This window comes from Ictalurus punctatus, unplaced genomic scaffold (assembly GCF_001660625.3).
Source record: "Ictalurus punctatus breed USDA103 unplaced genomic scaffold, Coco_2.0 Super-Scaffold_100068, whole genome shotgun sequence".
Lineage (NCBI taxonomy): Eukaryota > Metazoa > Chordata > Actinopteri > Siluriformes > Ictaluridae > Ictalurus > Ictalurus punctatus.
This window is the reverse complement of record NW_026521091.1, coordinates 687,406-759,494: the sequence shown is the minus strand read 5'-3', so window position 1 is coordinate 759,494 and position 72,089 is coordinate 687,406. Positions and strand designations below refer to the sequence as shown.

The following is a 72,089-nucleotide window of genomic DNA, read 5'->3' as shown; positions in this document are numbered from 1 at the left end:
CTGGAAAAGGATTAGATAAAAGATAGATAGATTAGATTCCAGGGCTGGATAGAGAGGGGAATAAATCCTGGGCCCAGGTCCGGGTCGTGCAATACAGCATGCCCGGTGTATGAATGGAATATGTACTAACAAATGTGTGTGCTTAAAATATATGTGCTTAGAATATGAGTGTGGTGTGAGAGCGTGTAAGTTTTGGAGACAGGGAAAAAGTATTTATTAGTGCTCTGAACAAGAGCTCCATACATTAGACGCTTGATAAGATTTAGGGAAAAAGAAAAAAGGGGAAAAAAGAAAAAAGGGAGAATAATAATAATAATTTTTTTTAAAAAAGTTGTATTTAATTTATGTGACTGTAAGCTTCATACATACGGAGCTGGTGTGAAGGCGTTTTATATTCTGAGACCACAATGGTGTGTATGTAATAATTAAATATGTGTAAGAGAGTGTGTGACACAATGTGTATATGAGTGTGCCGATGTTGTTGATAGAAAGGGGTGTATGTGTGTGTTCCTATCTGTTCTTATCTGCGCAAGCAGGCCTGTCTTCTGTGTGGAAAGGAAAAAGGAAAAGAAGAAAAATGTGTGTGTGTGCGCACTTCAGATTGAGCTGACTAATATAGAACAGTGTGAGATTTTTGTTTTTAAATTTGTTTTAATGTTTTGAATCTGATATGGACTTTCTGTGAGTCGGGTGTGACTGTGTGTATTATAACTTTATTGGTATCAATAACTGCTGTTTTAAAAACTGGAGGAGCATGCAAGAATTGTAAACAAAAAAATTTTTTTAAAAAAAACATTTATTTTTTTCTTTTTTTTTAAAAAATATTTTAGGCATCTGTCAGACTGCCCATTGGGTGAATAAGAACTTCCAGACCAGTAATATATAACAAAATTGTTGAGAAATCAGGGAGTCAGTCCATTGGGACCTTTTCATTTATATTCCATAAATTATGAAGGTGTTGTTCAGTTAAATGACGAATAATAATACAATTTAATTTTTGTTTAATTACCCAAAATTGGGTAATGTTGAATAGGTAAATATTATGTCTAAGAATATTGTAAACATGTAAGAATTGTCTGTTGTGTGAGGCTGTGTGAATTACCTAAAGTTAAACTTAAAACTTATAAGAGTAATTGAATCATTTAACTTAATTAATTAATCATCATAAGTAAATTGAATGTATGTACTCTGAGTGTATGTGAGTCCCTAGGGAGGCTGGCTGGGCCAAGTACGGACGGAAGGGAAAAGCGGGCATAAATCGGTACGAGATAGGCTAAGCAGGCGGGAACAACGGACAAGGTAGGAGGAAAACATTTGGCTGTGAGGCATAACTTAGTGGATTTAGGGGGTGTGTGCGACCGACTCTAAGGGCTGAGAGGTGTGAGACACGTCCAGAGTTATGGCTGAATGTAAGAAAAAGATGAGCCCGATAGAGAGGGTGATAAGCAAACACTGTACAGATGAGAAGGACATTAGACATTATTGTAAAAAATGGAGTGAGAAGACAAGTGGTGAGTGGAAATGGCCCGAGGAAGGTACTTTTGATGAACAGCTATGCCAGATAATGAAAGAGAGATTAGTTGTATGGAATGAACAGAAAAAAGGCTTGAGAGTGAGGGAGAAATGTGTGAAGACAGAGAAGATAGTGGACTGGTTTGTGGAGGCAGGGAAAGAAGAGAAGGAGAAGGATAGGCGGCAGAGAGAACGAGCAGAGGCGGTGATACGGAAGAAAGAAGAAAGGGAAGCAAGCCTAGGAAAAAAGATAAAAGAAGCCATTCAGGAGGAATTGGCCGAGGCCCCGCCCTCATATAATCCTCAGTACCGCCCTCCAGTGAGACCTGTCGGAAGTGCCCCACCCGCCGGGCTCTACATGATGCAAGACCTGGAAGACAGAGAAGATGAATGGAAGGAAACTAAGGTGGACATAAAGAGAACATTCACCGGATACCAAAGAATGAGGCATCGCATGCGGGAGGATGGAGAACGTATCAAAATGGAAGAAGGAGCTGCCGAATACGAGGATAGAACCCCGGTCGAGAGCGAAAGCCCACGGCTGGACCTCCCACAGGTAGGCAACAAGGAGAGGGACAGGGAACTACAGGAGTATATGAAAAACTGGACCCGCACTCCGGGGTGGCCGGAGCACAGGGAGATTCCCCCCAGCACTAGCACCCCGAGGCCAGGGTCACGGCCGATGGTGCACAAGCAAAAAGACAAGGAACTGGAGGAAATACAGGAGCAGGAGGGGCATGGGACCAGGGGCAATCAAGAAAGTTGTCGGAGCGAGAGAGGGCACGAGGGTGGAAACGGAGCACGAGGGGCTCCACATACCAAAAGAGGAGGAAAAAGTGAGCCGAGAGACAATGTGGGGCGGATGGTCCGTATAGAGGGGGATGTGGTGCTCTCCCCATATGCTGTCGAGGAGGATAAGGAATTGGAGGGCAGGATTCGACGGCTAGAGGACGGGATATCATACGGAGTGGGTAAAATGGATGAATTGAAAAATCTCGCAGGTCAAGCGTTCCAAATGGCGACTGCTGTGAAGAATAAGTATGCGCACAAGCCACGTTTGGGAGAGTCAAAATCACAAAGGTCGAGAAGAGCACTGAACCAGTCAGCAGGAAAACATGTGAAAAGCCTGAGTAAGGCCTCAAAAGTCCTAATATATCACCAGCAGAAGAAGAAGCAAGTAAGTTCAGACATGGAACTGGACGACCAAGTGGGGACTGAGAGCGAGGGGACTGAAACAGACAACGAAGGAAAAGTTGAACAAGAAGTCAATGAGGAGGAGGACTTGGACGATTTGAAGCTTAGAGGAGCTAGAACACTACGGAACAGGGAAAGCCTGACGCCCCCAGTGAGATTCGAACCTGGTGTCACGGCGTGCTTGGCGCATGCCCGCTCCCAGTCGGAGCCCAGCCTTACTCAGATGCCCCTCATGGTTAAAGGAAAAGCCCTACATTATGCACCCTGGAGTTTCATGGACCTAACGGGCCTGATCCAACGATTACCCAACATGTGTGAAGGGGGGCAGAAATGGATTACACAGTTTGAGGAAAAAACATCAGGACAGCACCTGGCGATAGGCGATATCAAAGCCATTCTCTGCCAAACAGTGGGCAAGGGACGGGCTGAAGAAATTTTCGATGGGGCAGAACACAGGGATTTGATAGACGACCCCAAGGCTGATGCCATCCCGTTTGGCCTATACCGACAAGAAATATGGGATGCTGTGAGGAGTATGTATCCGGCTAAGATGGACCCTGGGAAGCTTGAAAATATAAAACTGAAAGACGAAGAAAACGTGATAACCTTCATACAAAAGTTTCAAGATAAATGGAGGGATGAAACGGGTGCCAAATGGGACGATTCAGTGGCAAGTGTGGGACTGTTCAAACTGCTATTGAAGAAGGCTCTCCCTGGGGAGGTACAGAAGAAGTTAGAGGAAGTGGTGGGGCTCAACGCAATGGAATGGGCTTCATTTCTGGCACATGTGACCCATCACGTGGAGCAACACAGGAAGCTGAAAAAAGAAGCTAAAGATGCTACTGAAACCCTAATGAGCCAACTCTATAAAGCACAGCTCGGCGAACTGACCAGGACTAAACAGGAAGAGAAGGAACGGAGGAGGGAGCACATTAAACAAGCGGCAGTGATGGTGCCCCATCCACAAGCGTCAGCCCCAGCACAGGCTGACCCTATGCTGTTGGCCAATGGATACCAGGCCCACCCACAACAGCAAGTCCCACACATAACTACTATGCTGCACCCCGACCAGATGGATTACATATATCATATGAGGGCCCCCATGCACCCGGGAATGCCACCTGCCTGGAGGAGGGGACGAGGATACGGACGGGGTCGAGTTTTGCCAAGGCCAGATATGGCAACTGAAGGGTGTTGGGGATGCGGTGATCCTAGCCACTTCAGGAGAAATTGTCCACGTGTCCCACGACCAACTTGGGGAGACCGCGTGGATAGGGCTGAAAGAAGAGGTCAGGTGCTTGGACCGAGAGCACCGGAGAGCTATGGAATGCCACCTCGGTGTCAACCGCTACCCCCAGTACCCCAAGGTGGCCCCATGTATGGCCCCTATGGGGAGCCGGGACCCAGCCAGAGTTGAGGAGGCCGAGAGAAGCCCGGGGGGGAGCTCATGCAGTGCCTCACCACACTGCATCCAGAACAAGAGCCAACTGTTACAGTGACGATCGGAAACACCTTGCAAGCGCCTTTTATGATCGACACTGGAGCTACATATTCAAGTATAGGGAAAGAAGGTTCACAGCTCCCCCTCACCTGTAAGGCTATTCAAACTATGGGCTTCTCAGGAAAAATACAGACCTTACGATTCACCGAGCCTCAAGAACTATCTCTGGATGGTGTGACAATACAAGCACCCCTGTTATATTCGCCAGGAGCGCCTGTTAACCTACTGGGACGTGATGCTCTGTGTAAGTTGGGAGCTCAGTTACAGTGCGAAGCGACTGGGATTTGGGTGACGTTCCCCAAATCAATATCCACACAATTCCTACTGTTGCACGAGCCACCTAGCACCGCCCGTAATGTGAGGATGGTATACTGGCTAGAGATGTCCGATCCAGCTAACTCGGAACTCTGGCACAGATACGCAGAATGGAAACCATGGTTACAGTACATGCGGCCCGAGTGCACCGAAGTGGAGGCCCCTTTATATTGCACTATTAAAAATGATGACGGTGGACGAGACCAGGAATATGCTCAGCTTTGGGAGGACATGGAACAGGGACAAGTAATGGACATTAAAACCATGGAAATAATAAGCGGCCCACAGGGAGTGGCGGCTATTATAAAGCTCCCAGATAGAATCGCTAACTGGTATCAGCTGGAAGGGACAGCGCCCCATGTCACACTCATGGTCACCAAAGGCCTGGAACGGGAAGAGGTAGAGCCAATGATAGGGCAGGCAAAAGAAGTACAAGAGTGGAAGCCAACTACCAATCCATCCTTGCATAAGTCGCCTGATGGAAAGTTTGTGCGAATCTCAGTAACAGCAATTGATACCACCGTGGCCACTAGTGTCTGCATATGCACGAACACGGACCGGAGTGGTTTACAAATGGCAGTTAAGGCAGCAAAAGATCAGGACAATGAGGAAATACTGAAAACTATTCCAGAACAGCTATGGACAAAACATCCGACCGATGTAGGGTTGGTTAAATCCGCCGACCTAGCTCAAATTAAGGTAAAAGAGAATGCAAGGTTGCCCTACCAGAAACAGTATCCGTTGTCAGTGCAAGCTAGAGAAGGCATACGGCCCACAATACACGGATTGGTAGAGGCCGGAGTTCTAATCTCCACGCGAAGTCAGTGCAATACCCCCATTTTTCCAGTTAGAAAACCTGACTCAGAGAAGTGGAGGCTAGTACATGATTTGCGTGCTATTAACCAAATTGTGATACCGGAAACACCAGTAGTGCCAGACCCACACACCCTATTGTCGAACATTCCAGAAGGGACCAAATGGTATACTGTCATAGATTTATGCTCAGCATTTTTTAGCGTGCCACTGCACCCAGACTCACAGCATTTGTTTGCTTTCACGTACGAAGGGCAGCAGTACACATACACTAGACTTCCGCAGGGATACTGTGAAAGCCCATCCATATTTAATCAGGTACTGGCTCAAGACCTCTCAGCCCTGGAGTGCCGTAGCACCATCTTGCAATATGTCGACGACCTTTTGATTTGTAGTGCGTCCAAAGAGCAATGCCAGCACGACTCTCTAAAGGTTCTAAGAATGTTGGCCGAAAATGGCCACAAAGTAAGTAAAGAAAAGTTGCAATTTTGTAGACAAAAGGTGGAATACCTAGGTCGTGTGTTAGAGGGAGAAAGCCGTACTATAGCACCAAAGCATGTAGAGGCCATACGCAAGGCCCCACAGCCAACCACCGTGCGACAGATGTTGGCATTTCTAGGAATGGCGGGGTTCAGTCGTCCATGGATATGTGAGTTCGCGCTAAGGGTCCGACCATTACGGGATATGATTAAGGCAGCAGACCAATCACAGCCAAATGCCCCCCTCGTCTGGACTCCTGAAGCTCTAGCTGCACTCGCAGATATTAAAATGGCCTTAATGACCGCTCCTGCATTGGCTAACCCAGATTATAGCAAACCTTTTCACCTCTATGTATCCGAAAGAAAGGGGTACGCATCGGCCGTCCTAACTCAGCAGCAACAAGGGATGGGAAAACAGGCCATCTCCTATTACAGCACGGCTCTTGATAACGTGGAAAAAGGGATGCCCCCCTGTTATCGGTCTTTGGCAGCGGCCGCATTTGCATATCAGAAAGCGTCCTCAATCACCATGGGGCACCCAGTTACATTATATACGACCCATGCACTGCATGCGCTCCTAACGAGTCAGACCTTTGTGATAACGAACTCCCGTCGAACAGGATATGACTCCATTCTGTCAGCCCCGGAGCTCACCATAGAACGGTGCACCACGGTGAATCCGGCCGATAAACTGGTAACCCCGATAGATGGTGTACCCCATGAGTGCGTAGCAGTATCAGAGATATTTTTGAAAGCGCGTTCAGATTTGGAGAACTGCCCTATTGATAATGCTAAGCATACGTATTTTGTGGACGGTTCCTGTTATCGTACTAATGCGGGCAATAAGGCTGGGTTGGCAGTAGTAGAAGCACGACGAAACCCGGCGACGTTTGAGGTAGTGATGAGTGTTCCGCTCCCCCAACCCTGCTCGGCCCAGCTAGCTGAACTACGGGCGTTGACAGCTGCATGTAATTTGGGCCGTAATGAGAGTTGCAATATATATACGGACTCAGCCTATGCTCATGGAGTCTGCCATGTGTTTGGACCAATCTGGGCTCAAAGGGGATTCCAGCGGGCAGATGGGACCGCCGTGACCCACGGGGAGGCGATTTCAGATTTACTATATGCTATGACATTGCCCGCAAAATTAGCTGTAGTGAAATGCAGGGCACATAGGACCGATGACTCCTTTATCACTAAAGGGAACTCACTGGCGGATGAGGCAGCTAAGAAAGCTGCCGTAGGGCCGGGGCAGATGATGGCCCTAACTCAGCCAGGGGAAAGTCCGATGCGGCATCCGCAGGTAGACAATGTGGCCCACTTGGTGGAGCTGCAGAACACCGCAGGTGTGGCTGAAGTATCGGCGTGGATAAAACGGGGGGCGAGAAAAGAGGCGGGTACTGGATTGTGGCGCAGCATAGAAGGATTGTGTATAGCCCCAGCCAGTTACCTCCCGCTCTTGATCAAAGAAGCCCATGGCTTGGATCATGCCCATAGAACCGAAACAATCCGAAAAATCCGTCAGGAATGGTGGTCCCCATTTCTGGCCAGTATGGTGGACTATGCATTGAATAGATGTGAAGTGTGTATCAAGAACAATGTGCGAAAGAACTTCACTGCTCCTTTAGGACATATTCCCCCGCCGACAGGGCCATTCCGGCATATAATGATGGATTATGTAGACATGGGAGCAGACAACCGGAAAGAAGGGAAGCGCTACATTCTAGTAGTAGTAGACCGCTTCAGCAGGTGGGTGGAAGCAACTGCAACTTCCAAGGAAGATGCAAGGACCGCGGCTAAATTTTTATGTCGCGAAGTCATTCCCCGGTTCGGTATTCCAGATTTTCTGAGTTCGGACAACGGTACCCACTTTGTGAATAACGTCATTGACAATGTGGCATCTGCCTTGGGGATAGATCATAAACTAGGATGTGTGTATCATCCTCAATCCCAGGGCATGGTAGAACGAGTGAATGGTACCCTAGTTAATAAACTGGCAAAAATATGCGAGAGCTCTCGCCTGAACTGGGTACAGGCCTTACCACTGGCCTTGATGAAGATGCGTTCTCAGACCAATCGTATGACGCACTTGACTCCTCATGAAATGCTTACTGGGCGCCCAATGCCTATGGCATTCACCCGAGGTCCATACACAGGGCCGTCTTTGGCACAATTGGAGGACGAAATGCAGGATTATGTGCGAACCCTCACCAAAATCCATAGACATTTGTATTCACAGGTTCGTGAGGCAGTCCATGGAGAGAGCGAGGTACGGGAGGACGTGCGCCTAGTGGCACCGGGGGACCAGGTATACATTCGTGTTTTCAAGAGAAAGAGCCCCCTTGCGGGACGTCGGGAAGGACCATTCACCGTGGTCGCTGCAACCCCCACGGCTGTGAAAGTAGAGGGGAGGAATTACTGGTATCACTTGAACCACTGCAGCAGCGCCGAACCAGGTAAGGGACCGCTACTGCAAGACACTACCGACGAACAACCATCGACCTCAAGACTAGACAGTACAAGGAAGCCCACTGGGGCAGTGGTGTTCACTGATAGTGACAGTGATTCGGGTGCATCCCTGAGCCCTGCCTACAGCACTCGAGCCCAGAACAAGCGGCGAGCTGTGGAAAAACTCGATAGACTGTCTCAGTCTGATGCCAGTAGCCTCACCGTTCTCACGCCCCAAATAGAAGTGACGGGTGTAGTTATCTGCCCACAGGAAGTTGTAACCCCAGCAACGGAGGATTTTCTGTCTACATTCGCCACTCTCTGTCAGGACCTTGACGACACCGCTTTGCCTCTGAGCCTAATCAACTCAGATACGCTACAGTCTCTAGCAGCACAGTTGAACTTACCCGAGCTTACTCCTGAACGTCAGTCTCCGCATGAATCCTTGCGCACTCCCCTACCCCCGGTTCCGGAGGGGACCGGTGGAACAAGCTCCACAGAATAGTAGCACGTATTTGGGTAAACTGATTTTTACAGCAGGGCTAATAGTACTCTTTTTCTTTTTCTACGACCCAATGTTTAAAAGAAATGCCCTGGATTCCTATCATACATTACGCCCACTAGCGACTGCTACTTCCCGCACAGCCCTCTATCCTCGTATTAGGCGTGTTCGATCCTGGACGGCCCCTGGCTCCACTATAGGTTCCCGTAGCTCGATGTGCGCGTTAGCTCTCCTTAGACTCGCCCATGAAGAGTCCCTGATTGGGAGAAGTCCCTATTTGGCCTCATTCACTTTCTCCCCAGCTCGGTCTGTGGAGATTCGCGTAGGACATCTTAGAATTACTGGTAGGGCACGGACGAGTAGGTGCTCCTTCGAGCTGCCCACGATTGGCCCCCTGTGGCTACCGTTCCTTTGCTCGGCTACGGCATGTTCTTACAATGATAGTACAGGGTCACCCTTCGCATCCCGGGCTCTCCACCTCCTCCTCATTTCCCCGATGTCAACACCGCTCGCACATAAATTAATGAAATTACAATATTATTCAATCTCTACTGCTAACACTTCGCTCACGGAGGAGCAGAGTAACATGTACATGGCATGGATGGTCCACACTGCTCGATCTGTGACGGATCGCTCGTGTCTCGTATGTCATGATCGTAGCCTCACCCCCAATTTTATGCTGCCTATGGGGAACCTCAAAGAATGTCTCACCAACCCCTATTCTGTTGATTTTTTGTGTCCTACTGTGTGCCTCCTTGGGGCCCTTTCGGCTGATTTTGGCCCATCGTGGATGCACAATGCAAGCTCCTCATGCCTGTTTCACCCTGTAACCACTCAAGTGTCGACTTTTGTCCGCGTCCAACCATCTCTGCCCTCGTTCTTTCCCATCTGCCTCTGCTCCTCTGTTGGCGTATATCCTGTGGGAAATATGTCTGCCCGATGTAATGTCTCCCTGTTCGCTAATGATTTGCAAATTGAAACCCCCTCTGTTTGTGATTCACCCCCATGCACCCCCAACGTGGTAATTCCCCTACCTGATCTTAGTGGTGGTACTGTTCCCCTTGCGGATGTGTTCTGGTTTTGCGGGGGCCAACGTGTACACCAGACCTTGCCTGCGGAGTGGCAGGGATGCTGCGCCCCGGTTAGGTTGGATGGTAAGACCCGTGTTTTGTTGGTGGCTGACCGACCGTCATCCGGCCGGTCCCGTTCACGCCGCGACGTGGCCCAATGGACTCAGTATGTCCGTGACGCTGATGCAGCGAACTATTCTGACTGGGCTGCTGATGAGACCGTCCATCTTGACTTTGGGGGTACCCCCGTTGGCGTTCCTGCTCGCTACAGAGCCATGGAGGCCGTTGGCAGTGGTGTAGCGTCTATTTTGCTCCCGGCCGTGCAGATCAACCGCAACGTGGCATGGATTAATTACATGTGGTACAACGAGCAACGCTTCATTAACTACTCACTGAGTGCTCTCGGACTGGTCCGTGATCAGCTCCATACCACTTCCCTCATGGCTGCTCAGAACCGTTTTGTCCTGGACCAGATGCGGGCCCCGGAGGAAGGTGTCTGTACAATGATTGGTCCCGAGTGCTGTGCTGCAATCCCTTTGCACACTGGTTCTGAGGGAGCCCTCTCCAAGGTCCTGGGCCAACTACAAGCCCTCCAGACGGAGCAAGCGGCTAACTCCGGCTTTGGGTCTAGTCTCCGCCTCCCGCCGTGGCTCTCCTGGTTTCTTTCTGGAGATTGGACTGCTACCCTGACCCGCTTGGGAGCGTCCCTGTTCGTCCTCCTTCTCCTTATGGCTCTGGTGGCCTGCTGTGTGATCCCCTGCGCACGGCGGATGGTGATGTCCCCAGCCTCCTTTTCTGGCCAGTATGTTGTTAAGGGTGAGGCGTTACCGCCTCAACGGGGGGTGGTGATTGAGACCATGCGACGGGGGTCAATGAGCAGCGACAGCAGCGACAGACAGGGGTCAATGAGCAGTGACAGCAGCAACACCAGCGTCTACGAGAACATGAGACGGGACATGAGCCAGGACTGATGGGAAAGGGGGCGCAAGGACCCGTTTGTACAAGGTAGTGGCAAGGTAATGGGCCTATCCGAGACAAACGGGACCTATTGGTGTTTTCTATATGTTCATTTGTGTTGCAGATCTACTGAACCCTGAGGGGTGAGAAGAAGATGTGATGATCCATACCCTGGGTGTAAGTGCTAGCCTAACCTCTCCCCAAAGGGTGGTTCTCTACAGTACGTAAAGTGCTTGAGCCGAAGACAACTGGAATACAGAGGGATACTGCCGATAGAGACTGTTATGCCGAGTGTTATAAAATGTGTATGTATGTATGACATGTAATGTGATGGGCAAAAAAGTGTGACGCAATCAGGCACAGAAAAGTATAATGGTGCTGCTGAGCACATGGTGCTGGCAGGGTGGGAATTTTTCCTCGTAAGAGGTTTTTTCGCCCACCCCTGACTGCGAAAGACTGGGGTTGGTTTTTGAGGGGAAGCAAGAATCTGCAGGTCCCGACAAATACAAAACTGTGGGCTGACAGGCCTAGTTGAGAAAGATAGGGACGTGTAGATCAAGTAGTTAGTTACTGTAGTGTACTCATACGTATGGCAGTAGTAGTAGTAATAAATGATTAGGGGAACTCAGTTAATCTTATAATCGATGTAGGCAAACAAACGTATAATCAAGGTAGTTAAATTCGAAATGAGATATATATATATACATAGTTAAAAGGAGAAGTAAGTTAAGGGTTAAGAGTTATGGCTAGGTACATCTACACATGTCCGGCGCAAAGTGGATGTAGGGGGGTCCTAAGGCCCATTCTCCAGCTGCCAATCTACTATGAGACCCCAGGGCGCACAACACTAGCACGTCTCCCACCAGGTCTACAAAACCTCCTCAGCTCCTGTTCGGATCAGTGTTGCGTAGAAGTGGTTAATGTAAGGGACCCATTGGATTACGGGGACGACGGGCGCAGGGATTATGGCCTTGTTAGAGTAATCCTCCGACAGCTAGCGGGGGACGGCCATGGGGTGCGGCAGAACCAGTTCCTCCACAGATACCCGCTTAATTAAGGTAGTGTATGAGGCTTCACAGCCTCAGAGGGGGAAATGTTGTGGATAAAAAATGTCATAAAATAAACATAAGGGAGAAGAAGGAAAAACGGGCACCTAGACACGTAGAAGCGGGATTAGGCGGACATTGACAGATTGGAATTACGAGCAATTTAAGAGCAGTAATAGTCAAAAAAAAAGTCAAAAAGAAGTGTACGAGCTGAGGAGTGCTAAAAACACACACACACACACACTCGTGCAGTCAAGGGCGGGCAAGTAGACACAACATACATAAACACACATGAATAACTTTAATAATATCTTATAGTAATAGAGAAACTCTATAAAAAAACAGAATAGTAGGATATGCAGGACAGTAGAACTGTAATGATATTAAGAAGTTGGAAGTACAGTAAACCGCTTTTCAAGTAGTATAAATATATATAAACTAAGAAATATAGTGCAAATATGAAAATAAATTATAAACGAGAAATACAGGGAAAAAAGGAAAATATAACTTACTCATGATTCAGATGGGGAAGATTCTCGTCTCGCAAGGAAAGCCTTAATTTTTAGAGAACCATGAAGAAAGCCAGTTATAAGGGTGGCTGCCCCCCCTCGAGATAACGATAAGACCAAGGTCCCTCCCGGTTGTTTAGTCGTCTTGCTTACGTCATTTTTTTAACCTAGGGAAATGAGAATCTTGGTTTTTGAAAACCTAGGGAATTGGGAATCCTGGTTTTTGAAAACCTAGGTAAATAGAAACACTGGGTTTTTGTTTCCTGGGTTGTTGGAAATGCCTGGGTTCTGATTTTATGTGTAAAGTAAAACCCCTGGTTTCAATTCTATGGGTAAGTGAAATAGGCCTTTTCTGGAAACCTATGGGTTATCTAGTGTGTAAATACAGTATAAAAACTGGAGCTTAAGCTCAGGGTATTGGGGATCACTTTTGAGAATTCTCATCGGTGTGGATCTCGTGTGGTGGAATGGAACAATAAAGCTGGACCCTTGCTTCTTCTCACTCACGGCTGGTGTGTTTTTTCTATCTCCAACTGGGCTCAGAGGTAGATGTGAGTATTGGCTTCTAAGTTGAGTTTTAAATGTTTTTGGGTAATAGGCTAAATTCGAGCCAACACCACTTTTTGGCCCCGTACACGCCTGATTATTGCTGTTAATGCTAAATAACATAAGCTGAAATTTTAAATATTGATGTTAAAACACTGAAATGAGGGCCCCATCCCTATATTTTGTCTAGGATCCGACAAATCACTAAATCTGTCCTTGTGCTAGCCACTACACCACCACATAGAACACAAGTTTTATTTTATACATTTACAAAATATATAATTTATTTTAAAAAATTTGTATGATTTGCATTTTTATGCTATAATATTTGTGATTTTATGTGAAACTATTATAAACAGGTGTCACTCAAGTGAATTAAATGATGTAGATAATGACTGAATCCTACTCTATGGACCCTTAGTCTCTGTATAAGAGGATTTCACTGGAGATGAAGTAATAGATTTAAACTCTATGTAGAGCGCTCTCTCGTGGCTCCACCCTCCACACACGTTCGAACCAATCATATTATCCTCCCTGGCATCCATGGGCGTGGCTAACCGCGTCTGTCTGTTAAAGGTAGCAGGTTGTACATGGCGAGCGGGTTACTCACTGAGGACTGGTGATTGGTGTAATGGAAGCCGTCTCTGAACCGCATTTAATGACGGAGAATTACAGAATTGGAGAGAAAACGCAGCACTGAGCAACTTGTAGACTTAACACCCGACTGTAGGTGGCTAGGTGAACACGTTTGGCCTTATTTATTCGCTAAGCTGCTAGCTTGTTAGCTCTGCGGCTGTTTTGGTATAAAGTACTAACTTGAGTTAACTCGGTGGGAGTTTATTTAGCGCCGGATAAACGGTGAACTAGTTAGTTTAGTAAATCTGACGCTTCTCGGGAACTTGTAGTTTATCCGCCTCGCTGTCTGGGTGACGCAGAGAGCAACTGTTTACCAAGTGACTTTATTTTCAGTGCTTTTTGAACTGTCTCTCAGCCCTAAGTAGTTCCGCGGTATTTGTGTGGAATTGGGATGAGCGTCTAGTTAAAGGGTTGATGTCTCGCTGGCGCAGTGATTTGTTCTTTAGGAGTGTTTTTCTCTTGAACAGCTCTCTGTGTGGAGACTTGAGGTAGTTCTGTAGTCACAGGTGCACAAATCAGTCACACAGCTCCAGCTCCACCTGCGCCTCTCGTAGGGAAACGGTTTCTGTGCACTGGCTCCGTCCCAAATCACCTTGTATGGAATCTCTATCTCTAGCGCACTAGGTGCGGTAGACACTCCATTCGTTCGTGTGTAGTGTACCTAGATACGCAGTCGTGCAGGATTTGGGCACAGGCCACGCTAATGAAACATCATCCATTTCAAATCAAGTTGCTATTGTTAAACACTTCACTAAAACCTGTATGGAAACGTTACTGTTCAGTTGTTCTATAAGCGCAATTTCAACCAAATACAGTGGAGTGTAAAAGTTTGTACCCCCTTTTGGTTTCTTTTGGACGGATGGGTGTTAAATGTCCTAAACACTACAAAATTTGACTGCAAGTAGAAGTTAATTTTATTATCAGACTCAGATATCCATGTTAATATTTTCAATACTGATCATTAGTGTTAAATGACTTGATGATTTTGTGGTCAGTAAACCGTTTTTGCGTTGATTTTGATGTATGTTTTGGATCACTGTCCTGCTGGAAGATCCAACCACGGCACATTTTAATCTTTCTGGCAGAGGCAGTCAGGTTTTTATTTAATATCCATGTATCCTAACAATATGTCCAGGTCCTCTGGCAGAAAAACATTCCCAAAACATTAAAGATCCACCACCATATTTAACCGTGGGCATGAGGTACTTTTCCGTATGGCTACCTATCTGTGTGCTTCAAAACCACCTCTGGTGTTTATTACCAAAAAGCTCTATTCTGGTTTCATCTGACCATAGAACCCGATCCCATTTGAAGTTCCAGTAGTGTCTGGCCAACTGAAGACACCTGAGTGTGTTTTTGGATGAGAGTAGAGGCTTTTTTCTTGAAACCCTTCCAACAACTTGTGGTGATGTAGGTGACTTCATATTGTAGTTTTGGAGACTTTCTGACCCCAATACACAACTAACTCCTGAAATTCTCTAGCTGTGATCCTTGGAGATGTTTTGTCCACTCGAACCGTCCTCTTCAGTGTGTTGAGACAATATAGACACGCGTCCAATTCCAGGTTAATTCATAACATTTCCAGTTGACTGGAACTTCTTAATTATTGTCCTGATGGTGGAAATGGGCATTTTCGATGCTTGTGCTATTTTCTTATAGACACTTCCCATTTTGTGAAGCTCAACAACCTTTTGCTGCACATCACAGCTACAGTGGTGCTTGAAAGTTTGTGAACCCTTTAACGTTTTCTATATTTCTACATAAATAACAAGATTTTCAGACAAGTCCTAAAACTACTCAAAGAGAACCCATTTAAACAAACGTGACACTTGGTCACGTTTACTTGGTCATTTATTTATTGCAGAAAATAATCCAATATTACATATCTGGGAGTGGCAAAAATATGTGAACCTTTTGCCTTCAGTATCTGGTCTGACCCCCTTGTGCAGCAATAACTGCAACTAATCATTTCCAGTAACTGTTTATTAGTCCTGCACATGGGCTTGGACATCAGTTTTGGCCATTCAAACCAATAACTTTATTGTTCTTTAACCATTATTTCTTTTGGGCCATTGTCTTATTGCATGCCCCACTTTCTCTTGAGATTCAGTTCAGTTCCTGGGTTCATTCTTGCCCTGCGTTTGGGGAACTCACCACTACACTAATTATAATCTTTCAGATAGCTTGGAGATTTAGTACGTGTAGACCTTCTCAACTCGGGGTTTTCCATCCCAAGGAAAGTTTCTGATGCAGCCACTTCAGAAGTTCCTCCCAGTTTTTGTTTGTGACTTTCCTCAGAGAATGAAGAACCTGAGTCTTTTGTAGAATGCGCTGGAATGGCAACATCTGGCCGTGAAGTGTCTTACAACACTGGTGCTACGGATATTGCATTGTGCCCATCTCTCACCTGATCAATATGTCAGTGCACTACCTGCCCACTTCCCAATGCTACTGTGCACCATACAGGACCAGTCTTTTTCTGAACTGTTCCTGGAATAAAAGTAGGTCCAGAGCTGAAGTTCCTAGTATACACTGGGTCACCCACCACGAGATATCTTTCCTTTGCATGTTGGTCATGGTACCATTTTTCTCAATTATTTGTATCTCAATGAGACCCTGTGTAGACCAGTTTCCTTCCACACAGCCGATTAGCGGCTGATTTGCCAGTGGTCGACTGTGGCGTCGTTCGGTGACTGAACAGCACTCTGCCTAGCTTTTTCAATGGACTCTCCAGCACTCTTTTCATCAGGGTTTTGAATGTTTGAACGGCCCTTTCACCCAGACCACTGGAAGATGCATGGTAGGGTGCTGTGCTTGTGTTTAATTCCATTTCTTTCCATAAACTCTTGGAATTCAGCACTGGTAAAAAACAAAAAAACTGCTATGGTCTGACATCACTACTTCTGGTATCCTGTGTTGGCTAAAGGTTTGTCTTAAGCACTGAATGGTAACTGTGGATGTAGACTTGATTAACAGATAAGCCTCTATCCATTTTGAGAATGCTTCTACCACGATCAAGAACATTCTACCCATCCACGGTGCACCGTAATCAATGTGAATCCTTCTCCATGGCTGCTCTGGTATCTCTCACGCATGCAGTGGCGCGTTTGCCGGAGCGTTTCTGTTTTCCTGACAGACTGCACACGATTTGACCAATGCTTCCACCTCTGCATCCAAGTGTGGCAACCACATATAGCTACGCACCAGGCCTTTCATCCTGGTAATTCCCGGATGGGTTTCGTGTAGATGTCTTAGAAGAGCCGCACGCCGCGGAGGTGGAACCACTACGCGAGTCCCCATAAAACTAAGCTTCCCTGTATGCAGAGTTCATCCTATTTCCTTACATATTAGCGATGTCATGATACCAAAAATCTAGTCGTTGGTAAAGATACCACCAAAAGTACACATGCTCAGTACCATGGTGTGATTTTTTTTTTTTTTTAAATAACTCAGAGAATTAAAAAAAAAAAAAACCTAAAATTAAAAACTCCTGGAGGGCATCCTCCTCTGGCTGATACTGGGAGAGAGAGAGAGGGAGAGAAAGGGGGGGGGGAGAGAGAGAGAGAGAGAGAGAGAGAGAGAGAGATTTTGATTTTAGTTCAAACACTGTCTGACCATGACTAATAAGTGCTAAGGTGCACTCCTGAATGCACACACACCCCTTATACTCTGAATGCAGGCATTAGTTTAAATTCACTGATACGGTGTCAGGATAAAAAGATTTATTAAAAGCATGAACATGTGAATAATTATTAGTGACATTAGGCTACATTTAGCTGACAGGACACGGGCTGAATGGAGATGCATGGTGGTCCATTAGGAGGTAGTTTATAACACTGCAATGCGTTAGCGTTTAACAAATAACTGGATATCTCAAACATTACATGGAGCATAATGTTAGCTGATTTCACGGCTACAATGCCAGCTGTCTCAAACATAATATAGGACCTGTCTTTCGACTGTAATCCTATGGCATTAATTTTGTGACATTAAAATATCTCTACTTCTCCCAAGGACTCGCACTTGCTCCTTCTTTGCCTCAGTCCACTCTTTTCTATCCTACTTAGTACCTCATCCAAGTTCTGCAGATGTTCATTAGCCCCTGAGACTAGAATGCAATCCAGATAAACTGTGACGCGTGTGATGTCTTGCAGAATCCCTTCTATTGTGTGCTGGAAGATCGCTGGACTTGAAGCAACTCCAAATGGTGGCCTGTTGTAAGTACATAATCCCTTGTGCATGTTGATTGTAACGTACTTATTGGAATTTTTGTACAGTATTATCTTCTGATGCGCATGGGTCATGTCCTGTTTGGAAATTCTTTCCTCCTGCCGACTGAGCAAATAAATCTTCTACCTTGGGAATTAGATACTGCTCCACACTAGAGCTGGATTTACTGCGAATTTATAATCCCTACAAGTTGGGGTAGAACCATCAGTTTTCTGACTGGAACAATGGGAGCTGCCCACTCTGCAAACTGCATTGGTTCAATGATCTTGTCTTCCACCAGCCTCTGGAGTTCTCTCTCCAGTAGTGGACCCAACTCTTCTTTGAACACTTTGGATTGTCTCTCCAATACGTTAGCCAATTTATGACCTGGTACATTTGCTACTGTATTTACAAGCTGAGGCAACAAATGATTTCTAAACCCCCCCCCCCCCCCCCCCCCCAAATATTTGAATGTTGAATGTTTGAATTTTACCAAAATGAAGCTCGTTTAACCGCATGTTTATTCCTTACATAATACATATTAAACGCAAAGCATGTAGGGGTTCTACATGCATATGGTATTTGCACAATCAATAACCTATTCGAGTAATACATTGTCGTATATAAACTTGATTTTGTGTTTGTGTCTGCAGTGTCCAAAGCCCAGGCTGACCCCCCACCCCTTCAACCTTTGCAGCAATGCTGGCAGCACTATTTCCCAAAGACAACCTCTGGATATGACGCTGAGCACGTGCAATCAACTTCTTCTTTGGTCGACCATGGCGAGGCCTGTTCTGAGTGGAACCTGTCCTGTTAAACCGCTGTATGGTCTTGGCCACCGTGCTGCAGCTCAGTGTCAGGGTCTTGGTAATCTTCTTAAAGCCTAGGCCATTTTTATGTAGAGCAAGAATTCTTTTTTTTCACATCCTCAGAGAGTTCTTTGCCTTGAGGTGCCATGTCGAACTTCCAGTGACCAGTATGAGGGAGTGTGAGAGTGATGACACCAAATTTTACACACCTGCTCCCCATTCACACCTGAGACCTTGTAACACTAACAAGTCACATGACACCGGGGAGGGAAAATGGCTAATTGGGCCCGATTTGGACATTTTTACTTGGGGGTGTACTCACTTTTGTTGCCAGCGGTTTAGACATTGTGTGTTGAGTTATTTTGAGGGGACAGCAAATTTACACTGCTACACAAGCTGTACACTCACTACTTTACACTGTAGCAAAGTGTCATTTCTTCAGTGTTGTCACATGAAAAGATATCATCAAATATTTACAAAAATGTGAGGGGAGTTCTCACTTTATTGTGAAGTACTGTACATCTTTTTATTTACTTTAATATTTATTCATAGTGTGTGTGTGTTTGTTTTTATATATATAAAATAGATAGAGCGAGCGAGCAACGGTAGCGTGTCTGACTCCAGATCAGAAGGTTGCGTGTTCAAATCACGTCGGGGTCATTCAATGCACTGGAGTGAGATCTACCATTTGATCTTGAAAATCTCCCTTAATGTCCAGGGAAGGGAAACCAGGCAGGTTATCCCTTTAAAGGGCTCGTGCCTTGTCCTCTGAAAGAGCTCTTGCCCAGATGTCAGACACTAGTCGCAACAGTCACAGCCCACCACCTGTCTCCGAGTTCCAATGCGTCTTGATCGCCACGCCGATGAACAAGTATGCCTTGCACCATGATGCGCTGTAGGCTTCGAGCTGGGACCTCGTGGCGCAACGGAAGTGCGTCTGACTCCAGATCAGGAGGTTCAAATCACGTCGGGGTCATTCAATGTGCTCTTTTTCACACAGACCCATGATTTTCTGCGCAGTCTAATAAGGATGCTGTTATATGGACTCCAATCTCTATGATGACCACCCATGTCTTTGTCAACTTCATGCTAAAAGGTAACAAAGCTTAGGTAGCAACACTCTCACCTAGTAACCATTAGTAACTTGACAACCTGCTGAATGTTTACCCTTAGTTTGCCCATTTTGCTTGCTGAACAAAACATGCTGGAAAGAGGTACCTTAGATGGTTTCACTGGACCTCTCAGAGGATCTGGAGGGTACTACAACACCCAAACAGGGACTGTTTGACTGTGTGAACCCTGGACCCTCAGATTAAAAGTCTGATGCTCTACCGACTGAGCTACCTGGGCTCGAGGAGAGGGAGAGAGCGCACTTTACCCTCGAGCTTGTAGGTCAGGCCTGTGGATGCTCTAGTTCAACGGTTCTCACAGACATAAATGGTGCTCAGCCCTTGGCTTGGAAAGGGCGCATCCCATCTGGTTCTCATGGCTTTCTACAAACTATTAACACAGCTCAGCACCACTATTCAAGGATACAAACCAACAGGGTTCAACCACGGCTCTGTCCTTCATACTTCTTTACCCACTGACTGCCTGCAGTCTGAGACATACAAAGAGACAAGGTTCTTGTGAAACCTGTAAAATGGTGACGTTAACCAACAAGAGAATGTTGAACTTTGGTCCTATCTATTATGTTGGCCAGTTTCTAAGTTGAGATCAACTTAACCCCAGTGCTTTCTGTTTAACGACCTTGTTCGTATTTTTGTTTACAACTAGCACACTTTTGACCAGCATGTCGCTTGGAAATCGTTACCAGCATAACTCTTGTTCGTAAGGCTCACTCTGGAGGCTTGTCTTGGTTCAAGGAATGCCTTCGTGTCATGGTATGAGAACAAGTAGAATAGCATCAGCATTTTTAATTAAACTTGGCTTTTCTGCACAAGGAGACCAAAATTTCTAACAAACACGTTAATTCCACACCACAGACTGACGTGTAATCTTGGCTCTGTATGCCTCGCAAAAAGCAGGTTCACGCCACCTTTGCCACTGATTGCCCATCGTCTGACACGTATAATGACACAAAGGCCTCGTACAAATGGTAAATGTGTGAAGTTACCCAGAAGAAGGCTGAAGCATGGTTCTATCGCATAGTCAGTTGAGTCCCTGAGTTGCGCTTCAGGTATAAGTTGTCCACGCTTCACTCTCACGCACTGGGGTGAGATCTACCATTTGATCTTGAAAATCTCCCTTAATGTCCAGGGAAGGGAAACCAGGCAGGTTATCCCTTTAAAGGGCTCGTGCCTTGTCCTCTGAAAGAGCTCTTGCCCAGATGTCAGACACTAGTCGCAACAGTCACAGCCCACCACCTGTCTCCGAGTTCCAATGCGTCTTGATCGCCACGCCGATGGACAAGTATGCCTTGCACCATGATGCGCTGTAGGCTTCGAGCTGGGACCTCGTGGCGCAACGGAAGTGCGTCTGACTCCAGATCAGGAGGTTCAAATCACGTCGGGGTCATTCAATGTGCTCTTTTTCACACAGACCCATGATTTTCTGCGCAGTCTAATAAGGATGCTGTTATATGGACTCCAATCTCTATGATGACCACCCATGTCTTTGTCAACTTCATGCTAAAAGGTAACAAAGCTTAGGTAGCAACACTCTCACCTAGTAACCATTAGTAACTTGACAACCTGCTGAATGTTTACCCTTAGTTTGCCCATTTTGCTTGCTGAACAAAACATGCTGGAAAGAGGCACTTTAGATGGTTTCACTGGACCTCTCAGAGGATCTGGAGGGTACTACAACACCCAAACAGGGACTGTTTGACTGTGTGAACCCTGGACCCTCAGATTAAAAGTCTGATGCTCTACCGACTGAGCTACCTGGGCTCGAGGAGAGAGAGAGAGCGCACTTTACCCTCGAGCTTGTAGGTCAGGCCTGTGGACGCTCTAGTTCAACGGTTCTCACAGACATAAATGGTGCTCAGCCCTTGGCTTGGAAAGGGCGCATCCCATCTGGTTCTCATGGCTTTCTACAAACTATTAACACAGCTCAGCACCACTATTCAAGGATACAAACCAACAGGGTTCAACCACGGCTCTGTCCTTCATACTTCTTTACCCACTGACTGCCTGCAGTCTGAGACATACAAAGAGACAAGGTTCTTGTGAAACCTGTAAAATGGTGACGTTAACCAAGAGAATGTTGAACTTTGGTCCTATCTATTATGTTGGCCAGTTTCTAAGTTGAGATCAACTTAACCCCAGTGCTTTCTGTTTAACGACCTTGTTCGTATTTTTGTTTACAACTAGCACACTTTTGACCAGCATGTCGCTTGGAAATCGTTACCAGCATAACTCTTGTTCGTAAGGCTCACTCTGGAGGCTTGTCTTGGTTCAAGGAATGCCTTCGTGTCATGGTATGAGAACAAGTAGAATAGCATCAGCATTTTTAATTAAACTTGGCTTTTCTGCACAAGGAGACCAAAATTTCTAACAAACACGTTAATTCCACACCACAGACTGACGTGTAATCTTGGCTCTGTATGCCTCGCAAAAAGCAGGTTCACGCCACCTTTGCCACTGATTGCCCATCGTCTGACACGTATAATGACACAAAGGCCTCGTACAAATGGTAAATGTGTGAAGTTACCCAGAAGAAGGCTGAACCATGGTTCTATCGCATAGGCAGTTGAGTCCCTGAGTTGCGCTTCAGGTATAAGTTGTCCACGCTTCACTCTCACGCACTGGGGTGAGATCTACCATTTGATCTTGAAAATCTCCCTTAATGTCCAGGGAAGGGAAACCAGGCAGGTTATCCCTTTAAAGGGCTCGTGCCTTGTCCTCTGAAAGAGCTCTTGCCCAGATGTCAGACACTAGTCGCAACAGTCACAGCCCACCACCTGTCTCCGAGTTCCAATGCGTCTTGATCGCCACGCCGATGGACAAGTATGCCTTGCACCATGATGCGCTGTAGGCTTCGAGCTGGGACCTCGTGGCGCAACGGAAGTGCGTCTGACTCCAGATCAGGAGGTTCAAATCACGTCGGGGTCATTCAATGTGCTCTTTTTCACACAGACCCATGATTTTCTGCGCAGTCTAATAAGGATGCTGTCATATGGACTCCAATCTCTATGATGACCACCCATGTCTTTGTCAACTTCATGCTAAAAGGTAACAAAGCTTAGGTAGCAACACTCTCACCTAGTAACCATTAGTAACTTGACAACCTGCTGAATGTTTACCCTTAGTTTGCCCATTTTGCTTGCTGAACAAAACATGCTGGAAAGAGGCACCTTAGATGGTTTCACTGGACCTCTCAGAGGATCTGGAGGGTACTACAACACCCAAACAGGGACTGTTTGACTGTGTGAACCCTGGACCCTCAGATTAAAAGTCTGATGCTCTACCGACTGAGCTACCTGGGCTCGAGGAGAGAGAGAGAGCGCACTTTACCCTCGAGCTTGTAGGTCAGGCCTGTGGACGCTCTAGTTCAACGGTTCTCACAGACATAAATGGTGCTCAGCCCTTAGCTTGGAAAGGGCGCATCCCATCTGGTTCTCATGGCTTTCTACAAACTATTAACACAGCTCAGCACCACTATTCAAGGATACAAACCAACAGGGTTCAACCACGGCTCTGTCCTTCATACTTCTTTACCCACTGACTGCCTGCAGTCTGAGACATACAAAGAGACAAGGTTCTTGTGAAACCTGTAAAATGGTGACGTTAACCAAGAGAATGTTGAACTTTGGTCCTATCTATTATGTTGGCCAGTTTCTAAGTTGAGATCAACTTAACCCCAGTGCTTTCTGTTTAACCACCTTGTTCGTATTTTTGTTTACAACTAGCACACTTTTGACCAGCATGTCGCTTGGAAATCGTTACCAGCATAACTCTTGTTCGTAAGGCTCACTCTGGAGGCTTGTCTTGGTTCAAGGAATGCCTTCGTGTCATGGTATGAGAACAAGTAGAATAGCATCAGCATTTTTAATTAAACTTGGCTTTTCTGCACAAGGAGACCAAAATTTCTAACAAACACGTTAATTCCACACCACAGACTGACGTGTAATCTTGGCTCTGTATGCCTCGCAAAAAGCAGGTTCACGCCACCTTTGCCACTGATTGCCCATCGTCTGACACGTATAATGACACACAGGCCTCGTACAAATGGTAAATGTGTGAAGTTACCCAGAAGAAGGCTGAACCATGGTTCTATCGCATAGGCAGTTGAGTCCCTGAGTTGCGCTTCAGGTATAAGTTGTCCACGCTTCACTCTCACGCACTGGGGTGAGATCTACCATTTGATCTTGAAAATCTCCCTTAATGTCCAGGGAAGGGAAACCAGGCAGGTTATCCCTTTAAAGGGCTCGTGCCTTGTCCTCTGAAAGAGCTCTTGCCCAGATGTCAGACACTAGTCGCAACAGTCACAGCCCACCACCTGTCTCCGAGTTCCAATGCGTCTTGATCGCCACGCCGATGAACAAGTATGCCTTGCACCATGATGCGCTGTAGGCTTCGAGCTGGGACCTCGTGGCGCAACGGAAGTGCGTCTGACTCCAGATCAGGAGGTTCAAATCACGTCGCGGTCATTCAATGTGCTCTTTTTCACACAGACCCATGATTTTCTGCGCAGTCTAATAAGGATGCTGTTATATGGACTCCAATCTCTATGATGACCACCCATGTCTTTGTCAACTTCATGCTAAAAGGTAAAGCTTAGGTAGCAACACTCTCACCTAGTAACCATTAGTAACTTGACAACCTGCTGAATGTTTACCCTTAGTTTGCCCATTTTGCTTGCTGAACAAAACATGCTGGAAAGAGGCACCTTAGATGGTTTCACTGGACCTCTCAGAGGATCTGGAGGGTACTACAACACCCAAACAGGGACTTGAACCCTGGACCCTCAGATTAAAAGTCTGATGCTCTACCGACTGAGCTACCTGGGCTCGAGGAGAGAGAGAGAGCTCACTTTACCCTCGAGCTTGTAGGTCAGGCCTGTGGACGCTCTAGTTCAACGGTTCTCACAGACATAAATGGTGCTCAGCCCTTGGCTTGGAAAGGGCGCATCCCATCTGGTTCTCATGGCTTTCTACAAACTATTAACACAGCTCAGCACCACTATTCAAGGATACAAACCAACAGGGTTCAACCACGGCTCTGTCCTTCATACTTCTTTACCCACTGACTGCCTGCAGTCTGAGACATACAAAGAGACAAGGTTCTTGTGAAACCTGTAAAATGGTGACGTTAACCAAGAGAATGTTGAACTTTGGTCCTATCTATTATGTTGGCCAGTTTCTAAGTTGAGATCAACTTAACCCCAGTGCTTTCTGTTTAACGACCTTGTTCGTATTTTTGTTTACAACTAGCACACTTTTGACCAGCATGTCACTTGGAAATCGTTACCAGCATAACTCTTGTTCGTAAGGCTCACTCTGGAGGCTTGTCTTGGTTCAAGGAATGCCTTCGTGTCATGGTATGAGAACAAGTAGAATAGCATCAGCATTTTTAATTAAACTTGGCTTTTCTGCACAAGGAGACCAAAATTTCTAACAAACACGTTAATTCCACACCACAGACTGACGTGTAATCTTGGCTCTGTATGCCTCGCAAAAAGCAGGTTCACGCCACCTTTGCCACTGATTGCCCATCGTCTGACACGTATAATGACACAAAGGCCTCGTACAAATGGTAAATGTGTGAAGTTACCCAGAAGAAGGCTGAACCATGGTTCTATCGCATAGGCAGTTGAGTCCCTGAGTTGCGCTTCAGGTATAAGTTGTCCACGCTTCACTCTCACGCACTGGGGTGAGATCTACCATTTGATCTTGAAAATCTCCCTTAATGTCCAGGGAAGGGAAACCAGGCAGGTTATCCCTTTAAAGGGCTCGTGCCTTGTCCTCTGAAAGAGCTCTTGCCCAGATGTCAGACACTAGTCGCAACAGTCACAGCCCACCACCTGTCTCCGAGTTCCAATGCGTCTTGATCGCCACGCCGATGGACAAGTATGCCTTGCACCATGATGCGCTGTAGGCTTCGAGCTGGGACCTCGTGGCGCAACGGAAGTGCGTCTGACTCCAGATCAGGAGGTTCAAATCACGTCGGGGTCATTCAATGTGCTCTTTTTCACACAGACCCATGATTTTCTGCGCAGTCTAATAAGGATGCTGTCATATGGACTCCAATCTCTATGATGACCACCCATGTCTTTGTCAACTTCATGCTAAAAGGTAACAAAGCTTAGGTAGCAACACTCTCACCTAGTAACCATTAGTAACTTGACAACCTGCTGAATGTTTACCCTTAGTTTGCCCATTTTGCTTGCTGAACAAAACATGCTGGAAAGAGGCACCTTAGATGGTTTCACTGGACCTCTCAGAGGATCTGGAGGGTACTACAACACCCAAACAGGGACTGTTTGACTGTGTGAACCCTGGACCCTCAGATTAAAAGTCTGATGCTCTACCGACTGAGCTACCTGGGCTCGAGGAGAGAGAGAGAGCGCACTTTACCCTCGAGCTTGTAGGTCAGGCCTGTGGACGCTCTAGTTCAACGGTTCTCACAGACATAAATGGTGCTCAGCCCTTAGCTTGGAAAGGGCGCATCCCATCTGGTTCTCATGGCTTTCTACAAACTATTAACACAGCTCAGCACCACTATTCAAGGATACAAACCAACAGGGTTCAACCACGGCTCTGTCCTTCATACTTCTTTACCCACTGACTGCCTGCAGTCTGAGACATACAAAGAGACAAGGTTCTTGTGAAACCTGTAAAATGGTGACGTTAACCAAGAGAATGTTGAACTTTGGTCCTATCTATTATGTTGGCCAGTTTCTAAGTTGAGATCAACTTAACCCCAGTGCTTTCTGTTTAACCACCTTGTTCGTATTTTTGTTTACAACTAGCACACTTTTGACCAGCATGTCGCTTGGAAATCGTTACCAGCATAACTCTTGTTCGTAAGGCTCACTCTGGAGGCTTGTCTTGGTTCAAGGAATGCCTTCGTGTCATGGTATGAGAACAAGTAGAATAGCATCAGCATTTTTAATTAAACTTGGCTTTTCTGCACAAGGAGACCAAAATTTCTAACAAACACGTTAATTCCACACCACAGACTGACGTGTAATCTTGGCTCTGTATGCCTCGCAAAAAGCAGGTTCACGCCACCTTTGCCACTGATTGCCCATCGTCTGACACGTATAATGACACAAAGGCCTCGTACAAATGGTAAATGTGTGAAGTTACCCAGAAGAAGGCTGAACCATGGTTCTATCGCATAGGCAGTTGAGTCCCTGAGTTGCGCTTCAGGTATAAGTTGTCCACGCTTCACTCTCACGCACTGGGGTGAGATCTACCATTTGATCTTGAAAATCTCCCTTAATGTCCAGGGAAGGGAAACCAGGCAGGTTATCCCTTTAAAGGGCTCGTGCCTTGTCCTCTGAAAGAGCTCTTGCCCAGATGTCAGACACTAGTCGCAACAGTCACAGCCCACCACCTGTCTCCGAGTTCCAATGCGTCTTGATCGCCACGCCGATGAACAAGTATGCCTTGCACCATGATGCGCTGTAGGCTTCGAGCTGGGACCTCGTGGCGCAACGGAAGTGCGTCTGACTCCAGATCAGGAGGTTCAAATCACGTCGCGGTCATTCAATGTGCTCTTTTTCACACAGACCCATGATTTTCTGCGCAGTCTAATAAGGATGCTGTTATATGGACTCCAATCTCTATGATGACCACCCATGTCTTTGTCAACTTCATGCTAAAAGGTAAAGCTTAGGTAGCAACACTCTCACCTAGTAACCATTAGTAACTTGACAACCTGCTGAATGTTTACCCTTAGTTTGCCCATTTTGCTTGCTGAACAAAACATGCTGGAAAGAGGCACCTTAGATGGTTTCACTGGACCTCTCAGAGGATCTGGAGGGTACTACAACACCCAAACAGGGACTTGAACCCTGGACCCTCAGATTAAAAGTCTGATGCTCTACCGACTGAGCTACCTGGGCTCGAGGAGAGAGAGAGAGCGCACTTTACCCTCGAGCTTGTAGGTCAGGCCTGTGGACGCTCTAGTTCAACGGTTCTCACAGACATAAATGGTGCTCAGCCCTTGGCTTGGAACGGGCCCATCCCATCTGGTTCTCATGGCTTTCTACAAACTATTAACACAGCTCAGCACCACTATTCAAGGATACAAACCAACAGGGTTCAACCACGGCTCTGTCCTTCATACTTCTTTACCCACTGACTGCCTGCAGTCTGAGACATACAAAGAGACAAGGTTCTTGTGAAACCTGTAAAATGGTGACGTTAACCAAGAGAATGTTGAACTTTGGTCCTATCTATTATGTTGGCCAGTTTCTAAGTTGAGATCAACTTAACCCCAGTGCTTTCTGTTTAACCACCTTGTTCGTATTTTTGTTTACAACTAGCACACTTTTGACCAGCATGTCGCTTGGAAATCGTTACCAGCATAACTCTTGTTCGTAAGGCTCACTCTGGAGGCTTGTCTTGGTTCAAGGAATGCCTTCGTGTCATGGTATGAGAACAAGTAGAATAGCATCAGCATTTTTAATTTAACTTGGCTTTTCTGCACAAGGAGACCAAAATTTCTAACAAACACGTTAATTCCACACCACAGACTGACGTGTAATCTTGGCTCTGTATGCCTCGCAAAAAGCAGGTTCACGCCACCTTTGCCACTGATTGCCCATCGTCTGACACGTATAATGACACAAAGGCCTCGTACAAATGGTAAATGTGTGAAGTTACCCAGAAGAAGGCTGAAGCATGGTTCTATCGCATAGGCAGTTGAGTCCCTGAGTTGCGCTTCAGGTATAAGTTGTCCACGCTTCACTCTCACGCACTGGGGTGAGATCTACCATTTGATCTTGAAAATCTCCCTTAATGTCCAGGGAAGGGAAACCAGGCAGGTTATCCCTTTAAAGGGCTCGTGCCTTGTCCTCTGAAAGAGCTCTTGCCCAGATGTCAGACACTAGTCGCAACAGTCACAGCCCACCACCTGTCTCCGAGTTCCAATGCGTCTTGATCGCCACGCCGATGAACAAGTATGCCTTGCACCATGATGCGCTGTAGGCTTCGAGCTGGGACCTCGTGGCGCAACGGAAGTGCGTCTGACTCCAGATCAGGAGGTTCAAATCACGTCGGGGTCATTCAATGTGCTCTTTTTCACACAGACCCATGATTTTCTGCGCAGTCTAATAAGGATGCTATTATATGGACTCCAATCTCTATGATGACCAAACATGTCTTTGTCAACTTCATGCTAAAAGGTAACAAAGCTTAGGTAGCAACACTCTCACCTAGTAACCATTAGTAACTTTAGATGGTTTCCTAAAGACACCTTAGATGGTTTCACTGGACCTCTCAGAGGATCTGGAGGGTACTACAACACCCAGACAGGGACTTGAACCCTGGACCCTCAGATTAAAAGTCTGATGCTCTACCGACTGAGCTACCTGGGCTCGAGGAGACAGAGGGAGCGCACTTTACCCTCGAGCTTGTAGGTCAGGCCTGTGGACGCTCTCGTTCAACGGTTCTCACAGACATAAATGGTGCTCAGCCCTTGGCTTGGAAAGGGCGCATCCCATCTGGTTCTCATGGCTTTCTACAAACTATTAACACAGCTCAGCACCACTATTCAAGGATACAAACCAACAGGGTTCAACCACGGCTCTGTCCTTCATACTTCTTTACCCACTGACTGCCTGCAGTCTGAGACATACAAAGAGACAAGGTTCTTGTGAAACCTGTAAAATGGTGACGTTAACCAAGAGAATGTTGAACTTTGGTCCTATCTATTATGTTGGCCAGTTTCTAAGTTGAGATCAACTTAACCCCAGTGCTTTCTGTTTAACGACCTTGTTCGTATTTTTGTTTACAACTAGCACACTTTTGACCAGCATGTCGCTTGGAAATCGTTACCAGCATAACTCTTGTTCGTAAGGCTCACTCTGGAGGCTTGTCTTGGTTCAAGGAATGCCTTCGTGTCATGGTATGAGAACAAGTAGAATAGCATCAGCATTTTTAATTAAACTTGGCTTTTCTGCACAAGGAGACCAAAATTTCTAACAAACACGTTAATTCCACACCACAGACTGACGTGTAATCGTGGCTCTGTATGCCTCGCAAAAAGCAGGTTCACGCCACCTTTGCCACTGATTGCCCATCGTCTGACACGTATAATGACACAAAGGCCTCGTACAAATGGTAAATGTGTGAAGTTACCCAGAAGAAGGCTGAACCATGGTTCTATCGCATAGGCAGTTGAGTCCCTGAGTTGCGCTTCAGGTATAAGTTGTCCACGCTTCACTCTCACGCACTGGGGTGAGATCTACCATTTGATCTTGAAAATCTCCCTTAATGTCCAGGGAAGGGAAACCAGGCAGGTTATCCCTTTAAAGGGCTCGTGCCTTGTCCTCTGAAAGAGCTCTTGCCCAGATGTCAGACACTAGTCGCAACAGTCACAGCCCACCACCTGTCTCCGAGTTCCAATGCGTCTTGATCGCCACGCCGATGAACAAGTATGCCTTGCACCATGATGCGCTGTAGGCTTCGAGCTGGGACCTCGTGGCGCAACGGAAGTGCGTCTGACTCCAGATCAGGAGGTTCAAATCACGTCGCGGTCATTCAATGTGCTCTTTTTCACACAGACCCATGATTTTCTGCGCAGTCTAATAAGGATGCTGTTATATGGACTCCAATCTCTATGATGACCACCCATGTCTTTGTCAACTTCATGCTAAAAGGTAAAGCTTAGGTAGCAACACTCTCACCTAGTAACCATTAGTAACTTGACAACCTGCTGAATGTTTACCCTTAGTTTGCCCATTTTGCTTGCTGAACAAAACATGCTGGAAAGAGGCACCTTAGATGGTTTCACTGGACCTCTCAGAGGATCTGGAGGGTACTACAACACCCAAACAGGGACTTGAACCCTGGACCCTCAGATTAAAAGTCTGATGCTCTACCGACTGAGCTACCTGGGCTCGAGGAGAGAGAGAGAGCTCACTTTACCCTCGAGCTTGTAGGTCAGGCCTGTGGACGCTCTAGTTCAACGGTTCTCACAGACATAAATGGTGCTCAGCCCTTGGCTTGGAAAGGGCGCATCCCATCTGGTTCTCATGGCTTTCTACAAACTATTAACACAGCTCAGCACCACTATTCAAGGATACAAACCAACAGGGTTCAACCACGGCTCTGTCCTTCATACTTCTTTACCCACTGACTGCCTGCAGTCTGAGACATACAAAGAGACAAGGTTCTTGTGAAACCTGTAAAATGGTGACGTTAACCAAGAGAATGTTGAACTTTGGTCCTATCTATTATGTTGGCCAGTTTCTAAGTTGAGATCAACTTAACCCCAGTGCTTTCTGTTTAACGACCTTGTTCGTATTTTTGTTTACAACTAGCACACTTTTGACCAGCATGTCACTTGGAAATCGTTACCAGCATAACTCTTGTTCGTAAGGCTCACTCTGGAGGCTTGTCTTGGTTCAAGGAATGCCTTCGTGTCATGGTATGAGAACAAGTAGAATAGCATCAGCATTTTTAATTAAACTTGGCTTTTCTGCACAAGGAGACCAAAATTTCTAACAAACACGTTAATTCCACACCACAGACTGACGTGTAATCTTGGCTCTGTATGCCTCGCAAAAAGCAGGTTCACGCCACCTTTGCCACTGATTGCCCATCGTCTGACACGTATAATGACACAAAGGCCTCGTACAAATGGTAAATGTGTGAAGTTACCCAGAAGAAGGCTGAACCATGGTTCTATCGCATAGGCAGTTGAGTCCCTGAGTTGCGCTTCAGGTATAAGTTGTCCACGCTTCACTCTCACGCACTGGGGTGAGATCTACCATTTGATCTTGAAAATCTCCCTTAATGTCCAGGGAAGGGAAACCAGGCAGGTTATCCCTTTAAAGGGCTCGTGCCTTGTCCTCTGAAAGAGCTCTTGCCCAGATGTCAGACACTAGTCGCAACAGTCACAGCCCACCACCTGTCTCCGAGTTCCAATGCGTCTTGATCGCCACGCCGATGGACAAGTATGCCTTGCACCATGATGCGCTGTAGGCTTCGAGCTGGGACCTCGTGGCGCAACGGAAGTGCGTCTGACTCCAGATCAGGAGGTTCAAATCACGTCGGGGTCATTCAATGTGCTCTTTTTCACACAGACCCATGATTTTCTGCGCAGTCTAATAAGGATGCTGTCATATGGACTCCAATCTCTATGATGACCACCCATGTCTTTGTCAACTTCATGCTAAAAGGTAACAAAGCTTAGGTAGCAACACTCTCACCTAGTAACCATTAGTAACTTGACAACCTGCTGAATGTTTACCCTTAGTTTGCCCATTTTGCTTGCTGAACAAAACATGCTGGAAAGAGGCACCTTAGATGGTTTCACTGGACCTCTCAGAGGATCTGGAGGGTACTACAACACCCAAACAGGGACTGTTTGACTGTGTGAACCCTGGACCCTCAGATTAAAAGTCTGATGCTCTACCGACTGAGCTACCTGGGCTCGAGGAGAGAGAGAGAGCGCACTTTACCCTCGAGCTTGTAGGTCAGGCCTGTGGACGCTCTAGTTCAACGGTTCTCACAGACATAAATGGTGCTCAGCCCTTAGCTTGGAAAGGGCGCATCCCATCTGGTTCTCATGGCTTTCTACAAACTATTAACACAGCTCAGCACCACTATTCAAGGATACAAACCAACAGGGTTCAACCACGGCTCTGTCCTTCATACTTCTTTACCCACTGACTGCCTGCAGTCTGAGACATACAAAGAGACAAGGTTCTTGTGAAACCTGTAAAATGGTGACGTTAACCAAGAGAATGTTGAACTTTGGTCCTATCTATTATGTTGGCCAGTTTCTAAGTTGAGATCAACTTAACCCCAGTGCTTTCTGTTTAACGACCTTGTTCGTATTTTTGTTTACAACTAGCACACTTTTGACCAGCATGTCGCTTGGAAATCGTTACCAGCATAACTCTTGTTCGTAAGGCTCACTCTGGAGGCTTGTCTTGGTTCAAGGAATGCCTTCGTGTCATGGTATGAGAACAAGTAGAATAGCATCAGCATTTTTAATTAAACTTGGCTTTTCTGCACAAGGAGACCAAAATTTCTAACAAACACGTTAATTCCACACCACAGACTGACGTGTAATCGTGGCTCTGTATGCCTCGCAAAAAGCAGGTTCACGCCACCTTTGCCACTGATTGCCCATCGTCTGACACGTATAATGACACAAAGGCCTCGTACAAATGGTAAATGTGTGAAGTTACCCAGAAGAAGGCTGAAGCATGGTTCTATCGCATAGGCAGTTGAGTCCCTGAGTTGCGCTTCAGGTATAAGTTGTCCACGCTTCACTCTCACGCACTGGGGTGAGATCTACCATTTGATCTTGAAAATGTCCCTTAATGTCCAGGGAAGGGAAACCAGGCAGGTTATCCCTTTAAAGGGCTCGTGCCTTGTCCTCTGAAAGAGCTCTTGCCCAGATGTCAGACACTAGTCGCAACAGTCACAGCCCACCACCTGTCTCCGAGTTCCAATGCGTCTTGATCGCCACGCCGATGAACAAGTATGCCTTGCACCATGATGCGCTGTAGGCTTCGAGCTGGGACCTCGTGGCGCAACGGAAGTGCGTCTGACTCCAGATCAGGAGGTTCAAATCACGTCGGGGTCATTCAATGTGCTCTTTTTCACACAGACCCATGATTTTCTGCGCAGTCTAATAAGGATGCTGTTATATGGACTCCAATCTCTATGATGACCACCCATGTCTTTGTCAACTTCATGCTAAAAGGTAACAAAGCTTAGGTAGCAACACTCTCACCTAGTAACCATTAGTAACTTGACAACCTGCTGAATGTTTACCCTTAGTTTGCCCATTTTGCTTGCTGAACAAAACATGCTGGAAAGAGGCACCTTAGATGGTTTCACTGGACCTCTCAGAGGATCTGGAGGGTACTACAACACCCAAACAGGGACTGTTTGACTGTGTGAACCGTGGACCCTCAGATTAAAAGTCTGATGCTCTACCGACTGAGCTACCTGGGCTCGAGGGGAGAGAGAGAGCGCACTTTACCCTCGAGCTTGTAGGTCAGGCCTGTGGACGCTCTAGTTCAACGGTTCTCACAGACATAAATGGTGCTCAGCCCTTGGCTTGGAAAGGGCGCATCCCATCTGGTTCTCATGGCTTTCTACAAACTATTAACACAGCTCAGCACCACTATTCAAGGATACAAACCAACAGGGTTCAACCATGGCTCTGTCCTTCATACTTCTTTACCCACTGACTGCCTGCAGTCTGAGACATACAAAGAGACAAGGTTCTTGTGAAACCTGTAAAATGGTGACGTTAACCAAGAGAATGTTGAACTTTGGTCCTATCTATTATGTTGGCCAGTTTCTAAGTTGAGATCAACTTAACCCCAGTGCTTTCTGTTTAACGACCTTGTTCGTATTTTTGTTTACAACTAGCACACTTTTGACCAGCATGTCACTTGGAAATCGTTATCAGCATAACTCTTGTTCGTAAGGCTCACTCTGGAGGCTTGTCTTGGTTCAAGGAATGCCTTCGTGTCATGGTATGAGAACAAGTAGAATAGCATCAGCATTTTTAATTAAACTTGGCTTTTCTGCACAAGGAGACCAAAATTTCTAACAAACACGTTAATTCCACACCACAGACTGACGTGTAATCTTGGCTCTGTATGCCTCGCAAAAAGCAGGTTCACGCCACCTTTGCCACTGATTGCCCATCGTCTGACACGTATAATGACACAAAGGCCTCGTACAAATGGTAAATGTGTGAAGTTACCCAGAAGAAGGCTGAACCATGGTTCTATCGCATAGGCAGTTGAGTCCCTGAGTTGCGCTTCAGGTATAAGTTGTCCACGCTTCACTCTCACGCACTGGGGTGAGATCTACCATTTGATCTTGAAAATCTCCCATAATGTCCAGGGAAGGGAAACCAGGCAGGTTATCCCTTTAAAGGGCTCGTGCCTTGTCCTCTGAAAGAGCTCTTGCCCAGATGTCAGACACTAGTCGCAACAGTCACAGCCCACCACCTGTCTCCGAGTTCCAATGCGTCTTGAGCGCCACACCGATGAACAAGTATGCGTTGCACCATGGTGCGCTATAGTTTTTGCGATGGGACCTCGTGGCGCAATGGTAGCGCGTCTGACTCCAGATCAGAAGGTTGCGTGTTCAAATCTCGTCGGGGTCATTCAATGTGCTCTTTTTCACACAGACCCATGATTTTCTGCGCAGTCTAATAAGGATGCTGTTATATGGACTCCAATCTCTATGATGACCACCCATGTCTTTGTCAACTTCATGCTAAAAGGTAACAAAGCTTAGGTAGCAACACTCTCACCTAGTAACCATTAGTAACTTGACAACCTGCTGAATGTTTCCTTAGTTTGCCCATTTTGCTTGCTGAACAAAACATGCTTGAAAGAGGCACCTTAGATGGTTTCACTGGACCTCTCAGAAGATTTGGAGGGTACTACAACACCCAAACAGGGACTTGAACCCTGGACCCTCAGATTAAAAGTCTGATGCTATATATATATATATATATATATATATATATATATATATATATATATATATATATAAATGAAATATATATATATATATTTCATTAGAAAAAGTGCAGTACATTTTCATGGTACGGTCAGTACTGTTTATTTTTGTAATAAAGTGAACTTAATTTTTCCACTGAGTGTTATATTTTCATTCAGTAGTAATCGGTTATTAGTAGGTGCTACCCGACTTATCGGTTATCGGCATCTGTAAGATCCACTGTCGATCAGCCTTTAAAATAGATTAATGTGTATGACATGATCTTCTTTAATTAATAAAGAAATGCGCTTGTTGACAACTTGCTGTGGTATAAGGGGAATAAAACACTTCAGAATGTGCAGTTCTACTTTAGGGTGATAACGGTCACTCCACTTCATTGGATTGTTGACTGTTTTCCTATAACCGTATGTTTATTCCTTACATAAATTAAACACAAAGCATGTAGGGGTTCTACATGCATGTAGTATTTGTACAATCAATAACCTATTAGAGTAATACATTGTGGTATATAAACTGAACTTTGTGTTTGATGTGTCTGCAGTGCCCAAAGCCCGTGGTGGTGGCAGTGCATGGCGGTTGTGTATAAGCAGGTCTGTTGGGACTGTTAAGTACCATCATCTCATACACTCACCACAACTCTGGGAAGTTCCATCCATATTGTTTGCTGTCACTTTTCCTGCAAAGCTTTAACCATCAGAGAGTTATCTTTTACTGGGGCTTTTAGCTGCAGGAGACTGAATTACTAAGTTTTTTTTTTTTGTGGATCTGATTTCTTCTTTCGCAGGAGTGGATCTAATCACAGCCTGTGATATTCATCTGTGCACACAGGATGCCTGGTTTCAGGTGAAGGTATGAGGAACATTAACTTGCCATACATTGCTTGCTTACATGTTTACACCAAGATCTGTAAACAAGCTATTTTTGTCCATATGATCATATATAGAGATAGTAACTGATGAGAAGATAAGAATGGGCTGATTGTTCTGACTCATACAAGCCCCTATGAAAGAGTTGACCACAAGGGGGCACACTCTGAACAATTATTTACATTTGCAGTTTGTTGAAGATTAAATAAACCACAGTGAGCATCAGATGTCTGGTTTTAATACAAAGTTTTATGATGAACTATTTTATGATATTACCATCTTGTCATTTATCAAAGAAGAGCTACAAAACCTGAAATTTGTTCATTTTTCGACAGAAAAATTCTGCAGTGTAGCTCTTCTAGTGGGCTTTCCCACTGGATGTTTAGTCCAACACAGAGCAGTTTGCATGAAAAGTTGGTAATGTGACCGTCGTAATGTGGACTGGGAAGTGCACTGCGGTACCGAACCCGAGACTACCTGTAGAAGGTGGTCCGAGTTCAGTTACAATGGAACTGTGAATGTGAATTGTCCCATGAATGTGAACGTAACTTGTATCCGGGTCTGCACTTTTTCAGGAAGTAGAGTAACCTGTGCTGAAGGCCTGTTGTGGTGATGACGTGTCATGACATGTTTTGGCCCAAATCTGCAGAGACTTTGAAAAAGTGGAAGCTCCTCTGAATATTGTGGAGTTTCTTGATTTTGCGTTAATTTCTGTGATCACAAAAAGATGAAATTCTGGACTGACACATGGAAGATATGGAATGATAACAGAAGAATGTGACTTTGGGTTGTACCGTGTATTTTTTTCATGTAGCTTTATTATTTAGTATAAATGAAGGCAAGTGTGTGTTCTGTTCTTCATCTCTGCAGTCGTGTGTTCCCTGATAGTCAATGATTGCTGGAGCTCTGGAAATAGCAGGTGAGATTGCAGGCCGGAGTCGCGTGGCTGTCCAAGGAACCAAAATCAACCTCCTCTACTCCTGAGACCACAGTGTGACTGAGAGCCTAGACTACATGGTAAGAACCTGCTTAAGACATGAAAAGCATTTTTTGCCTCAAGGTAGACCCATGCACACACAGTATGGCCACAAACACAAAGTAGAGCGGTCGAAAACTGAGATTTCTCCTCTGCGTCTCCAGGCTACTTGGAACATGAACATGCTGCAGACACAGGATCTTATGAAGTCAGCGCAGGCAGCCCTGGAAAAGAAGAGTCCGAAAGACGTGCCCTTCTCCAAGCTTTAAAGGAGAAGATCCAGGGCTGTTGAAGCTGCGGTGGAACTGAGACATCATCATCCACATATCTTCAGTTCTTCTTGCTAAGTCTGTTTCTTTTTAGTCTTTTTATTTTTAGACTGGTCAAAAGACTGATTAGTGGAAGTGAAATGATAGATGAACTTTTAATTACTTGCTTTATTATTTGCAGGTGCCTTGTACAGTAAGACAGGGTAACTAATACTCAAAAGCTTGTTTTGTGTGTTAACATGTACAGTAGATGAACATATTTTTTCTGGTGCTGTGACTGCAGAATGTAGTGCAGTTAACACATTAAATTTCCTTGGATGCTCACTTTTAACTCGAGGAGGTCACAGTTTGCCCAGACATCTTTTTTTAAATCCGTCAATCCGTCACCCACACGTCATTCTGTGGGACGAAGAGGAGGAAGCTGGACAGATAAATTTATTTATTTATTTATCATTGCTGTGTTTCCTCAATCGAGTGCAGAAAGAAGAAAAACAACACAACTGATTTAAAATATAGAAAACAATCTAATGTAAGGTTCTGATCCGGTTTGCTTTCAGCAGGAAGGCTGTCCTCTTTCCTGTTGCTCTTTCTCTTCTATTAGTCCATTTGTCCAGTCTGAATCGGTTTTGATTCGTTTCGAGACGATTCGGAGTCGAATAATTTTCTAGTGAGAGTCGCACACTTCCAAACGAACTAGACTGAGATGAGTATTTGATTCTCACTAGAAAGTGATTCGACTCTGAATAAACTCGAAATGAATCAGTCAAACTGATTCAGACTCTATAAAAGGACTATGAGATGTGATTAAGATATATATTCCAATGTTTTGCTTTACAATTCCATTGTGTGTGTGTGTGTGCGTGTGTGTGTGTGTGTGTATGTGTGTGCGTGCGCGCGCACGTGTGTTTTTCAGGAGAACGAGAAACTCGGACACAACAGTACATCCTGACCATTGGTACTGTGTACACATCAACATACACACACGTCTCCATGCTGGACATCTCAGGAGCTTTCACACAGTGCTAGGAATATCCCAGGACAGAGAAACGCACCTTCTAAGTGAGCGAGTTTAGCGTCAACCGGTGAAATTTGCTGTAGCGTGAACACTTTGCCTCTGTGAGCTTCACTCTCTGTAGGGTTCACTGTAATTAGACATAAAATGTACATAGTTTATTTTTCATGCATTTAGGATTTCATGTTTTTTTTTTTTTTTTTTACTCTTCGAGGAAAAGAAATGATCTTTCGAGGCAGCTTCTTCATCACTACCTGCTCCGTTTGACTCAAAAATGTAACGACCGGTTTCAAAAAGTCACGATGTCTTCAGTTCATGAGATTTTACTGTTGAATTTAAACAGGAAATGTGAAATATTTTTTCCCTTTGTTTCCTCTACTGTCTTTTTGCTGTGATCTTGAACACAGTTGTAATTTAAAAAAAAATAAAAATAAAAAAATGATAATTCTAGTTCTCTCACTTTCCTTGTCCTAATTGTCCTGTATCTGTTAAATCCGTTTCATCTCTGTTCTTTCTGTCTGTATGAACACTTGTAGAAATGACTTGTAGTCCATATTTTTAAATGATTCGTGATTTTGAATTTAAATAAAGATATTCTTTAATTCTGTATTTTGTCATTTAATTATCATTAGAAATCAGACGATCAGATTAAAGCCATGGCTTCTTTACCTGCCGAAGCTGTAAAACTTTCAATAAACCAGTCAATAGATCAGCTGGATAAATGTAGATTTTTATTTACTGATGAGATGTATTGATGGTGTTGAAAGATTATTTGAAGATTTTTATTGATATTGAACAATCATTCAGTTCAATATTGAAAAAACTTGATAAATAGTTGATTAAATAAATGTGGTGTAATGTACTGAGTCAAATATGAAAACTACAAATAAACAACATCTATTTATATCTGTGTATAATTAAAAACCTCTCTCAATACAAGAAATTCATATCCTAAATGTTGCAAGTGATTAACCTGATCATTTTATTCAGCTGTTTAATTATTACTTTCTAAATAATAAACAAATGAATGTTCTGGATTCATGAGGAATGTTTATATTTTGTGTCCAAACTCAAAAGTTTAAACAAAGTGTATATTTATGATAATAAAGCACAAAGAACGTGAAACCTCAACACGTCTACAATCATCGATGAATTAAATATTAATTTAAAAAATTTAATTAAACAAGAGTAAGATGAAGTATATTTTTAATTAAAATGTAATTAGGAGCACTTTTAAAGTGGATTTGATTTAAAATAATGATAAAGCTGTTTTTTTTATGTATTTGTATATCTTATCCTCTATCGTGTTTAAGAAGAAGAGAATAATGAAGCTTTTTATGAAATAATATTTGGGTTTATTTTATTTTATTTTCTCCTCAAAGATTCAAATTTACGTCAACGGCCGTTACGTTGGTGACGTCACCACGAACGCGAGAAGTCGAAGGTAGGAGCAGAAAGCGGTGTTAGTGTTAGTTCTGGCCCGTTTGGACCCAAACTAAAGTGAGTTTATTCGGTTCTGTGTAACCGAACCCGTTCTGGTTTTTGCTGTATTGTGTGTATGTGTGTAGTTAACGGTGTTAACACCTGTGTTTCAGGTGTATCAGTATGAAGCAGGCGGTGACGGCGCACTGATTCACTCTCGGAGCTCGGTTCACTAATGACCGAATCACCGAGGAACCGACCAAAGATAACTCACACCCGCACGGAGAAGAAGAACAAGAGGAGGAGAAGTGAGAAATAACATTTTAAAACTTTTTTTATTCACTCTGGTTCAGTATTAATGTTAATATTATACAAATATACTAGCGGTGCTAGCTTTTGAGGAGGCAGTCCAGTCCACGCATGCGCAGTGTAATTAATGAGCAAGCTATTCGAAATGTGATTAGCAAATAGGTCGATGTTATTTTTGATTCTATTTAAAACGATGAATTCACTCTGTCAATAACTGCCCAGTCTGAGAATACTGCATGATTTACTTTTATAAGTGGACGTGGCAGGACGACATTTAGCTTCACTGGCTAATTAGAGCTCTTTTACTAGTTTAATGGCTGAGTCATCCGGCTTCGCGCATGCGCAGTGTGGGTTAAGGCGCTATAGTTCTCTTCTTTTGAATTATTATTATTATTATTATTATTATTGAGACCATTTGGGGTGAATTTGGAGCATGTGGGGGTTCGAGTGACCCCAGAATGACCTATAAATATTCTTTTAATATCTCCAGAACTGAAGCAGCACAAACGAAAATTTTTACGGCACAAACCAGCACAAACTATTCTGCCGATGTTTTGTGTTGGTGGGGGGGCCAACTTCACGCAGGTTGTGTGTGTGTGTGTGTGTGTGTGTGTGTGTGTGTGTGTGTGTGTGTGTGTGTGTGTGTGTGTGTGTGTGTGCTCTTCAAATATCCAGATGTTCGATGGTCAAGTGTGTAGTGTACAGATAGAGTGCACAATTTAAGAAATAGGAACCAGTCAGAGAGAGGACATCGAAATAAGAACAGAAAGCACTGACCAAATAAGGAAATAGATTAAACTGGTACACGGCGTATGGGAGGCAGGAGATTGTGACAGTTATGTTGAATTATAACGTGTTGGATTATAGAAATAAATAAAGTGGTACTGATGTGTGTGTGTGTGTTTTAGGATGAGCTGGAGTGGGGCAAAGAGAACTGCATTCAGATCAAACGGATACAAGAGGTTATGACTCTCACTCTCTCACTCACTCACTCGCACACATCTATACACACACTTCTCGACACAGATCCCTAACTATCATTTCTGGTGTGTGTGTGTTAGAGGTGGCCGAGTTGTTTGAGGATCTGAAGAATTGAGTGTCACAATTCAACATGCACATCAGCGAAACTTTTCCCTCTGACTACACCAGCACGCACGCACAGAAATTCATAGTGCAGGTAACACACACACACACACACACACACACACACACGAGTAGAGCAGGTGTAGTTTAACAGCATATGTGTATAAAGAGGCTTTTTTCTTCAGGTCAAAATATATACAGCAGGGGTGCCCAATATGTCGATCGCGATCGACTGGTCGATCGCAAAGGAAGTGCAGGTAGATCGCTAGTTGACGTAGTTAGTTGACGTACAGGGCAGCCAGTCTGAGATCTCGTCTTTTCTCTCACCACACGTGTGCGATCAAGCGCGCCAGTGCTAAAGGCTAGCAAGCGAAATCGTGGGGAGAGGACATTTTTCAGTCTTTTAAAGAATTCATTGACAAAACCCAGCTCCAGTGTGCAAATTGATATCAGTCAGTGGTTGAGCAGTGCAAATGGATTCATTGCCAAGTGCAGGGAAGACGATGCTTTCCCTGACTTCTTTAACTACCACTGTGTTGTGGATAAAAAATGTCATAAAATAAACATAAGGGAGACCTAGCATCCAGCAAAAGGGAGAAGAAGAAAAAAACGGGCACCTAGACACATAGAAGCGGGATTAGGCGGACATTGACGGATTGGAATTACACTTTAAAGATCTTTAAGAGCAGTAGTAGTCAAAAAAAGCCAAAAAGAGGTATACGAGCTGAGCTGAGGAGTGCTAATACACACACACACACACGCTCGTACAGTCAAGGGCGGGCAAGTAGACACAACATACATACACACACATGAATAACTTTAATAAAATCTTATAGTAATAGAGAAACTCTATTAAAAACAGAATAGTAGGATATGCAGGACAGTAGAACTGTAATGATATTAAGAAGTTGGAAGTACAGTAAACCGCTTTTCAAGTAGTATAAATATATATAAAATAAGAAATATAGTGCAAATATGAAAATAAATTATAAACTAGAAATACAGGAAAATGTAAACTTACTCATGACTCAAATGGTGAGGGTTCTTGGCTCGCAAGGAAGGCCTTAATTTTAAGAAAGAACCATGAGGAGCCAGTTATAAGGGTGGCTGGGTCAAACTGCCCCCCCCCTCAGAGATAACGATAAGACCAAGGTCCCTCCCGGTTGTTTAGTCGTCTTGTCTACGTCATTTTATTTAACTAGGTAATTGAGAATCCTGGTTTCTGACCACCTAAGGTAAATGAGAATCCTGGTTTCTGATTCTCTATGTAATTCAAAACGCTGGGTTTTTATTTTCTGGGTTATTAGAAATGCCTGGGTTCTGATTCTATGTGTAAGTGAAATAGGCCTTTTCTGGAAACATATGGGTTATCGTTATCTAGTGTGTAAATACAGTATAAAAACTGGAGCTTAAGCTCAGGGTATTGGGATCACTTCTGAGAATTCTCATCGGTGTGGATCTCGTGTGGTGGAATGGAACAATAAAGCTGGACCCTTGCTTCTTCTCACTCACGGCTGGTGTATTTTTTCCATCTCCAACTGGTCTCAGAGGTAGATGTGAGTATTTATTGGCTTTTAAGTTGAGTTTTAAATGTTTTTGGGTAATAGGCTAAATTTGAGCCAACAACTGCATAATACACCAACAAGCCTTATGCACAAGAATGCTAAACGTGAAAGAGATCATGGATGTTGAAACAAAGATCGCCTGTTCTATACGTGCTAGTTCACTTCAAAGACGGCTGTTCCGTGCGCATCTGGAGAAGGCAGACTACGACCAATCAGCTCCTGCTACACACTGACGTGAGACGGCTTAGTAGGGGTAAATTCCTGCAGAGATTTCGAGAGCTCTGTCCGGAGATAAGCGAGTTTCTTTTTGCTGTTAAACATGCAGAATACACCCAAGTCAATGATGATCAGTGGTTGCTGGACTTTTTTAACCGAGCATTTTTAACCGATCTAACCAACTTAATTTGGAGCTGCAAGGAAAAGACAAAAATTAAAGGCAGTTAATGCCTTTAAACAGAAAATGCAACTTCTGTTTTCAAAGCTGCAGCACCATGTTTTTGGGAACTTCCAAAACCTCGCGTCAGATCTGGAGACGCAGCGGGAGGCTTGTGCGCAGTTTAACATTGCACGGTACACGGAGCAGATTGACAGCTGTCGGTCAGAGTTTGACAGACGCTTTCAAGACTTCGCTTTATTGGAGGCATTCGCCACATTCATGTGCTACCCGTTTAGGGACAATGTTGAGGTTGATTCACTCGCATCGAAAATTGCAGCGCTGTTTCACCTGAACTCGTCTGAAGTGGAGGATGAGATTTTTTGAAACTACAGACTGACATTCAGCTGAAGTCCAGGGCTCATGGACAGTTCTGGAACTTACTCACAGGGGAAAAGTACCCAAACATGAGGAAATGTGCCACCTCCTTGACTGCATTATTTGGCTCTACTTATTTATGTGAGTCAGCCTTTTCCCTCATGAAGATCATTAAGTCCAAATACCGTTCCACAATGACTGATCATCATTTGGAGGCCTGCTTGAGGCTGGCTACCAGCAGCTACTGTCCGGACTATGCAACCCTGGCTGATTCTATTCAGTGCACATCGTCAGAGTAAAATTTTAGCATTTTTAGTGTAGGTAGATCTCTTTGACTGGTCATGTTAAAAGTAGCTCACAAGTCAAAAAAGTGTGGGCACCCCTGATGTACAGTAAATATAAATATTAGTCATAATTCGCAGCCTTAGAAGCACAAGCATCCAAAGTAAAATTGCAAATGCAGAGTTTAAAATTGTCACCATGACGACAAAGTCCAAGAAGTGTAACTTACTCCTGCAGAAAATAAATAATAATAATTATTAAGTATCAGTGATGTTTCCATTGTTCAGGTGGCGATTGCAGGCGCATTTTATCCGAACTGCTTCCTCCAGGGAACTGTGGACGAGGAGCTCGCCTCCAAGGAACTCTATGGAAACGACCCCAGGACCACCATAGTGGTATTCAGTCAGGTTCCATTTAACTAGGGGATTATTATTATTATTATTAATAATATTTCTCTCTCTCCCTCCCTCTCTCTCTCTCTCAGGTGTGTAATCTCCCTCCATTTGCATTCCTCTACTATAAACAGCTCCAGTCTCTCTTCAGACACTGTGGTTAAATCAAATCCATCTCCTTTGACAGCTCCAGGTGTGTGTGACACCACTGTGTGTGTGTGTGTGTGTGTGTGTGTGTGTGTGTGTGTGTGTGTGTTTAATTGTGATTTTCTATAAACATGTATTGTGGGTCTGTGTGTATCAGGGCCTATGTAGAGTTCTACCGCTCGTCAATGAGAGGTTCTGGCGTTCTCCCAGAGGTCTCTCTGTCTCTCCTCCTCACGCAGCAGAGACTTCCTCTCCATCTCAACGTTTAATCCGCTGGAGAGGTGGAGACTTGGGCAGGGGGGTAGTGTATCTCACACCTCAGATATACACGGTACACACACACACACACACACACACACTGCAGCGAGCATCATCAGATGAGTCATGGTTACATTTTAAGTGAGAGTAGTCATGTGACCACATCCCCTAGACAGTGTGATGTTTAGATGATGTTCTGTACATTAGTGCTGTTCTGTTACAGGTCTCTCTCTCTGTGTCTCTCTCACTCACTGTGTGTGTGTGTGTGTGTGTGTGTGTGTGTCTCTCAGGGTGAATGTGGATTTTCAGAATCAGTCAGTGAGCCCTGTCAGGGTTCTGAGCAGCTCCATTGAGTTGGAGAACCTTCCGTCTAACCCTGTCTTTATCGTCAATATCACCGAGGTGTCTGTTCCGCCTCTTTCACTTTCAGTGCACAAATAAAAAAGAAGCAGTGGCTCCTGTGTGTGTGTGTGTGTGTGTGTGTGTGTTTGTGTGTGTGCACACTAACAGGAGGTCCAGGTGCAGCCTTTGGATATTGATGAAGATTTACTGCCCCTGCAAGACCTTCCTCAACTGCGTAGTCTGGAGCAAAGGATGCAACAGAGCCCAGATTACAAGCAAAATCTGGTGAGAGTTTTTTTTTCCTATTTGTTAACAACTACTTGCACAATTACACAGCTACTGAGAGCATTTCTGTTTTCTCAAGGTGACACACTCGTACTCAAAGCACAACACTGAACACCACTTTGATATGAGGGAACAGTTATGACCTACTCTTTAGTAGAGATGGAAAACACACAGGGCAGGGTAACTGCAGGAGTAGTGAGAAGCACTGACACAGTTGACGAGGCAATACATGCTTATTAATTATTTGTTTTTATACTAGTGTATATTATTTTTTAAATCGGTTTCAGGTAAACTGGTTGGCGCTTATTGACGGGGTGTATGTGCGTGACTGCACCTGGCGCATATTGAAGAGGGTGATTGCTAACTCCCTGGAAAAGAATCTCAATTGGAGGGGAGTCAATGGAAAGACTTCACTGTCCGCTCTCCAACTCGGAGAGGTCATGATTGGTAAGTATATCTGTTTACATACAGAATTAGCTGTCTCTCTAAGATGATATGTAAGGGGTAATCCACGGCTAGATGTGCATTAAACGATTTTAATGCATGATGTGGAGGAAAAGAACCACTCGTTCAAATCGTTTAATGCACACCTAGCCATGGATTACCCCGCCTATACCATGGTCTTTCCACAATTAATAACGTTAAAGCTGTCATTGGTTTAGAAGTGCAAACTTTGATTAGAAGTTTAAAATAAACTTTGGGAGGTCCCACTTCGGCTCTAATTGGCTATTTATATTTCTCTGGTTTACTTTATTTAAATGGTTAGTAGTCATATGGATCCCAGCATAGCTGGGACAGGCACGCCTTTAAGATTTATTAGTTGGAACGTCAGAGGTATGGGTAATCCTGTCAAGACATCTAAGGATTTTATACATTTGAAACATTTAAACTTCAATATAGTATTTTTACAGGAGACGCACCTACGTCTTAAAGTATTAAAGATCATCAAAGGTTACTCTGCCCTTGGGTGAGTCAAGTGTTCCACTCGAACTTTAATTCGAAAGCAAGAGGGGTCGCTATTTTAATTGACAAAAGGTCACAGTTTTCCTCCACTAACGTTGTTGCTGATGTGAACGGTAGATATATTATAGTTGCTGGTACTCTGATGCAAAGACGGGTGTTGTTGGTAAATGTACACGCTCCAAACTTTGATGATGTGGAATTTGCTAATAGATTGTTGAGCAATCTCCCTTTTTAAATACTCACCTGTAGATTTTCGGTGGAGATTTAAACTGTGTAATTCACCAAAACTTTGATCGGTCTAATCCCCGTACTCTGAATCAATCTGCTATGTCTAAAACATTTTCCGATTTTATGAGTCAGAACGGTCTCGTTGATCCCTGGAGATCCCGTAACTCTGCTCTTAAAAAGTTTTCTTTCTTCTCCCAGGTGCTATCCTATTGAAATCCTATTCGAGGATTGATTATTTTTTATAGACAGCACTCTTGATTCTTGTGTAGTTTCTTCTGACTATTTGGGTATTGTAATTTCTGACCATGCGATCATGAATTAGATATTCATCTTTCTATTTATAAACGTAGCCCACCGCCTTGGAGATTTAATTCTCTTCTTTTAGCAGACAGTGAATTCTGTGAGTTCATTTCTACTTCTATGGATGACTTTCTTTTCTTCAGTCAGAATGACTCCACCTCTTATTCATTGTTATGGGAGACACTTAAATCCTATATCAGAGGGCAGATTATTTCTTACTCCACTCTCTGTAATTAAAAGCGCACTGCTAGGGTTAATGAACTTACATCTGCGATCAGTAGTCTCGATCAAAGATGTGCGTTGAACCCCTCTCCAGAACTTCTTAAACAGCGAATCGACTTACAGGCAGAATTCAATCTTATTTCGACTAAAGAGGCGGAACGCTGCTTGTTACGTACTCCTGGTTCATATTATGAACATGGCGACGAGCCGACTCGTTTACTGGCACGTCAGCTACGGCGACAGGCCGCTTCCCGTCTCATACCTAGTGTTAAAAACACTCATAATATCGTCACTACAGAGCCCATGGAAATTAATGCTACTTTTAAATGGTTTTACTCTTCACCTTATAAATCTGAATTTCCTGCAGACGATACTAAAGTGAATGCATTTCTTCAAGACCTTTGTAACCCTGTTAGTGATTCGAATACTGCCATGCAACTGGACTCCCCACTCTCTTCAAGAAATTTGAATTCAGTTAAAACTATGCAATCTAACAAAGCTCCTGGCCCGGACGGGTCTCCAGTTGAATTGTTTAAAATGTTTATTGGAAAATTAGCTCCATTGCTTTTATCTGTGTTCAACGAATCCTTGGAATGTGTCTTTGCCTCTGACTCTGACACAAGCCACGATAGTTCTGCTTCTTAAGGAGGGTAAGGATCCAACCTCCTGTGGTTCTTATAGGCCGCTGTCTCTGCTTAATGCAGATGTAAAGGTGTTGGTGAAAGTAATGGCATCTCGTTTAGAGGACATTATCCCTTATATTATATGTGAAGAGCAGAAGGGTTTTATAAAGGGACGTCAGATGTTTTTCAATACCCGTACGCTCTTTAATATAATTTATTCAAAGCATTCGGCAGTGCTTCCTGAGATTGTGATTTCATTAGATGCTGAAAAAAGCATTTGATAGGGTTGAGTGGGAGTATTTGTTTGCAGTCTTGAGGAAGTTCGGATTTGGGGATGAGTTTATTTCTTGGATTAGCCTCCTTTACTCAACCCCTAATGCCAGGGTTCAGACAAACGATCTCGTCAAGGTTGTCCTTTATCCCCTCTGCTTTTTGCTGTCGCTATCGAACCTCTGTCTCTCGCATTAAGATCTTCTCCCTTGTTTAAAGGAATAGTTCTATACGGTGTAGAATACAAATTGTCGCTATATGCTGATGATTTGTTATTGTATGTAACCGATCCTGTTGCCTCTATGCCTGCTGTCTTGGGTGTTCTGGAATCCTTCGGTGTTGTCTCTGGTTATAAATTAAACTTGGATAAAAGCGACTGTTTTCCTGTCAATACTGCAGCATTTTCTCTCCAACAGTCAGATTTACCGTTTCGATTTAGTCAGTAAGGGTTTAAATACCTAGGTATCAACATGACACGTCCTTTATCTAATCTTTCATCAGCTAACTTCACTCCCCTTATCTCAAAGGTTAAATCTAACATTCAGATTGGGGTAACTTACCCCTTTCTCTAATTGTCAGGATCAATGTCGTCAAAATGAATATATTATCGAAGTTTCTTTTCTTGTTCCAGCAAGTGCCTCTTTCTCTGCCAGAATCATTCTTCGATTCATTGGATAAGATAATTAGTACTTTTATTTGGGGAGGGAAGCCACCAAGGGTTAGTAAATTACTGCAGAAATGTAGACTTAGTGGAGGACTTGCATTACCCAATTTTCAATTCTATTACTGGGCTGCGCACATCCATAAACTCTGCTACTGGGTTAAATCTCCTGAATCTTCTTGGTCTAAATTGGAACTATTGTCGTGTAGGGAATCCTCTTTACCTGCTTTACTTTACTCCTCTTTACCTACAAAACTCTCCCTATATACTGATAATCTAGTTGTCCTCAACACTTATGACTTGGTATCAGTTTAGACGGCGCTTTAAATTTGTAGGTGCATCCTCTTTGTGTCCTTTAGTCAACAACCATCTATTTCCTCCATCGTGTTTGGACTCCACATTCTCAGTGTGGGATGACAAGGGTATTGAACAAGTTAGAAATCTGTATCACGAAGGTGTGTTCGATAGCTTTGCCAATCTGGCATCCACTTATGACCTCCCTGTGACGCATTTTTTTTCGGTATTTTCAAATTCGGAATTTCGTTTCTAGATGTTTTCCTGATTTCCCCTCTGCGCCTCCTGAACAATCTTGGGAAAGCTTGTTTTCAAACAATCCACATCAGAGAGGAATGATTTCTAGGATTTATGATTTCATTCTGGCGTTAGGTAGTGAGTCGTGTAACAAAGTTAGGAATGCGTGGGAAACGGAGTTAGGAGTACAGATAAGTGAGGGGTGTTGGGAACGTGCTATAGGGAGGGTACAGTCTACCACTTCCTGTGCTCGTCTTGGACTTATACAGTTCAAAGTTTTACACAGAGTCCATCTGTCCAAGTCGAGACTTTCTGTGATGTATCCGGACGTAGAGGACAGGTGTGATAAATGCCATGGCTCTCCCTGTCATCTTGGCCATAGGTTTTTCTTCTGCCCAGATCTCCATGGTTTTTGGACTGTTTTTTTACCATCATGTCCACTATTCTCAGGGTAGATTTAAATCCTTGTCCATTGATTGCTGTATTTGGGATTCCTGATGCCTCAGTTCCATTGAGCTTGATACAAAAGGATGTTTTTGCTTTCACATCCCTTATAGCAAGACGTTCCCTACTGTTGCAGTGGAAGTCTGCTAAATACCCATCTATCTCCCAGCGGCTAAAGGGCGTGATGTTTTTTCTGAAACTTGAGAAAATAACATATAGGATGAATGGTTGTACGGACAAGTTTTTTTATAAAGGGCATCCCTTTATTGTATACTTTATGGAGTTAGACACTTCCCACTTAAATTTTTGTGCCTGTTGTTGGATTTTACAATATCTTTATAACCAGCGACAGTTATTGGGTATCCATGATGAGGCAGGGGGCGGGTTTTCTGCATTTTTAATTTTGTTTTCCTTTGTTAGTGAAAAAAGAAGAAAAACCTGTGAATGTTTACTGCTGTGTGTTGCTCAATTTGTTTTCCTTGGGAAAGGGAGGGGAGGAGAGAAGAGAAAAGGTGATGTTCAGCTGACATGTAGACGTGTTCAGGAGAAATGTTCAATAAAAATGAAACTGGAAAGAAAAAAGTAGTTTAAAATAAACTTTAATTTCCATAAGTTAGGTGGTTAGATCTGGAATTTTGTCTGAAATAAATCAGACACACAGATAAAGTAGTGTGATAAGATTTAGGAATGATCACGGTGATCAAACTGGCTGGAATTACCTGTGCAATAAACAGTTACAGTGAGGGGAAAAAAGTATTTGATCCCCTGCTGATTTTGTACGTTTGCCCACTGACAAAGAAATGATCCGTCTATAACTTTAATGGTAGATTTATTTGAACAGTGAGAGACAGAATAACAACAAAAAAATCCAGAAAAACGCACGTCAAAAATGTTATAAATTAATTTGCATTTTAATGAGGTAAAAGTATTTGAGCCCCTCTCAATCAGAAAGATTTCTGGCTCCCAGGTGTCTTTTATTTTTTAATTTTTGACGTGCGTTTTTCTGGATTTTTTTTGTTATTCTGTCTCTCACTGTTCAAATACAACTACCATTAAAATTATAGACTGATCATTTCTTTGTCAGTGGGCAAACGTACAAAATCAGCAGGGGAACAAATACTTTTTTTCCCTCACTGTATAATGCACACCTTCCAGCCAATCAGAATCCAGTATTCACACTGACTGTAGTATAAGTGTAATTAATGCTTAAGATTCATAATGACTGTACGATATGTGTTGCTTTATTCCAAAGCTGCAGTTCATAGAAACCTCTTCACGGCTAAAGCTGCAGAGATGGAGGTCGAGGGGTCCATGAAGAGGCGGCTCCAGCTGGCATCAGATCGAGAGTGTGGGCGCAAGAGCAGACTTTTGATAAAGGAGGATATTTACAGTGTTTTAACTGCTGTGTTTTTTGCGCTATTTATTAATTTGTTAAAATGTTCATATTATAGTCTATTTTTAATTGTTTATAAAAGTCCTTGCTGTTTTTAAGTGGCTGAATTAGTGTGTGTGCACGCGTGTGTGCGTGCGTGTTGGTAGCTGGGTGGGTATATAGTTCTGGTCGGAAGTTGACATACCCCTTGCAGGAAAAAGAGACCCTGTGTAATCTGTTTAAACGACTTTTACGCATGTTTTGCAGAGAGATCATTTTCACCTTGCTGTTTGGGTCTCTGTCCCACACTGTTACAGTGCAGTATTGAGAGCACGAGGGAGATCGATTTTCTATCAGAAACAGTAACTATATAAAATGGACGTCAACACGCAGCACTCTGTGAGGTCATTTCTCGCTCTCAACAGAGTAGTTGTGATTGTTCAGTGTTTACGACAGGGCCAAAACATTCAAGGCCATGGTGTATTTTGACTGTTCCTGTAGCATAATCTCACCAAACTGTGTGTACACGAGTCCACAGACACTGAGTCTATTCACAGTTCCATGCTGTGTAGATGTTCTGCTCATCCTCACTGTACCGTAAAGGTCAGAACCTCACATCTGTAACCTTGTAGCTTTCCTTAATCAACACGACTGTGACCAAGCTTGTGTATCACTACTATTTTTAGATCTCCGCCTCTCAAAAGTATTGGCGCCCTGCGCGGCCGCCTCTCAAATCTTTTGCCGCCCTACGCGGCCGGCTCTCAAATCTGTTGGCGCCCTATGCGTCCGGCTGTCAAATCTATTGGCGCCCTATGCGTCCGGCTCTCAAAACTATTGGCGCCCTTCACGGGCAGTTCTCAAAAGTATTGGCACCCGATCTGAATTTTGCCACGGCAAGCACCACTCACATTTTCTTCAGGAAATGTACCTTAAAATAATAAAAAGTCTCTCACTAGGCTGTGTGTCGAGATAAACGTGAAAACATCTTGAGCTTGTGTTCACCACAGACCTTATTTCCGGCATTTAACCCAAAACCCCATTGACGGAAGTGCTAATACGCTGACTCGTTTCTGGGTTTCACGACTCATTCCTGCAGCACTCTGTAAGACGGGCTGTTGTTATCAAACCATCGAAGTAAGATAAGCGGCTTTGGTAATGATTCTTTAAATGAACCGATTCAGAATCCTCTTCTTGAATCGTTTGAGTCGTTCTCACTCGGTCAGGGTTGCACGTGTGGGTTGCTTTTCCTGCACGTGTAATCAGCACGTGTTCACAGACCGTAAATTCCGACCCCATGGTAGACACTCGACAGAAATTTCATACTAAAGTAAGTATTTTATATTTTCTGGGTCTAAAGAGAGCAGAAGTAATGCTAATGTGTTGTACAGATTCTATTGGACTAGTGAACTGTGTGGATTTGTATATTTAACCCAGTTTAATATGGCCTGCTTTGTTCAGTCAGAGACAAGTAAATCTGTTCTAATGTTCATTTATTTTCCATAGATAAAACAAATGTTTGTTTACACATGAATACGTACTTTATGCCTTCAGAATGGTGGAGATTTGGCTCTTAACTATGGTTAAGTGGGGGTACTATAAAATGCACAGTTCTGAGACACTATATACCTATACTGTGAAATCAGTACATGTGTGTGTTTAGAATGATTATAGCTTTTGGGGAAAAAACTATTCTTGAATCTATTAGTCCTTGTTCTGATGCACCTGTAACATCTCCCTGAGGGCAACAGATCAGAGCCAGGGTGAGAGCTGTCCTCAATGATGGTTTTTCCTCTGCTGAGGCAACGGGGGGGTGTAAATATCCATCAGGGAGGTGTTGTGGATAAAAAATGTCATAAAATAAACATAAAGGAGACCTAGCATCCAGCAAAGGGGAGAAGAAGAAAAGATGGGCACCTAGACACATAGAAGCGGAATTAGGCGGACATTGACAAATTGGAATTACACTTTAAAGATCTTTAAGAGCAGTAGTAGTCAAAAAAGTCAAAAAGAGGTATACGAGCTGAGCTGAAGAGTGCTAATACACACACACACACACACGCTCGTACAGTCAAGGGCGGGCAAGTAGACGCAACATGCACACACATGAATAACTTTAATAATCTTATAGTAATAGAGAAACTCTCTATAAAAAAACAGAATAGTAGGATATGCAGGACAGTATGGAGGATATGCAGGAGTTTAAGCTCATCACTTCTGAGAATTCTCATCGGTGTGGATCTCGTGTGGTGGAACGGAACAATAAATCTGGACCCTTGCTTCTTCTCACTCATGGCTGGTGTCTTTTTTTTCTATCTCCAACTGGGCTCAGAGGTAGATGTGAGTGTTGGCTTCTATGTTGAATTTTAAGTGTTTTTGGGTAATAGGCTATATTTGAGCCAACAGAGGGGAGAGGTAATAAATAAACTTATAAATGTGATTACTTGATGACCGTAGACAGAACTCTATAAATGTGAAATGTTTTGTTGAAGTTCAGATGAATCTCTGATGTACAGAATCTTCAACAGAGTTCTGCAGAAAGATTTTAAATGCCTGTCATTCACCAGAACAAATTTGCAGTTGAACAGTCTGTCTAAAAGAAAAAATCTAAACACACAATATAAAATTCCTGCAGTGTGAATAAAGCCTTTGTGTTGCTTTTAGCAAACATGTCTAGTACTCTCGGTTCAATGTACACAATTTACCCCATTTAAATGCATTTTGGAAATTGTTCCACATGGCCTTAAAGTGTGAATATTCACTGTATGCCAAATAAGTAATCAAAGAATGGAACTGAATTTTTTCTTCTCTAATGGACCATTAATCACAATTATAAAAGATGATGCATCAGGTACAAAGTATCAGGGTTTTTTCCCCCTCTTTTTCCCACAATAGTTGCATGATTTTTGCTACACCCTTTCCACCATGTGTGTGTGTGTGTGAGCGTGCGCGCTACAAATCACTTTGAGGTAAAAATATTTTAAGGCAGCCACTTTCACCTTCCTACAACAATTGGTGACTGGTCTGAGGTGAAGCTTCTTGTCATGTTACTGTGGTCATGGATCACATTGTGGGGATCTCTGTAATGTAACCGTTTCTGTAATTATCCTTACTTGCCTTTGCGCTTTTGTGCTTCTGCGTCTTCTGTTGGTGCTTTATTCTGCTTTTTAGGGCCCGAGCACCGCTGCTGCAAAGCCCTTTTGGATCTGCTGTTTATTATTGGGGCAGAGCACCGAAGGTGCAGCGCTTCTGGTGACCACCGGAGGTGCAGGGCCCTATTGATTTTCTGGTGTTTATTGTTTATTTCATGCATTCTTGTCGTTTTTAAGGACCTAAACATGGCTGAAAACTCCCAAAACTCGGTAGACGCGCCAGCTCCAGTGAAAATGTAACTTGCATGGGCATGGTCGAGGAGCTCCTTAGCACCCCTGAAGGCAGGCAATGGTCGGGATGAAGTTGCTCCGATGTGCACGATTTACCATATATATATATATATATATATATATATATTAATTAGATAGATATGGGGTAATAAAGTGTAAAATATAGATAATTCACAATAATATCAGATATCAGTTAGATTCAGCTTCGGACACAAGTTCCAGGTACTGATCGAGAAGGAGTGGATCAGCTTCGGACACAAGCTGGCCTCGGTGCGTATGAGCAGTGAGGGCGTGGTTGTGTGTGGGCGCGTGAACGCATGTATATTTAACCCCATCTTTCTCTCTCTGTGTGTTTCTCAGCGTGTCGGCCTTGGAGATGAGAATCACGCCAACTCGGAACGATCCCCTCTCTTTGTGCAGTTCATCGACTGTGTGTGGCAGATGATGAGACAGGTCAGCTACTGATGCTTTACACCACAACACTGTTGAATTCTCCAATCTGATTGGTCAGAAGGCGTTGGAGACATTTCTGTAACAGCAAGATTCTGATTCCAGCTGCAAGGGAAATTACAGCTTTATAGTGATGTGCTCGTTCCTATAGTAACAGCTCTTTCACAGGGTCTAGTATGGCGTACGCAATACATATTCTAAGCTTAATCGTAAACATATTATAAACATGTCACTTAAAGAAAAAGACGTATGATCATTGTGATCTAGTTAAGATTTATAAGTTATCTATTTATGGAAGTTTTATGGAAGTATTCTCCAGTGTCACGGCAGAGAGGACATTGCACTTTCCAGTTTCTCAGTAACATTGCAAGTCTTATTCATTTCAAGAGTTAGGGTGGGGAAAGAGAGGCTTGTGAGGGAACTATTGTTTTATTTTAATGTTATAAAGTAAGAGATCATAATGAGAACTAACTCTCTTTTCCAGGACATTCCAAATTGTTCTTTGGCTATGCCCCATGTTTGTGCAATATTTCAGACCGGTTTTTCCTCTTTTCGCAGCTTCAAAATGGCTTGCTTTTCTCCCATAGACAGCTCTCTGGTCTTCATGTCAGTTTATTCTTTTTAACAACAAATGCTGTCTCCACAGGTGAAACCCAGGGCTCAAACCAAGAGAAGACATTCAGAGCTATTCATTCTTTAAAGTCCATTTAACGAGGTACACCTGGCCAGCAAGAAAAAAACATCAGTCACTCGTTCCAGTATTTTTGAACAGTTAATGAATAGGATGGCTTCAAAAAAGCTGCCATATTTTAAGCTGTGTAACACGTCTAGATGTAAATATGAGGAAATGAAAGCTGAAATTCTGATCTATCGTCTCATATTCGTCTTTTATCTCAAACCCAAATGTCTTCAGTATACAGCAAAAGCAAGTGAATTGGCCTTGATGTTCCAATACTTTTGAAGAGGACTCTAATTGTAAGAATTAAATATAATTTCCGTACTGAACAAAGACTGATTATCTGTTCAGGCATTATTGTGCAGATCCACATTTAAGCATCTTACTATACACTGTTAAACCCAGTGTTTGTGTTCTTTCTTTCAGTTTCCTTCTGCTTCTGAGTTCAAAGAGCTTTTTCTCATCCCCATCCTGGATCGCCCCTACAGCTGCCTGTTTGGTACATTCCTCTACAGCAGTGAGCACGAGAGAATGGAAAAGGTACGCTCCACGTTTCTCCACTAATGGGTGGAGGCTTTCCAGCCTGTTTGATTTTTCTGAATGGAAATGAATTTGTCTAAGTGTCTTATGACTTCTCTCTCTGTCTCTCTCTCTCTCTCTCTCTCTCTCTCTCTCTCTCTCTCTCTCTCTCTCTGTCTCTCTCTCTCTTTTGTTTTTAGGAAGTACAGGGTAAAACGGTCACTGTGGTCCTACGTTAACAGTCAGCCGGAGGACTTCACTAATCCGTTCTATGTGGACTGTAAAAACCAGGTGCTGTATCCACTGGCCAGTCTCACACATCTGGAGCTCTGGGTGGGTTATTATGTGCGCTGGAACCCACGCATGAGACCTCAGGTGCTTATACTGCAAACCACACTCTATGAAATTCTGGGGAAATGCTCAAAAATAGTGTTTCCAATATATACCAAAATACCTAGTTACTTGTATAACTGAACAGTGTCACTTCAGACACATGATGAATGTCCCTTTTTATTACTAGATGTTTCTGGGTTTTAACACCAAGTTTGCTTTAAAAAAACAAAACCATTTCTATCAGCACAAAGCTAAAACAAACACAAAAGCTGGAGTAATGGGTCGGTAAGCATAAAAAGTGCCGTACACAGTGGAACTCGACACACGAGGATCTCTGACACTGTTGACTCTTCAGTGGTTCCATTTTCAGTTCTAGTTTGTAGGTACAGGTTTCAGTCTTCAACAACATTGTAGTTTTCTTTTTAAAATGCACTCCTTGGTTGTGCTCACTGCATTACAAACTCAAATCCAACATTGTGAGATTATTTTTTTTTTTAAGTGTGTTGAAATGGAGTTTTCTTGTGATTCCTCTATATTCCTGTATATTTCATGATTGGCTGGTTAGAAAACTACATGAACGTACAGGTGTTCCTAATAAAGTGGACGGTGAGTGAACATGACGTGGCTGAAACGATTTCCAAAACACTTCAGGAGCAGCTAGCGATAAAGATTAAGGTTACACCGGCTTGATGACTGATCTTTTAATAATGATACATAAATAAATAGAAAGCGAATGGAATGATTTAGAAAATCGGTGTCCCAGAACGAAACTGATGTTTGTGTGCTTTGTTGATTATGTAGATGCCGCTCCATCAGAATTTGAGAGAGTTACCGTTTTTGCGTGAAGAACGTGGAGGAGCTCCAGAGAGAGGCCACGTCATCCTGCTCCATCTCCTCATCCTCAGAGCATACTTCTCCCTCCTCACATAGTGGTACACCACTTCACACTGCCGTCTAAATACACACGCGCACACACACACATACATACATTTAAGAGCACACACTGTCTTTACTCAATGAATACACTCGGGCACAAGTAGGGAGTGGATGAGTATGAAGCGGGCACACACACACACACACACACACACACACACACACACACACACACACACACACACACACACATTCCTGTTTGCAATTTTTTTAACTATAGAGAAGTAACCTAGTGTCACATTTTATAAATCCTTAATACTTAAAAATGGATCTTGGATCAATGAGGTTTTCTACTGTTCTCAAGGTTTGGCATGCTGTGCATCCTGAGATGCTTTTCTGCTCACCATGTATGTAAAGAGAGGTTATTTGATGTTACCATGGCCGTCCTATTAACTTGACCCAGTCTGGCCATTCTCCTTTCGCCAACAACGTGTTTCCACCCCGAGAACTGCCACTTACCGGATGTTTTTCAGACAAGTGTGTGTGTGTGTGTGTGTGTGTGTGTGTGTGTGTGTGTGTGTGGAAATCCTAGGAGAGCCGCAGTTTCTGGAATACTCAAACCAGACCACTTAGAATCTACAACCATGCCACAGATAAAATAACTGGATTACATTCTGGTGTTTGATGTGAATATTGACTGAAGCTCTTCATCTGATCCTGCTTGATGTTGTACATTGTGGTGTTGCCATATGATTGGCTGATTGGATAATTGTATGAATGAGCACATGTACAAGTGATCAGTGAGCACATCCATCTACCATAGAGGTATTTTGGGGCAATACTTGACAATGTACCTGGCTTTGTTAGATTTGTGGCCAAGTTGAAGAAGCTTTTGACAGCCGAATGGAAAAAAATTAATAAAACAATTCAAGACAAATTCACTTTCAGTCTTGTTTTTTGTTTTGTTTTTTTCCCCCTTCATGTTAATCTCTTTCTACAGAACCCGTCCAAACTTCATACGTCAATGCAGTAAGCAAGATAAACTGTCTATAGCTGAAGAATCTAAGCATGCATCTGTTTTCACCCTTATAGAAAAAGTTTTGCAGTTCCTATCCAAAAGACACCAAGAGCCCAGATGTCCTTAGAAACTAAATGTAACCTCCAACTCGTGGCCTTTTCAGTAACTCGATTCCCAGACGTCGCCACACTGATCACAGTGCATCCTTCAAGTCCACCGTGCAGCGGAAATGGACCAGTCGATTTAAACGGATTGTTGAAAATGTACGTTGTTCAAGGCATTTGTGAATTTGAAATTTCGCTACAAACAGAGTCTGAACAGTCGCCAGAATCTGAGGCAAAAACACACGAAGGAATGAGATCACGTCGTCATTGCCTCATCTCTGGTGTTCTACATTTTTGACAAAAGTAACACCAGAGATGCTGCGTTAAAATGGTCAAGAAAATTACACCAGAGTAAAAAAATCCCATTGGGTGAGATTATAAACATCGATTGAAACTCTCGATAGGACATTGTTGGAGAGTTGCATACGAGCGGACATTCAACAATATTTAGTAGAAGCCTTGTGGATGTTTTTGTCTGTGTTCGTCTGTAATATACTGGACTGTCCTACCAAGAGTTCGACCACATACACATTCAACTGAAGCTCATACAGTCAGCATACTGAACTCTCCTTTTTGCCATAGTGTGGCAGCTTAACAGGATAAGGCCTCAGAAGTCAAGCACCAGCAGCTTGTGGCTAAAAAACTGCAGCAGAATTGAGCTCGGCTAGGAGGTGACGGGTGACGGAAAAAGCCGGGGAACCCCAGAAAGGAAAACAGGGCTGTGTTCCAAATCTTTTATTGCCTCCTCTTCAAACTCCAAAAACCTCTGGGCCCTACAGCTAAATCCAGAGCTGAGGAAAACAACCGTTCAACTAAGAAGGCCTTCTCAAACACAATGTTTGAGCGAAGGGAGGAAATGATCAAACACAGATCAATTGGAACACAGCCCATACAGCAAAACCGTAAAAAGGTGCCATAGAGTGTAAATGATTCAAAAAGACACAAATCTGAGCCCAAACACTTCATATGACCATTGATATGACTGCTAACGAAATCTATTGTACTGTAGCTGCACTGCTACACGTGTATATAAAGATACACCGATACAACCAGTTGAACATGAATAACACGCAAAGCACATTTCACAAATCACAAATTCCCTAATAAAGGAAAAAGACGTTTGTGCTAACATGTAAGACTCGAGTTTCTACATCTTCCAAACAAGTACACTTGAGCGTCTTCATTACTGTAAGCTCGGCTCTGAAAATCTGCTACCACTGTTGTACCAGTAAACACACACACACAGAGCAAGTTAGCAAAGATTGGTCAACAAGGTTTCTTCAACACAACCACCTTTTGATACACGTACGCTCACTTCATATTGTCAGTCCCTTTTTAAAAGTGAATTAAACCATGAGCAGCTATCTTCTCAAAAGTCCGGTCAATTTCAGAGCACAAAAAAACTGCCTATATACACAACAATTCAGTCCCACGTCTCTGAAAGAAATGCAGAGCACAAATGTACAAATCACTGTGATTTCTATTTTTCTTACATGTGAAAAGGATGCTTGTAAAAAGATGATAAATCTTCACTGGGAATTACTTTAAGGTCATCAACAATTAATTTATAAATCAGGGGAGCCTGGCTCTGGTCCTGAATTCCTGTGATCATGCACAGTGTGATGATTTCTCATCTAACACTCCTACCTAATGACCCGAGGACTTAAATCGGGTGTGATTCAGGAAAATTCCCAAACTGTACTGGACTGTAATCTTACAGGACCACAGTAAGGCTTCCCTGCTCTAAAGCGTTTCCTACAGAAATATTTATTTGAACATGATGTGGATAATCTAATCACAGACTCTGGATTAGCGGTGCACACAGCGATGCTTTCACACAAAAGTGTGATGGACACTAAAAAGCTGGAGCAACACTAATGCATGAATAGTTTGTCTCAGAGTTTGTACTTTCAGTTAGAAACACATTAAACCTCTGCACAGTTTCCAACTTCATATGAATAATATTGTAAACAGTCGTATTAGTGAGAATGAGGACAAACAGTTAAATATTCACAGAAAGTTTGACTTAGTCACAAAGCAGATGTCCCTCCCCTCCCCCCACTGAGAGCATGTATGCGTTGAGCAGTGCTCCCTCTTCAGGCTGGGAGATGTATCACAGGTTACACCACGTTGTCTTCTGTGGGCGGCTCAGCATTAGGGGGCTGGAGGAGAGTTTGTTGAACTGTAAAATGACATTTTCACTTAGGGGTGTACTCACTTTTGTTGCCAGCGGTTTAGACATTAATGGCTGTGTGTCGAGTTATTTTGAGGGGACAGCAAATTTACACTGTTCCACAAGCTGTACACTTTACATTGTAGCACAGTGTCATTTCTTCAGTGTTGTCACATGAAAAGATATCATCAAATAGTACCATAGCAGGCTGAGATACTCACATCAACAAAGGTCAAGCGTGCTCGTTAGAATATCAGCCTGGAAAGTTTTCAAATCGGTCTTATCAGTGTTTTTTTGCTCGCTCATTCACACTTTGCACTATGGTTACGATAACAGTCTATCCTTCTGCCCAACATGGATAAAACTGGCCACGTCAGCCATTTTGACAGCCTGTGGTGTTGTCTGGTTAAAAATGTGTGTAAGTTTATATTCTAGATTATATTTGTAGTACATCTCCTTGCACATGCACTTTTTCCCCTTAATAGTACAGGGACATACTTGTGCATGAAAAGCAGATAGAACAGTATAATCAAAAAGAGTGCGAAGAAGGGGAAAAAAGTAGAATACTCATGATCCCGCCCTCCTTTAAGCCAACCAATGAAAGCAAAGCTCGTTATCAAACAAATTCAAGGTCTACAAAATAACCTGTTGGGAGAACACCACATATAAACACTACACCTTAAAGTGAATAACATCCTATATAAGGTTTGCATAATTATTAGCTTCTCCAATTCAGGAAAATGGGCCAAAAAAAAAGGTCAGAAATTGTAAAATGCCTATCAGGGGGCTGCAGCACACTGACGATCGCAAAATTATTGAGGTGTGACCTCCCAACAAAAATGCTTACTGTTGTCATTCATTACTGTATCAGCACACTTGCAGTGTAAATTCTGTTGTTTATTATAACGGAAGTGATGTGTTAGTAATGAGGCCGCGTTGCGATCACGCGTGGTGTAGACGCGCTGATACAGAGTGTAGAGCGAGTAAGATCTGTAATGTCTAATTCAAACACAAAATTTTATATTTATTTTATAGTATTTATCCATTATTTTCATGGCTGCACAAAAAGCACTGAATTAAACTACAGTCCTAATTAATAATATACATTCTGGTGTGTGTGTGTGTGTGTGTGTGTGTGTGTGTGTGTGTGTGTGTGTGTGTGTGTATTGGGTTCTTTTCTGTTTTGGACAAACACTTGTGTAAAGTTTTAGTCTGAAGTAACACTCAGTTTGTGGATTTTATTTCAAATAAGATGAAATGGTACTGAAAGTTTGCCCCGACCCCATCCGATTAATCAAAAAAATAATCGGCCAACTAATCGATTATGAAAATAATGGATAATAATTATTAATGAATGAATCATCCCCACTCCTTCCTCCAAGTGGATTTACCATATATTGTATATGAGTATGGTTCATGTAGACCAGTTTACCTCACAGCTCCATGTTCCCTGATTCGATCCTGAGCTCAGGATACTGTTTATGTGGAACTGCAGTTTCTCCCTGCGTCTGTGCAGGATTCCTCCAGGTTTTCTCCCACCACACATAGACCTACTGGTAGGTGGATCTCCTATGCTATCTTGCCCCAGGGTGTGAATGAGTCTGTGATTCTGTGTCTGTGTGTGTCCGTGGTCTCCTGTGATGGACTGATGTAAGATATATTCTTGCCTCCTGCCCATTAATCCTGGATAAACTCTGGATCCTCCTCAATCCTGAGCAGGATGAAGTGGTTACTGATGATAAATAAATGAGCAAAGTTGACAAACTGCATCTGCTTTTTACTTGTATCTACTCTATGGGTCAATATCGTACACTCATATAATTGTCAGATTATTAGAAATCCATGGCTTCAATATGTGAAGGGGAAAATATTGTTAATATAAAATTATATCTAATTCCTTTAATGCAAATAGGTAGAGTACAAAGCCACCTACTAAGCCACTGCAGTGGAACTGCATGATAGAAGTAACAACTTCATTCATGTCATGTTCTGTGAAGAGATTACTACACACCTTTGTAAGATATATTCAGTTTCTTGTCTATTTCTGACATGGAACAGCCTTCATTTCTCAAAACAACAATAGACTGATGAGTTTCTGAAGAAAGCTGTTTCTTTCTGGCCATTTTGTGACTGTAATCAAACCCACAAATGCTGATGCTCCAGGTTCTCAAGTAGCCCAAAGAAGGCCAGTTGTAAGGCTTTCTTAAACAGCACAATGGTTTTCAGCTGTGCTAACATCATTGCACAAGGGTTTTCTAATGATGAATGAACTTTTTACCATGATAATCAGATTAGCTAACACAATGTGCCACAGGAACACAGGAGTTGCTGGTTGGTGAAAATGGGCCTTTCCATGCCTACATACATATTCCCTTAAAAATCCAGTTATAATAATGACTGTATTTCTGATCAATGTTATTTTAAAAATTCAGATTTTATTCAAAAGCAAGGCAATTTCTGAGTGACTCCAAGCTTTTGAACTGTAGTGTTGCTAAAGTCATAAAGTTAATAGTAATTATCTCATGGTGGTGTTCTAGTTATAATATCAGTACAAGGCACTGTATAAGGTGTGCTACTGTAACAAAAGAGGCAGAACATTAGTTTGGTTTGGAAATTACCAGAGGGTTTGGTCATTCTAGACAGCATGGCTCAGGTTAATTGTCAGTCATAAAATACAATAAGTGGAGAGAGGAAAAGTAAAAGGATATAATGGATGCATGCTTAAATGATGCACTGATGGATTTTTCTGTGCATTACAGTGTGTGTTTTTATGAAACATTGTAAGAAGCAGTGGAATAAGGTGGACTGAGAAATATAGAACATTACTTAATAGGCCTAATACTGAATATACAAGGAGTTTTATTTAGTGTACATACATTTTAAGAATTCATGCTGGTTTTATTTTCTAATTTATTTTACTTTTTTATTCTATGGTATGCTGGTATGGCAAGAAATAAATTATAAATGCTACTTACATTTTAATGGCGTTTTCTAACTCTGTGTGTGTGTTTTAACATAATCTGTTTACAGTGAATTCTATAAAAGATTGGGTATGAATGTGGATTTAAAAATAAACAGCTTTAATCTCTATGGTTACATGAACACAGTACACTAAGTAAAAATCTCTGCATACGGGTGGACTGAAAATGAGGAGATGGGAAGCAGGCTCAAAAATCAGTTCTTTATTTTCCTTCAATATTTCTGTCTCTTTTCAGGAATTTTATTTCACTATGCACAGATCTAGACACGTGGGTCTCCTGTGGTGTCTGTCCCCTCTCTCCCCCTTTTATCCTGCTCATTGAAACACAGAACACCTGTTACAAAGTCCTGCACAGGTGTAGATCCTTACCACTCACTTTTCCCTGGCTCCGCCCTCCAATCACAAACTGGTGTTCAACCAAACCCCGCCTCCACAAATAAGTAGTAGGCAACTTCTATATTTCCCAGTCTACCTCATTTCCCTGCTTATTATGATGTTTCATAAAAACACCATTTAATACAGATAAAATCCATCAGTCCATCATTTAACCACCAACCCATCATTTACCCATAGGTGTGAGGTGTTTCATGCATCTCTTCCTGTAAATCCCTTCACTTTTCCTTTCTTCACTTACTGTATTTCCAGTCTTTCCCAATTAACCTGAACCATGTTGTCTAGAATTACCAAACCATGTCTGAAAATGATTCAACTATAAACATATGTACATGACAGATTATTAAAAGTTATGCTTAATGATTACAGTAATTAGATACACTTTGGTAGTGTTTAGTGGTATTGCCTGTTCATTGATTGAACTTGGGGTAGCCTTCCACAAGCTTCTCATGATTTGCTGTAATTTGTGCTCATTCCTCTGGACAGAACTGTTTTGAGGGCCTCATTGCTCAGACATGCTTTTTCACTTCAGTCCACAAATTTTCTTTGGGAATCAGGTCAGGGTGTTTTTGATGGCCACTCGAGTAGATTTACCTTGTTGTCTTTACAACTCGTTACAACTTTGGAGGTATGCTTAGGAGCATTGCCTTGCTTTACATTTTATTTTTTCCCAATAACCTGTGTTCAATTTCCCTTACTCGCCCTACTAGGCCAAAACCAGTGTGCACTTGCAGCATGAGGAGACGTGTGTGTAGTAGGGTGTTGTTTTTTAAAACTACTATATTTTCTATAGTTGCTATCTAAAATGACCTTTAATACAGAGGAGGTGGACTATGGGGAGGTGCAATACAGTACCCTGATACTAACATAACATAGAGGTTCTCTTTTTTTTTTTTGGTATACAGACAATGCTAATGTTTCCTCTTCGTTACTTGACAAAGTTATTATTTTAGCTGTCGAACACAGTATATTGGAGTTGAAATGAAAGAATGAATATTGATATTTTATTTCCACTCCAATATACTGTGGTAAAAATATATATTTTTAAAAACAATAACTTTGCCAATGTCCAAATATTTATGAACCTGACTGTATCTGCTGGGTCTGCAAAAATAATGTAATAAATAAAAATAAAATAAAAAAAACAGCTTGGATGGTCATTGTGCATGTTTTTTCTAGTCCAGTCAACTTTTCTGATTTTTATGGAATTAATTAATTAATTTTATTATTAATATTATGTTTTTTTCAAACATCTTGCAATGTGCTCTTGGACACATTAGTGATGGAACCTGGAGTCACTGGGTGTTTCAGGTCTTTAATCCTAAGACTCCCTAGACCTGGCCTGTGTCCAAATTGCTGATCACCCTCCAGAGCCTTCTTGAAGCTCTCTCAGCAGCCTCTGTGGTGTTCCTGATAGTTCTTTTCATTTGTTGTCCTGTGATGTTAAGATGCTTTAAGGTGTGGTAGAGAGACAGGCTGGAAAAGTGTCTCCAGCACACAACGGGATCCTCATAATAATAATAATTATAATAATAATAATAATAATAATAATAATAATAACAACAACAACAACAACTATCATATGCATGGAGTTTGCATGCTCTCCCCATGCTTCGGGGGTTTCCTTCAGGTGATCTGGTTTCCTCCCCAATTCAAAGACATGTGTTGTAGGATGATTGGCATTTCCAAACGATCCGTAGTGTGTGAGTGTGTGAGAGTGTGTGTGCAATTGTGCCCTGCAACAGGTTGGCACCCTATCCAGGGCTGTCCCCTGTCTTGTGCCCCAAGTCCCTTGGGATAGGCTCCACGCTCCCCCCACGACCCTGTGTAGGATACGCAGTACAGAAAATGGATGGCTGGATGGATGGATGTCCCAAATCAATGTCACTGCTACAGCAAAATCATAGAACTTTGGGGAAATTAAACTTATGCCAGAAAATTCTACTGAGCTTCGTGCCACTGCAACATTATTTTTTTTTAAACTTATGGCTCAATACTAAACCTACCAAAAGTTTCTCACTCCCATTTTCTGTCTGCCAGATCATTTAATAAATAAGCTAAAACTCTACAATGGAAACAGAAAGCAAAGTTAAAACCAACAATTTCTTTTCAAAGGTTATGTAAACATCTCAAAATCTCAGTCTCAGTGTTTAAGTCTAGGCTTAAAACGTATTTGTTTACTCAAGCCTACCCTGACTAGATTCTGTTCTACTACTTCGCAGTCATAATGATCTTTTTTCTCCCTCTCTCCTTTCGCCGAGCCCCACACGAATTTATGGAGATACTAGAGATCCAGATCCTTTCTGCCTCTGGATGGAGCTCAAATCTTCTCTAATTCCAGACTGCTGGGACTACGGCTGCTCCTAACGCCATACAGACTTCATATAAATCCATAATGAACTTTTTCACAATATCTGTTGTTACCCAGATGAGGATGGGTTCCCTTCTGAGTCGGTTCCTCTCAAGGTTTCTTCCTCTTAAAACATCTTAGGGAGTTTTTCCTTGCCACCGTCGCCACTCAGTGGCTTGCTCAGTTGGGATAAATTCACACCTTTAATATCTGTATACCGTGTTGATATTTCTGTAAAGCTGCTTTGAGACAATGTCTATTGTAAAAAGTGCTATACAAATAAAATTTAATTGAATTGAAAATATACTGTACCTCTGTTAAACATTTCACAATAATCAGTAGGAATAAGTGGAACTAAATCTTATACAAACTGTACATGAACATGGTCAGAAAGATTCCAACAGGAATTTGAAATGTGAACCTTCGATTAAAACTGGAGTACGTGAGTGAGGGGTGCGCTGCTGTTACCTGTACTCCAGCAGTGTAGTGAGTTTGGTTTGTTTGGAATGGTTTGAGTTTTGGATAGATCAAGCTAAATAAAACACTTAATACACATGGGTAATAATGTCTGTTTTTATATTATTTAAGTTTTTACGCGAAACATAATCCAAAATGATGTACAATTAAAGGTTAGTATAATTATCCTACACTGAACAAGTTAAGTGATATATGTGCACACATACTAATCATGGGTCCAAATATTGCTAAATTTAGCTGAATTATAAAAGCCATTAGTCGTACTGAATGAAGAGTCGTTTGGGAGTTTATTGCTGAGCCAAATGAACTGACTCACTGAAAAGAGCTGGAATAACCATCACTAAATTTGTGTATCTTTGATTCCTGTATGTGTCTATAAATCTTTACGTGCCCTGATGTTGCCATGCCAACTGGTCACTCACGTCACGATTGCAAGGAACTCAAAGCAAAAAAATAAATAAATACATAATAATAATAATAATAATAATAATAATAATAATAATAATAATAATGTAACTGCTGTTTTTCTAAGTTGAGCAGTGTAAGTGTAAGCTCTTTTGGCGTGAGGTATTTGTGTTGCACAGTGATGAATAATTTGCTGTATATTTCTCTTTAAACAGTGCCTATGTCCAGTGATGAATAATTAGTAAGATTTGATGGTAATATTAGTCTACACTTATTTTCAAACTTTTTGTAACATATTTTCTGTCTATTCCAGATGTGTGGAGTCCTTCACATTAGAATAAGATGAATAGTTGATGTTGAGTTAGGATTTGCATTGATTACATGTGTCTGGATCGGACAGTGTTGCATGTTACGTGGTGGTTTCTTTTGCTGCTGATGTGACCTGTTGTTGTGCTGATGTGGGTCTCACTGCAGTGACATGTTTGTTAGTTTAGTTCAGTTACAGTCTCTTTGCAGCAGTGTAGTTTGAGTGACTTGTTTCTTTACTGAACCGTAGACTGTTGAATAGAATAAAGTAATGTGTGAATATACAAATATATATTATATACGGTGTGCTATGGACATGTAATACAATGTATACGAAACACAAGTCTCAATATTTAAATAAGACAGTGCAATGGTCACAAACACGAGGAATGGAGCGTATACTGCACAATCTGTGAGTGAATTGAAAGTCTTTATACTGTAGCTGTGATTGTGCTGTGAATTTAATGCAGGTGTGTGATCTGGGATTTGCAGTGCATGGCAGAGATGTTTGTGGGCCGCAGTGCAGGATGGGAAATGTAGTTCGTGACATGAGTAGACTTAACACCAACTTTATAGGATCAAATACAGTTTAAATGAAATGGATACATTTATAATGGAACTTTTTTACGCCTTTCACAAATGGCGCTCAGCGAAGGAAACAAATTTGTATTAAATTGAAACCAAGCTCATAGATGATCAATTTTGTTAGACTAGTTAAATACACATACGCATTATTCATGATTAGAGATATTTACAGAAAGTGAAGGAAGTTTAAATGTCATGTATGAAGGGTCTGAGTGATATTTTGAGTGTGGTGCAGTTGTAAGTTAATAAGGGACAAAGGGGTGCGTGCACGTCTACCCTTTAAACTAAACACTATTGTTGTACACAGTAAAAAACAAATTCAATAGGATGTTTTGAATAAAAATTAGTGGGATAAAAGAGACTAGAGAACTGTAAATACATGTCTAGATCTCAACCTCATTTACTCTATTTTAGTTCTGTATTATTGGGATTATCACTCATTAGCACAGATGGGATATTAACAGGTTAGATTAGTGTACATCACAAATAGTCCTAGACTAAAGGATTTCGTTTTTTCATTCACCAGAAGGATATTAAGAAAGGAATTCAGGAAGGGAAAAGAATGAATCTTTGTTGTATTTTGTTGTATTTTTGCAGACAACAGACTAGAACTCTTTGACAGATTAACTAAACATGAGAGTAGAAGACCCCTTTATGAGAGGGGGTATTCCAACAAATGATATTTGATTAGAGATTACACGAAGATGAGAGAACTGAAGGGATGGGAGATTAAATCGAGTATTACAAGAAAAGCAGGGAATTAGCCATCACCTGTGGAAAGAGCCATTTTATTTCTTTATTTATTTATTTAGCCTTTATTTAACCCGAATAGCCTCTCTGAGATTACCTCAATAATTTTTAAATGATTTAATAGACCAATTTAATCTATTTAATCTATGCAGCAATATTTCATGATCCACTGTGTCAAGCCTTTGATAAAACAATAAACAGGGAAGTGCAGTAATCACCTTTATCTAGAGATTACACAATATTGTAAAATAGTGAACTAATATATTTATCTTTCATATCAATTCTGTATTTTATTCTTCATATACACATTACAAAAAATTTGTACAAATCTAATCAGCCCCTTTGATCAATGCCAAATATCTTAGTTCTGAAAATCTTTTCAGCTTGCTTTAGGTAGAGTTTCAATTTTCAGTCTCAGTCGGACCTGTACAGAGTGCACCTTCTCCTGAACTCTTGTCCCCGACAGCAGAGCTACTTATTGGCAACTAAATCAAAGATTAAAAGAAATATTTACAAAAGATTTATGAAGTTGCTTGGATATCAGTGAGCACTGATTTTGTTTCCAATTTTCAGTAAAATTGAGTACATTAATAAAAATAACCAAATACGCCAAGCATTTTCTGCAGAGGTGCTTACTGGAAATTTACCCCACGTACTGCCCACAAAAACTGGGCATTCAGCATGCAAAGTTCTGGTATCCGCTTCTCCACTCTTTAGTAGGTTGAATCAAATCCCTGCCGAACCCTGTAGAATAAGTGAAGTGAGAGCCATGTGCCTCATGATCATATTCAAATGTAGAAATGATTACTAGGTTCACTAACACTTTTTGGTGGAAGTGCAACACCAACATCAGGAAACACAGCTTCAAAATCAAGTTCATCACTCATCTGAGACAGAACAGTCCATTTTTTAATGATATTGAGATAATGAGGAACAGTATGGGTGTAACGTAGAATACACTGAATGTCAGGCCTTACACGGTGATGTAGTGACATTGGAGGCAGAACAGAGAGACAGAGTGGTGAGGCCATGAGCTGTAATGATATCTTCTGCAGAGCAGAGGGGTAGGGGGATATCCTCAGTGGAACCACGCAGTGGAGTAATGACCTCAGCTGAGTAAGGAAGCAGAGCAACCAAAGTGGAGCAGGGAGGGTGGGAGATGATTTTACCTAGGTTGTGAGCCCCGTCCTCAAAGAATTTCCTGAGGGGGCACCTGGCATTTGAGTGGCTCTGACCCAACTTCCCTTCCCCAGTAGTTCCCACATGAGGCAAATTTTCTCCCCACTACAAAGGTATGACAAAGAGTGGCCTCAAAGTCTGGCTTTAAGCATCCGGCCTGGCAAGTGCAGGCAATCCCAGTTAATCAGCCTGGAGTATTCTGGGTAACTGAGTTCCCCCACATGGCAACTCTTGCTGTGCACTGCTGCTGTCTTCTGCTGACTGTGCGAGGTGTAGCACAGCCTCTTACACCTCACTTGTGCCTTAATACGTCTTAAAATGCTACAAGCAACATAGAATTAAAACAAATGCTTCATTTCTCCATATGTGCCATGATATGGCAATGACAATTCCATGGATACAGCATTCCCTTTTAGCGAAACACAACACGAGTTTTAATGCATTAAAAAGCTCTTTTTGTTGGAAAGAAACAGAATGGTAATGGGTAGCTGATTGGCCTACAGTGAGTGACACATCATGTGTAAGTGAGTTCTTAAAAGAGCCGGACACTGCCAGTACCAGCAGTGTGATCCTGACTCCAGGACAGGAGTCAACATGGGAAAGGCACAAATAATATTGTCTTCATTTTCATTGGACAACAATGCATTCAGTCATGTCTAGAAACTTAACAAATGTTTTCAGTATTTAGGATATATAAAAATGAAGGTATTTTGAAGATCATGATTTCTTTTGCAAACGGATTAGGCTTAGATGGTTTAAGACTTTATTAAAGTTATGAAACTATAATGAATTTTATGCATAGTGGACCAATTGAACTATTTATACAGAGATTTTAAACTATGAAAGGTTTACCTGAAAGGATTTGTTATCATGTGGCTCCCTCTGGTGGACAACATTAGTGTTATGGCCTTCTTTTCTCATTCTCATTGATATAAATGGCTGATATTTTTAAAAAATTGTTGTTGGCACTCAGAGCACCAGAAATCCATGAAACATGACATGCTTATTCTATGTCTTGTTGTCCATGTATACCACATTTTGTGACGTTTGAATATTGTGTTTAGAAGCCCAATTAGTCATAATGGTCCACACCCAGAATCAGCCTGTATCTCATTTATCTTTGATAAATGAAGTGTGGGAAGAGTTTTACTTTTAAGCAACTTGCACCAGTTTCTACAACCCCTTACATTTTGTGGAGAATTTTGGATACAAACATAACTTTGTGCTCGTGCATCACTGTCGTGCTTCCCTGCTCCACAAACCCCAGTTTGTAAAGTTTAATCTTCTCCGTGGTTTAATATAAAATGTGCCCCTGCCTTAGAGGACTTGGAGGTTGCACACTTTCTTCCTCTGTCACTTGATGATTACTCCTCCGTCTGATGTCTGATGGTGACTGAAGTCCTTTTGGGAATAAAAGGTAACGTTGACGTAAACAGTAAACTGAAGAAAGTCATTGTCGGTGACCCTGGGTATCTGCTAAAGCTAGCGGCATTACATTACATGTGTATGATGTCATGCTCCACTACTGCGTTCCATTTGAGATGATATTACCTTTCTAAAATTCATACACTTGACCAGTGATTCTCAACATTTTGTGCGCTCTGGAACCCTAGCCTATTTTGAACAATCCACAAGGACCCCCTCGCTCCACAACAATTATAGTCATTTATATATATGTTGCTTTATTTTATTAATATTCAACATTAATAATGTTAACATTGGACATTTAAAATTGAATCAAAACATTTCAATGTTTTATTTTTTACATTTTGTTGTTGGTGTGACATATAATTTGACTCTTAGAATTATATTTTGTTTATTTATTTGTTTATCCATCAATGCAACACTTGACCTTCTCTACCACTCTGGTTTTTGCAAATTATCATTTCATTTGTAAATAAATTTAAAGTAAATTCCATCAATGAACGATTGTGATATTTGTGACTGCTCGCAAATAAACAAATTGGTTAATTGTAAAACATCTCATTTGAATGTTTTGATCCTTTTATATATATATATATATATATATATATATATATATATATATATATATATATATATATATATATATATATATATATATATATATATATATAATCAAACTTTTCCAAGGACCCCCTGCAATTACACCACTGACCACTAGGGGACCCCTATTGCACTAGACGGGAGAGTAGTGCGTAGTGTAAGTACATAGTGTAAGTGTACAGTACTTCATTTAGGACACTACTTTAATATTTACTCTCCGAAGCGTGTTTTCAGTACAGAAGTAATGTAATGAGTAAACGCACCGTGCAGACCAACTAATCGAAAATGAGATTCGTTTCCAACGATTTTCATAATCGATTATTATCGATTAGTTGTTGCAGCTCTAAATATAATATAACATTTGCAATCA

At 42.7% G+C, this 72,089-nt stretch overlaps 3 long non-coding RNA genes and 1 other non-coding gene across 18 annotated transcripts; all 4 read left to right on the top strand.

Moving 5' to 3' along the window:
• The first annotated feature begins 13,455 nt into the window (after positions 1–13,455).
• LOC128630871 (uncharacterized) lies at positions 13,456–19,796 on the top strand. Of its 2 annotated transcripts, none has more exons than XR_008395124.1 (3): positions 13,456–13,618; positions 17,683–17,745; positions 18,391–19,796. It is a non-coding gene; the product is annotated as an uncharacterized LOC128630871 (long non-coding RNA). The 2 variants fall into 2 exon arrangements; XR_008395123.1 differs by having other exon boundaries at positions 13,456–13,622.
• Positions 19,797–34,736: 14,940 nt separating this feature from the next.
• Positions 34,737–34,808, top strand: trnaw-cca (transfer RNA tryptophan (anticodon CCA)). Its single transcript has one exon. It is a non-coding gene; the product is annotated as a tRNA-Trp (tRNA).
• A 1,334-nt stretch (positions 34,809–36,142) lies between these two features.
• Positions 36,143–38,895, top strand: LOC128630868 (uncharacterized). The gene is made up of 3 exons (XR_008395110.1): positions 36,143–37,053; positions 37,177–38,397; positions 38,514–38,895. It is a non-coding gene; the product is annotated as an uncharacterized LOC128630868 (long non-coding RNA).
• A 797-nt stretch (positions 38,896–39,692) lies between these two features.
• Positions 39,693–58,157, top strand: LOC108262603 (uncharacterized). Of its 14 annotated transcripts, none has more exons than XR_008395102.1 (14): positions 39,693–39,737; positions 39,889–40,023; positions 40,933–40,986; positions 41,086–41,201; positions 43,993–44,100; positions 44,190–44,290; positions 44,402–44,575; positions 44,793–45,129; positions 45,417–45,576; positions 50,624–55,548; positions 55,676–55,789; positions 55,969–56,143; positions 56,903–57,033; positions 58,067–58,157. It is a non-coding gene; the product is annotated as an uncharacterized LOC108262603 (long non-coding RNA). The 14 variants fall into 14 exon arrangements; XR_008395101.1 differs by lacking the exon at positions 58,067–58,157 and adding an exon at positions 57,567–58,031; XR_008395097.1 differs by lacking the exon at positions 58,067–58,157 and adding an exon at positions 57,339–58,030.
• The last annotated feature ends 13,932 nt before the right edge of the window (positions 58,158–72,089 follow it).